The sequence below is a fragment of the Cupressus sempervirens genome, chromosome 11, assembly GCF_028749045.1.
Source record: "Cupressus sempervirens isolate cs-2001-9-10 chromosome 11, ASM2874904v1, whole genome shotgun sequence".
Taxonomy (NCBI): Eukaryota; Viridiplantae; Streptophyta; class Pinopsida; order Cupressales; family Cupressaceae; genus Cupressus; species Cupressus sempervirens.
The window spans coordinates 815,799,138-815,871,226 of NC_143128.1; the positions used below are offsets into that span (position 1 = coordinate 815,799,138).

Genomic DNA, 72,089 nt, shown 5'->3' on the forward strand with positions numbered 1-72,089 from the left:
ACACCTGAAGTTTGAGCCATCTAGAGGCAAATGCAAGCATTGCAAGAACATATGTGTAGAGGGATGAATCTTGTCATAAGAGATGAGAGTGAGGATGAAAGAGAAGGAGAATGATAGATTGATCAAGGAGAAGAGGAAATTTTGAACCCAGAAGAAGAAAAGCTTTTTAGGGTCATTTCCAAGCACAAAAAAAAGACTTAATTTGAGGATCCCACAATTTTGGGAAATCTTAACCTGGAGGCATTGATCAATTGGACCAATGAATTAGAATAATATTTTGAGTATGAGGGTATTTAAGGTCTAGATGGGGTCAAATTTGCGAAGGCCAAACTGAAGGGTCACACAAAGATCTAGTGGCAGGAGATTCAATTGGAGCGAAATAGGAGAGGGAAAGATAAAATCGCCAGATGGGATCAGATGATAGATAAATTAAAGCAATAATTAATTCCCGTAATTTATGAGAAAGTGATCTACTAAAGAAAATGCAAGGGTTGAAGCAAGTTGGAAGATGTGTTCAAGAGTATATTGAAGAGTTCTATAGAGTTCTCATTAGAATCGGCCATGTTGAAGCTGATAAGGAGAAAGTTGCTTGTTATCTTAATAGGTTGAGGCGAAGCATTCAGGAGGAGCTAAGTCAAGTTTTAATGACTGGTATTGAGGATGCATACTAGTTTTCCCTAATAGTTGAGGAAAAGATGAACAAAAAGTTTGATAACAAAAATAGTGGTAGAGGTCACGGTAGAAGTTCTAGTAGATGGTCTTATGGAGACCGAAATGATGATCAAAAGAAGAAGGATGAGCCTGACAATAGCAAGTATAATTAGAGGGGAAATAATCATTTCCATGATAAGAATAATAAAGATCATAGAGGAAGGGACGGAGGGCAAGGATCTGGTAGAGGAGGCTTTCGTGGAACCTATTTTCACTATGGAGAAGAAGGGCATAGGGCATTTGAGTATCCTCAGAGCCAAAGGATTGATAGAAGAACTAAAGGCTAGGCTAGAGTTATGCATATTGATGAAGGTGCCAAATCCTCACATTTTGAAGTTGAAAGCGAAGAAGTCTCCTAGTTAACAAAAGATCTTATTGAGTGGTGAGAATGAACTTGATCAAATGAGGAGTTTAATCCGCACAAGGTGCAAATGTGAAGATAAGTATTGTGATGTGATCATTGATAGTGGAAGTATTGACAATTTGGTAAAATATGGTCATGAAGTTAAAGCTTAAGAGACATCTAAACACTTGCATCCATACCATATTGATTGGTGCAAGATGACCACAAGGTCATGGTCAATGAGCAGTGTCTAGTGAAGTTCAAGATTAGAAGCTACCAAGATGAGGTGCTTTATACTAATATACCTTTGGACATATGTCATATGTTTTTGGGTAGGCCATTGTAGTTTGACATGCATGTTGTACATGATGGGTGTGCAAATACCTACACTTTGGCAAATGATGGAGTGAAATATAAGCTAAAGCCATTAAAAGATATAGATGAAAATGTATGTAGTGTTGCTAAGGTATGTTTTGTTTATGGCAATAATTTTCTCAAGGGTATGAGATGTGCGCATATGTGTTTTACTATAATTCCAAAAGTTGGTAAAGAAGAAGTAGAGGAGGTACCTGTAGAAGTTGCACATTTGTTAGAGGAGTTTCTAGATATTGTATCAGGTAATATACCTGATGGATTACCCCCAGTGAGGAAGATCAATCACTAGATGGACTTGATTCTAAGAGCAAGTTTTCCAAACAAGGTAGTGTACATAATGATGTCAATAGAAAGTGAAGAGTTGAACTCACAAGTTTATGAGTTGTTGCAGAAGGAGTTGATTTGAGAGAGTTTGAGTCGATGTGTTGTACTAGTAGTATTAACACCTAAGAAGAATGAGGAATAGAGGATGTATATATATTCTCAAGCTATCAACAAGATCACAATCAAGTATAGATTTTCATTGCCACTGATGGATGATATTATGGACTTTTTAAGTGGAGTTGTGTATTTCACAAAGATAGATCTGAAGAGTAAGTACCATCAAATTCACATCAAAGGTGGAGATGAGTAGAAGGTTGCATTCAAGATAAGGGAAGGATTGTTCGAGTGGCTAGTCATGCCTTTTGGGCTAACCAATTCACCAAGCACTTTAATGAGGCTCATGAACAAGGTACTGAAGGAGTTTTTGGGTAAGTTTGTCATTGTTTATCTATATGAGATTTTGATCTTTAGTAAGACATTGGAAGAGCATTTCATGCATATTTGTAAGGTGTTTGATAAGTTGAGGGAGGAAAAGTTGTTGATAAATTTGAAGAAGTGTAGTTTTGTAAAGAAGGAGTTGGTGTACTTGGGATTTGTAGTATCAACCGAATGTCTGAAAATGGACCCTGAGAAAGTGAAGGCTATCCTCGAATGGTCTACTCCAACAAAGGAGAATATTTAGAATAATTGGGGGGAGGTGTGTGGAATCATTTATCCTTGGGTCTAGATGTAACATTTAATAACTTCAAAAAACTTAAATGATCTTATTAAACAATTTAGTCAATATAACATATTGAATCATAAACTTAACATTCTTTAACTCTTTGTTATGTATATTAGTGTTGACCAACAATTAAATAAACAACTATAAAAATAGCATGCATAACATAACATTAACACAAGTAAATGACACTAGGATTTAATGCAAAAACCCAATTTGGGAAAAACCAACAAGTAGCATGCTACCACTTTTTCACTCTTCTGAAGTGAGTTCAGTTAAGATCCAACCCTGTTAAAGGTTACAAAACACATTGTTATGTGTGACACTGTTAAAGGATTTAATCACCTTGTTAGGAGTGTCCTAGTTAGAGGACTTTCAATCATTCCATTAGAATGTCACCTTGATTAACGGATTTACAAAATTATTGTTAGGTCAACCTTGATTAAAGGATTTACAAAATTACTATTAGGTCAACCTTGATTAAAGGATTTTGACTACCACAATGGTTAGAATGTAATAATAGGTTTGATCTATAAAACACAACTCACTTTGCAAATTCAGATCTCCATTCAGCTCATTTGTTAGTTCACTGATTAGCCTTCATTATCATCGCCATCACTGATCTTCTTGGCATCCCTTCAAGAAATCACACTTCACCAATCTCCTAACTTCTCCTATGCTACTTTATTCTTCACAGGTTCTTCTTAAGATCGCAAATCGACAACAAACTGACCTTAGAAAATATCTCTTATGCCTCTTTAAATAAGTAATTTTGATCTTTTGCCACTTATACATCACCATGGATCTTAGGATTAGGTTATATCCATTGAATCTATCATTTTGTTCTTCCTCTCCTTTATTGATACTTCTAGAAACTTCTTCTTAAATCCTTTCCTTTGATCACATAACAAAATCTCTTCATGCATTAAATACACCAACTCATCAATCCTTATAATCTATGTGTTTTGATGAATCCACAAATTCAATTGTGTCAGCCTTAAACTTGATTCTTTTACAATCTATAACTTTTGCTGACACTCACTCATCATTGTGTATCTCGGTCATTATTGTTCTGTCTTGCTTGGCTTCCACTGGCTTGCTTAGTTGATACTACCCTCAATTGCTACTCCAACTTCCTCTGCCATAATTATCACTTTTCTAATAATTTTTACTCGGTTAATGTTAAGTTCCTTAATTTTCTGCTTCAATAGCTGTTAAGTATCAAAATTTGCACCTAGTATTAAACTAATTTTTTTTTAGTAATTCTGACTTGACATGGGAATCACTTCACTTCGCGTGACATGCAAATGAAATGAGACCTCTAGATTCTAGGCTGCCTCCTATTGGATATTCAGTGATATTTCCATGATCCTAATCTAAACTTCAGGGAAAAGGGAAGAAATTTCTGAAAATGAATCTAAACCTACAGCCTAAACTAGGAGATGGTGATACACCAAAATGATATCGAAAATTTAAACACACTTAATAGAGAAGGATCAGACAACTACTTGGAGTACATGCAAAAAACACATCTTTCTGTAAAGCCTTGCATAAATAATTTGTAATAAGGTTTTAAAACACAAACTACAACCTACAGGTAGACTTACTTTCCTACACCCAGGTGCTGAAATGAGGCAAACTAATAAGGAACAATAAAAGCTGACAAATTACTTCATCAAATCATTTTGATACACACACAGAACTGCTGGAAGAAAGAAGGCTTAACAAGTAACACCAAAATAATATGAACACAATTTTTTCACTTGTATTGAATTTCCCAAGATGAATTACAAATTCTACAAAAAAAGAATAAGGACTCAAAACAAAAGTCACATCCACTTCTCTGCATAATCAGAACTCTAAAAAAAAATGAGTTGCAAAACTCATTAAGTACAAACCCAGCCTTTAGGTTGAATGCAAAAAGAAAGCCTCAAAATCAGGGCCCTAGAAACTTCTAAAATTGAAGTCTTTTACTCATATTTATGAAGCCCATGACTCATCTTAAACTACCCAAAAAAGTCTCTAACTAGTCATCAAAACCCACAAAATGACTTGGCAAAGTCAAATCCGACCCATCAGTCCTATATTCCTTCCAAGAAAAACTCCTAATATTTTCAAACTGATTTTTGACTTAAAGACCATAACATAGGGATATAATGACTCATTTCTTCTTTTACATGACAAATAGAAAAACATTAAATGATTTATAAGTTATCATTGTAATGTTTTTCCTTTACAATATTGTACTCATGTAAAAGAAAATAATCAAAACAATACCCTTTATTTTTGCATTTTTTAAATAAGAAAATAATATTAAATGAGTTATATTTATCATTTAAATATTATTTCTTACAATAAGAAACTATGCAAAAATAAAAATCCCTCTCACAAAACTCCTTTCTTACAATAAGAAATTACAACCCCCACTTTCACAATAAAACAAAATATTTGAAAAGGGATTAAAATTCCATGAGATATCCATGGACTCCAAACTTTGTTGAAAAATGAAAAGGGCAGAATATCTTATTCGAATACCCTAAAACACTTTCATTTTGCATTTCTTCTTTTCATTGGCATTCTGGAAGTCGAGGGTTTCATTATTTTGTTCCTGTAGTAGCCATTATCGAATCTACTGGTTATGGAGGGTTTCACTATCGCCATGCATGAAAATGGAAGGTATTTGATGCATTTATTAGTTGTTTTTTTCCAATACTTTTCCATTTCTAGGCTTCTATGAATTTGATACTATTGAATCTCGCTGGTTTGAAGCCGCCATTAATATTATTTGTTGGAACATAATATCAAGGGTTTGTTGGTTTTAAAAAACCACCATGAATGCATCTTCAAAGCATTTTTCACTGTTTTTCACATTGAAATATATGCTATATGGAAACTCATTTTTGAAATAATTGTCTATTGTTTGTGACATTAACATACTTGTTCTCCTTGTTTTGAATCTATAGAAAATGATTTCATAGCTAATATTTCATCAAATGACATTTTTTTGACAAAAAATTTGTTCTTTTTGCACACATACCCGTTATTTTTCATTAAAAGGTAGACTATCCCCACTTCTAATTTAGCTGCTAGTACTTATCATATGGGCAGAAAAAAATGCTTTTCCACCATTGGAGAAGTGATGACCTCATTTAACTTGAATTTTTCAAAGTTAAATGTCCTATTGTGTTCTTTCACGAGCCACCATTATATGGATCCACCGAGGCTCACATATTTTGTACAATAACTTCTCCTTCTTTATAGCCATTGATGTTAAAATTGGATTCTCTAATACCTCTTTCATGGCTTTTAATTGCAGCGAACTCCCAGTTTGCAAAAAATCTCCAAAAGTTTCCAGCTATAAGTACCGTAAATGGTGGGAAATCAAACTTCCAGATTAAAGCCAAAATCATAAGCTCAATACAATACATTTTGTAATTGACACAACATATATAGTATTATTTTTTTATTCTCTGAAAGCTTGCACGACTTGTCAACGCTGCACTAATGATAACACTAAGACCCAGCTTTGTAAAAACTATGTTGGAAGCACTTTCTTGCTGTATCAGTTGCATCTACAACAGAAATCCCTTTATTTTCCCTTTTCAATGGAGGTGCATCATTAACACCATCACCAGTCATTCCACGTATATGGTTTCTTTTGTTATTGTTGTATCTTTTCCGTATAAGATCTACTTTCACCATGATTGGCATTTAAATTTTTTTGAGTATCCTTTCTGAATCAGATGCATGACACCTTCTACATCCCAAACCATATCATAATCATAATTTGCATCCTCATCCTTTTCTTTTATGCCACCTTTTGATGGGGTTTCAATTGTTGTTTTTGCAAGTTCTATCAATTTTAGATAACAAAATGAATGATGGGTACAAGTTACCCTGCTGCCAACTGAAGGTCCCAACTGTATGCTCTAGAACAGGCCTGCTTGGTGTTAGATGAGATACTATACATTGATCGTGATCATGACTTGAAAGGACAAGGATAGGCTTGATAAGATCCAGAAGGCAAGCTGATGTATCCTCGCTCAAATAGTTCTGATACATTATTCCTTGAATACCAGATCTTCCATTTGAAATTCTCTAGTTTATAAATAGTGAGGAACGGTATGCACCACACTGTGTGTCATTTCATCTGTAAAGTGGAATGTGAGTCAAGAGAATTCTTGGGAGCAGATTTGCATCTGTTGATATGTTTTGAATGAAGTTCCATGAACTAGAGGTATAATTTTCATTCATAGATCCATCAAGAGTCTGAGCATTAACGACAATGAATTCCACGCTCCCAATCTTCAAGCTGTAATTAGTATCTCCATACACTTTCTCAAATTGTTCAGTAACCTCTAGTTTGTGGGAATGAAACCTTGCATAACCAATATCATGGTTCCCTAAGAGATAGTGAACTGAAATGCCAGACAATCTTGATTTTGAGCCTCTTTGAGTCTGATCAAACACATGTTCAAAATGTTTTGCTGATTCTTTCAGTTGCTTATTCCTAGTTGTTATGTTTTCTTGATACTTTGTTACATGGCTTTTGCATAGAAACCTCTTAACCTTCAGCATTGCTTGAGGTATTTCTTGTTAGTTATCTTTCATGCTTTTTTGTAGTAAGTTATATATATTTCAATGGTATCAATCGTTATTTCTTTATTGTAATCTTTTGTATCCTATAGCATATTATTTATGAGGTTCGAGCATGGGCTCATGACACCATAAATAACTTTTATTTATGTTTCTTTGGAAGGCTTACTACAAAATATCTTTTAGCATTGCATTAAATATAGCTTACTTTCTTTTGTAACGAAATGCATTAACCATATAGAATATGTGTAGAAGTATAGATATTTAGTCATTGCTTGGATCCTTTGGGATCTAATATCATTTCCCTTCATTTTTTGTAGCTGCTAAAGAATGCAAAGCTTGGAGCTGGATGACGAACACCAAGGATTCTATAACCAGTCAAAGCAAAAGGAAATGACTGGATATCTCTATCCTCGCTTCTTTCTTTCATACATATCCTATATGTTTGTTTATTTCTTTATGAAAGAAAGTTAGTATAGTAAGCTATACTCACGGCTTGTGTGAGATCTTTTCCTTTCATCATATCAATTCATTTCATTTTTTAAAACATCAGTTGTATATTTGAAAATGAATAATACAAGGACATTTCTATTTTTTTGTGAAATGAATGGCATTTATGTACTTTTCTTGTATGAATACTTAAATTTTACACATGTGCAAAATTTTAGTAACAATAGCCTTGTAAAACTATCACTCAATCAAGCTTAGTGTTTTACTTAATTACTCATCTTCTCTTCTAATTATCAAGTGAACTATCTTCCTTACTTCATATAATGATTTAACAACTCACCATCTTTTCAAATACTAACTCATAAAATTACCATTATAGTTCCATCATACTTTCTCCTCATCACTCAATAACTTCACTAGTTTATCTAGTTATATCTCTTTGCAGATCATCTTCATTGATCAATATATATGACTCTCAACACAGGTAGTAAATGTCTTTCTAGTACGTTTGACATCAATGACAACATGAAAATTATTCCAATTGTAGTTTCCAACAATTTTCATGGGTTGGCTAGTTCTTTCAAAAAGTTTATTATAGGTTTTAGTAGTATTTGTGGACCCTTGATTGAAACAATGATAGGCAATAGGAAATAATTTAAGTGGATCGTAGGAGTTGATAAGAGCTTTAATTTGTTGAAACATGATGTTATAGAGAATCATGTTTTAACACTTCCCTATTTTAATAAGGTGTTTCAAGTAGATTGTGATGCTAGGAGTATTGTAATAGGAGTTGTTATGAGCCAAGAAGGTAGACCTATTGCTTATTTTAGCGGGAAATTAAATGTTTCCAAAAGAAAGTATTTTCTTTATGATTAGGAATTTTATGCTATGGTTCAGACATTGAAGAAGTTGGGACACTATCTTCTTTCTAAGGAGTTTGTTTTGTATACTAATCATCAAGCTTTGCAATATTTGAATAGTCAAAGAAAATTGAATAAAAAACATTTGAAGGTGGTTGAGTTTTTGTAGAGTTGTACATTTTTTTTGAAATATAGGAGTGTGAAGTCTAACAGAGTTGTAAATGCTCTTAGTAGAAGACAACTTTTGCTGACATAATGCAGATTGAGGTGGTTGGGTTCAAGGAACTCAAGAATTTGATCTCGAAGATCCTGATTTTGGTGAAGCTTAGAAAGCTTGTATAGAACTTGTTACACTTGACAGGACAAAGTGGTTGGAGTTCATAATCCAATATGGTATGTTGTTCAAGGGAAGTCAATTGTGCATTACCAAAAGTTCTATGAGAGAGAATGTCATCAAGGAGAATCATAATGGAGGATTGGTTGGACACTTTGGTAGTGATAAAACCATTATCTTGGTTGCTGAGAATCATTATTAGCCACAATTACAACAAGATGTCAAGAAGTTTGTATGGAGTTGCAGAGTATGTCAAATGGAGAAAGGAGTGAAGAAAAAAAGGGGTTATATTATCCATTACCTTTACCTAAGAAGCCATGGGAAGGCACCGACATGGATTTCATTCTTGGTTTACCAAAGACACAATGAGGGTGCGGTTCAATGTTTGTAGTGGCTGACAAATTTTCAAAAATGGCACATTTCATTCCCTGTAAGAAGACTGGTGATGTTGTTCATGTGTCAGAGTTATTTTTCAGAGTTGTGAGACTACATGGTCTGCCAAAGAGCATAGTTTATGATCGAAATACCAAGTTTATTAGCTATTTTTGGTATACATTATGAAAAAATTGAAGACATATTTGAAGTTTAGTTCATTACATCATCCATAAACTGATAGACAAAAAAAGGTGGTGAATTAGAGTTTGGGGAATTTACTAAGAATCTTGGTTGGGGATAAACCAAAGGGATGGGCTTTGATTTTACCACAGCTAGAATTTGCATACAATAATTGTGTCAACTAGAGTACCGATAAATGACCATTCCAAATTGTATATGGGAGCAGTCCCAAAAAGGCTTCTGAATTGAGGTAGTTGGATAAAGAAGAAATAAGTAGTGGTGACGCCAAAGATTTTTCTAAACATGTGAAGAACATTCATGAGGAGGCGAGGAAGCATATTACACATATGAATACATAGTATGAGGCTAATGCAGATGTGAAAAGGAGGTATAAGGCATTTTAGATTGGAGATGAAGTCGTGGTTCATTTGAGGAAGCAGAGATTTCTGATGGGCACATATAATAATCTGAAAATGAAGAAGTTTGGACCATACAAGATAGTGAAAAGGCATGATTCTAGAAATTCCTATGAAGTAGAGTTGCCTACTGAACTGAATATTTCACCAGTATTTACATTTCAAACTTGACTAAATATTATGAAGGAGGAGATGGAGATGAGGTTGTAGACTTATAGTGGAGTATTTTGACATCTACTTCAGCTATAAAGAATATTAAGGAGATATTGGATAGTCATGTGGGAAGCATCGTAAGGAACAAAATATATGAAGAGTATCTGGTCAAATGGAAAGGGAGGCTAGTGGAGGATTCATCATGGTTAGCACAGGAGGAGGTTGACCATCTTGGTTTCCTCTACCTACCTGAGATGTGATAGGGTCACTTCTCAAATTACCCAATGTGTCTGATGCACGAGCATCCTAGGTGTAAGTGAAATCTTGCATCACCCATCAATATTTCTATTTCTAGTTTTCCAGTTTTGTGTTTTCAATAAGGGTTATTCCTATGTAGAGTTGCTATTTGAGGGAGCTTGATAATTTTAGTAAGTTGATATTATGTGCCCAAATTGTCCTAATCTCATATATGGAGGTATATCTTGCATATATTAGCTTGCAAGATGAATTTCATTATCGTATCATATGTAATAGTGCAGTTATTACATATTTTTGGTATGAATTTTGGCTATCCAAACTTCAGGTCCAACAATGAAGGCCTAAATGGCTCCAAAACAAGGTGAAACCTTACTTTACAAATGCTTGTGTAATCAATAGTTGTATATCACTAGCAGAGGATTCTAGAATGAGATTATAATAGCCCATCGAATCAACTATTTGTTAGTTATGGTCTCTAGAAGTGGACTCATCTAAAATGTGATTTGTAAATTGTCTTGAGTCGATCCTATGTAATAAAGTCTAATGAAATAATATAATATGAGTTTGGTTGGTCTCGTGGGTTAGGAATTAATGTCTAGAACCTTCCCAAGTGCTAAAAAGTGCCTATACAAGGAAGGCCAATAGGTTGTCTAGGGAAGTTCTGGGTGATAGTCATAGCTCTATCTTGCAAACTATTGTAAGGAAGTCACCCATGTGGGTTTGCATATTATAATTCTGCATTTGCAACGATAATAAGAAGCTCATATTTTTCTCTCTCAATTTGTGTGTTTCTCCATTTCTTTTGGATGTTGTGGTATTAAGGGGAGTATCCTTCATCGGAAACCATGAGCCTTCTACTGTAGGATTCATAATTTGAGATTCAAAAGGTGATGGCTTTCATACATGTATAAAGTTGGATGTGATAAGTCTTTATTATTGTTTACATCAACAATCATGTTTAAAGATTGAGGTGTGTGACTTAAACATGGAAAAAAGGAATTGAAAATAGTAGAGAAAAGCTAGTGAAGGACGTGGTTAGGTGTTGAGAAAAGATGCAATCAACATTTACACTTCTATGCCTTAAATAATCAAACCCATTCTATAGACACAACAAGAAGGCAAAAATAGACAAAATATTTAATTTTGCACATCATAGACTCACCACGGTCATTGACATGTTTTTGGGAGAGATGTTTTACAATGTAGAAAATCATCATCCAACAAACATAAATATTTATTCAATGTTCATGGCGTGGACTTTGAAACTTGGAGAAGGTAAAGACACTGTGAGATTTATGATGGTGAAATTGGTTCCTCTAGAGGCTCTTCAAGGTGTGAATGAAATTTTGGAAGCTTCAATCCCAGGAATGGGGATAAATTTGGGAAATAAACAAAGCAGATTAAAGAAGATACTTGGGATAAAGTACACACCAATTGTATGGCTCTTTGAAGACAAATTTGAGAACAATATATATAGGGAGTCTAGGAAGGGATGACATGCTCTAAAATTACTAGTAATGAGACAAATCATTGATGAGGACATTGAAAAAATGAAATCTAGGGAAGGATAGACAATAGATGAAGAGGTAAGGTTGTAGGATTTGTCGTGTGCACACGTGGAGGCTAACAAAGAAGATGAACATTTCTTAGAGGCTTGAAACAATTCATAGTTGAGAAAAAATTCAGGGCTCTATTCCACAAACCTTTCATTGAATTCTACGTGTTACTACCACTTCCTTTAATTTGGATTTCTTTCTCACAATGTTGGGTTTAGTAAACTCACATTTTTTGGTCTTTGTATAAACGATGCAAAATTTTGGTGGGTTTTAAAATGAAAGTTGTGTAACTGTCTATTTTTTTAAAGACACAACTTTCTCGCATGGCATGTCATCTTAAGTGCCTTTTTTCATTGTAATGAAACATGGTTCTTTGGTTTGTTTTAGGGAGCTAGTAAGGACACAATTGTGATCCTTGTTTTATTGTAAATGAGCATTTTTGAATTTTAAAATTTTTATATAGTGATTGAGGAAGGTAGCTTGGGTTAAGGGTGTTTTTGGTTGAAGAACAATCGATGATAGATCAAGTTGATGAAGTTATGGTCTTTCAAAAAATTATAATGTTACTTTATCTTTTATTAAAATAAAAATATTACCGAGAGAAAAACTTATGAGAAGTTAGCAATGATAATAGGTGAATAAATTTAGAGCACAACCAAATACTTTCTTCATTATCTCTTTGAAAATATAAATTTTTCATTGTAAGAGTTAGAAAAAGATATTTTCTCCATGGCCCCATATAAAAGACCCAATGACAAACTATGCCAAAAGGAAAACATAAACACTCTAATTTTGGATGGTGTCCTCTAACCCTACTCACTACTTCCTACAAAATCATAGAAAAGTCTTTCATTAGGATCAAATGAGTGGTGCAAGGTATTGTTAGAGTTGAACAAACATACTTTATTATTGGCAAATTTAATCTCATGTTAGCATGGGAGGCTTGTGAATGAGCTCAAGAAAAATGTCCAAATGTCATGTCAATCAAGCCTAAATAATATAATCCATTGGAACTTTATCCTTAAAATGCTTCAATGGCTTGATTTTGGTCATAAACTTCAAGATCATATTGAAATGACTCTTATAGATGCTAACACTTGAATTATTATCAATAATGTGATGACAAATCCATTTTTCTTACAAAGATCTACCTTGCAAGGTTGTCCCCTAGCTCCACACCCATATGCTTACAATGGATGCACTAGGATATTTGCTCCAGAGTGACAATATCACAAGGTTGATGTTAGAAATATATATCCTCAATAATAAAGTTGTTACTAATTCCCAATATCCTAATAATCACCTGCTATTTCTATAAATGTGTGAAAGAATTATTTCTAATATGATAAACATATTAGAGTTGTATTGTACTATTTCTGTGTCAAATGTGCACTTAATAATACACAATTTTTGATGGTTCAACATAGCCTTATTCCTTATTGGTTTCCTTGAGATTGGAAACAATTCTCAAACACATGAAAATCATTAGGTACCTCAACACACCATTTGGTATTAGGGTGTCACTCAAAGAAATACAAGTTAACAAAAAACATTCTTTCCACACATGTTCTAGTCCTCATTTTGGATGTTGCAAAAAAAGTGCAAAAAGAGTAAGTCAAAACTATCTCTTAATTGTTTTGGGCTAAATGAGACAATAGAGGATTCATATTTACTTTATGGATACATTATATACAACCTAAATGTAAAGGTGGGTTGGGGCTTATAGATGCAAGAACACGATGATTTTGTTTGACCATCGAATGGATTACTAGAGTTGTTCATGGGGATGAATCCTAAAAGATTTGTATACAAAACCACATTAACCTTTCCATTGTCAAGGGCGAGTGACAATGTGTATGATGTTTAGACAAATTGTTCATGGCCCTCTTTTCTCAATGAAAGTGTATCCATCCCTTCTATCGGTATGGAAGACTTAGAAATATTTTTTTTAGAGTAGAGAGAAAACTCACCCTAACATGGATTCAATTTCTCTACATCATCTATTTGGTGGAATAACCATATACTTTATCGGGGCTAATCCCTTGCATTTAACTTTCCAAAACAATCTTATACCATCTAACATAAAGACTTCCTAATATTGGAGATTTTTGAGATTTTCATACCATGAGCTGACTATCATGGCACTTTGTTAAAGAACATTTCATTCTAAACAATAAATAGGTGGTCTTTTTTTTTATATCAATGCTCAATAATTAGTGCCTTTGAACTTGACTATGGAATTATGCACTCTTATTCATTGTAACTTCCACAAGGACTAGTTATGACTGTCATCATATACTTCTCTACTTTTTTTGTTTGAATAAGTCTACTTGAAGCTACATTTGTATTTGTCTCAAAGGTCTTGATTAAATTCCAAGTGGAATTGCAAGTTCGATAAAAACTTTTGGTCGATACTATATGCTTAAATATGAAAATCAAAGGTCAATTTAGATGTAGAATTAATTGTTTGGAAGATTCTACATTGCAAAGTGCCAATTGGGACATGCTGAAATGTATGATGGTCCAACTGGTTAATTGTCCATTTTGTCAAAGACTAGAAAATATAAGGCATATTTTTTTGGGAATATCAATTTGTTCTGAACATTGGAGTTCATTTTCTAATGACTTACTCACTAACTTTGTACATACATTAAATTGGAAAGAAACCTTTCTTGGTGTGGGGTTACAGGGTAATATTGTAGATGATAGAGTCATACATATCATTTTGTTTCACATATGGAGACACTTGTGCAAATCTATTTTAATAATCTTAATGACACTCACCAAGAAGCTGCAACTCTAAGGCTTTACTTAGACAAATTTTTTTATCTCTCTTTTTTTCTAAAAAATAGATAGAAATTGTGAAGAAGTTATTTATTTATTTATTTAATTTAATTTAATTTAATATTTTCAGACCAACAAATCAAACTATAGCTTAGGCTCCAACTCAACAAAAGAAAGTTGGTCATAGTAGAAAGCCTAAATTCATCTTACCAACATTGATGGATTTGAATATCTCATATTGGTTAGAACTAACTAGATTTAAGAGTAGTGACAAAGTAGTTAATTCAACTTCAAGTTCATTTAAGTTGTAAGTGTTGTTTTGTCATAAAAAGTTTATAGTCATTATTATTTTTATTTAATTATAAAATCTTGTAATCCACAACTTAACAAATTATATTAGGACACGACTATCCTCCCACAAAAATGTACAATTGACCAATTTTTAAAAGATCGAATCATGGATTTTATCTTCATTATAGTTTGTAGTAAAAAACAACAAAAAATTTAGAGAAAAATCACCATGTTTTCGTGAATCTAGAAAAAAAATGTTTTGACTTTATTTTGTCTTTGGTACTTTTTATGTGGGAGATTAGCCTCTACCATTATTTTAACTTTGTAAACTTCTTTTTACCCTTAGCTCATCTTTATTTATTTTTCAATAAAAAAGTTAAATAAAAAAGAAAATTGCGTCAGCGAAGTTCACATTTTAACTCAACCATGGTTTGTTATGAGGTCCCGATCTGACCAATTCTCAGAGCGACGAATACAATATGGAACAATGATTTCCGACTCCGACGACGAAAACATTAAAAAAAACAACAAAAAAAGGAGCACAATATATGATGTTGTTGGGTCGTATCAACCCGAAAAATATTGTAGGTACAATTATTAATGATCAGAGGCTCTCGAATCTTCACAAATTTATAGGGACCTCAGATTTGGAGACATTTTCAGTAAATTCCTTACAGTGTTTGCTTCTCAGGTAAGTGTATTTCGTTATAAACCAATAGCATTTGTTTAGCGCAGGATCGGCTAAGTTTCCTTTCAATATTGCAGGTTTCCAAATTGCTAATCAGAGTAAAAAGTTAAAAACGGGAATTATCGCTCTAAGAAATTTATCGATTTCTCATGTTTCCCGGGCAATAATATATTTGCAGGATTTTCAAGAATTGGGTTCTCATATTCTCGGAAATCAGGGTTTAAAGAGGATTGGGGCAAGCCTTTTTTGGGCACCGGTTTCATTTAAGATTTACAGTGTGATTCTCAAAAAAGTGTAGTTGAATTTGGGCTAGGTGAGAAAACGGAAGAGAAATGGTGGAACCTGATGACAAATTGGCGTACTTTCAAGCCGTTACTGGTTTAGAGGATCGGAATTTATGTACCGAGATCCTGGAAGCATGTGGGTGGGACCTGGAATCGGCTGTGTCAGCCATGACAGACGAGGCCAATGCTTCGACATCAGCTCTGGCTGAGAATTCCGGTTCAACAAATTTGGCTCGGAATTTGGATTCTACAAACATGGTTGGAAATTTTAATTCTACTTCGAGCCATTGGGATGGTGTGGATGGATCCGAGGCGCAGAACAACCAGGTCGTGCCTAACCCTGCGGCACCTGGACTTGTGTGGAAGCTCGTGACTCTGCCGTTTTCTGTCGCTAGAGGCGGATTTGGCCTTATTTCGGGTGCTGTAGGGTTTGGCATGTGGGTCGCAGGAGGTGTACTTTCTCATTCTTTGAACGTCATTGGATGGGGCCCGGGCCAAGGTCACAGTGATGGAAACCAAAATGCTCCGCTTGTTTCCTTGTCGTCTGGGGCAGCTGAAGCTGTTTCCTTTATTTCTGGGTTTGAGAGGGAATATGGTGAATTTCATCCCGCCTTCGAGAGGGCTGGCTTTATGGAAGCCTTGCAAACGTCTAGGGAAGAGTTCAAGTTGCTGTTTGTTTACTTGCATTCACCGGAGCATCCGAATACGATGGGTTTTTGCCAGGATACCCTGTGTTCCGAGGTGGTGGTGGATTTTGTGAACCAGAATTTTGTTTCGTGGGGAGGGAATGTGAGGGCCAGTGAGGGTTTTAAGATGAGTAACAGTTTGAAGGCATCTACTTTTCCTTTTTGTGCTGTGGTTATGCCGGCAACTAATCAGCGAATCGCTCTTCTCCAGCAGGTATAGTTCCTCTTGAGTGCAGGTTTTGACAAGTAGAATCTCTTTAATGCACCATTATTCTTGCTATCAGATCAATATCATTAGTAACACTCTCCTGTGGTTTAAGGTCTCTTTTATCATATTCAAGGTGCAGTATTTTTTTACCCTAATACCCACAAACACTAAACCCACAAACTCTAATGATACATTGAGCTAAAATTATCTACTTTTTATTTCTAATTCTATGTGCTGTAGATGTTCCAAGTCTAATCATATTTTGACTCAATATCAGGAGTATGCTTTCGCTGGTCACATTTGCCATTCACTACAATGCAAATGCACCTATTTTTGGCCAATTCTCCTCAGATTTGATGTTTTACTGAATGTATATTAGCAATTTAACTTTTTAGGTTCACATTTCTTTTTGATCATAGTTTGGGCTTTTAAATGGAGTTAATTTTTTTCATTAACATCATTTTATGTAGGTTGGTTATGTACTTTTTTGTGTAGTTATTCAGCATGAGTATAGTTGTTTTTCATTAACATCATTTTATGTAGGTTGGTTATGTACTAGTTTGTGTAGTTATTCAGCATGAGTATGGTTGTGCAAAAACATGATTACATAAGCTTTCTAAGAATTTTGAGAGCTCAATTAGTGTCCAAGTGAAACTTGCATTTCAAAGCACATAAGTTATTTGAATCATGGACATTGATTGACAAGTACAATTGTTTCACGAACTTTGCCTAATTTTATGGTGCTAGAGCTTATTTTATTTTATAAATGTGTTGATTGTATAATAAAATATATTTGAATCGAATACTTTTTGAGAAATTTCTAACTTATGATTCTATTGTAGAGCATTTTTACGTTGATAGCTATAATGCTCTTTTCGTTAAAACTTAATACAAAAAAACATTACAAATTCATTGGGATGAAACATCTCAATACAAACATCAGGAAACAAAAATTGCCTAAGAGGCATTACACCATTGATTGTGATTATTATTTACGATCATATGAACTAGGGAATGCTTTTGGCCCAGCCAGCTTCTTCTCTTTCCCTACTTTTTGTCCAATGAAAATAATGATCCTTCGGAGTAAATGGGTGGATCATAACATGTCTCTCATCTGTTCCTTCTCGCTGCCAGTGAAAAGTCTTCCCAAATACATTCTAGTGATGAATACAGCACAATGTGACGAAAGAGTCCTTCAGTATTTCTTTGATCTTCCTCCCTGTAACTTGAAAGTGCCACTACCAGTTTCTGTGTTGGAATGTAAGTCTCTTGAATGCCTGTCTACCAAACATGAATGCCAATATGCTGTCCATGTGTGATCTTTGTAGTGTTCTGATCTATGTAATCCTCAAATCCTCCTTAGGGTGCGCCTTTGGTGGGTTGAGGATCAATGATGGATGTTTCACTGACTTTTTTCAAGTTCAATTCTTTCATTATGCTGATTTCCCATTCCCATGGGTTGTAAAAATCTCAAAGGCACAGGCACCATTATTTAGCTGAACTAGTGCTTTGTTGTTTTGTTGTTTTGACATGCCATTACATTTAAACCAGCTTTGAGAGTTTAATGGTAGAGTAGATCACCGCCAATCTTACTACTCATGTCATGGAATTGCAGTCATGTGAAGGGTTACAATGTAATATTGTTGTAAACAAGGAATCTAGCTATGTTGTTGTATTCATGAGCACTTTGACTATGTCTGGTCAATATGAAATTTGTTTATAAGGATTTGATTGTACACTTGCGAACCATGATTCTAGTTGTGTTTTAAGTGATTGGCTGAGATCTTTGGCTTTTGAGAGTGGGGTTTGTTTGTAGATCAGCCTTTTGCTTTCTGTATTTGAATATGTGCTCTATGGTGTATTCCTTTGGCAATTCAACCTATAATCAAGCCATGCTCATGATATTCTTCAATCTCCAATGTGGTGTTGTCCTTTTCTTAGTGCATATTCAATAGGTTGTCTTGAACTTGCATTTATTACAAATTGTTTGAAGTACACACCTTGAATTTCAGCATTAATTTGAATGCTTATGCTTCATTTCTAGTGTTGTTGAAAAGCTAGCTTCTTTAGGGAAGCTATTACAAACTTCCAATAGTCATCTCTTTTTATGTAGTCTGCTCTAGAGACTCTAGGATTCCTTTTAGAGGCTTCATAATGGGATTAAAGAGACGTAAATAACAGTTATATGCAAGTATAACCAATATCAAAAATAATAAACCACACACAAGAGAACACAAGACACAAAAATTTAACATGGTTCACCCAATCCGTAGGCTGCGTCCGCCAAACAGTGAGTACGATATTCTTATTATCCAGTGATTACAAACTGATTACAATTTATAACCCTTACAGCTTAATATCGCCGCAAGAAGCTACAATCTCATCATACATAGTGAAATCCCTAACCCTAAGCCATTTCATACAAGCCTTTTGCTGCTTACAAAATTAGGGCTAGAATAAGCCGAGTAATAGAAAAATAAGTCCCGATGCCTTTTTCAATAAATAAGTCATTTGAGCTTTTGGGGGCACTGCCCCCTCAACCCCACACGGGGGCATTGCCCCTAAACTCCACACTGAGCACACTTGGGGCTCTGCCCTAGGACCTTGCAAAGGGTGCTGCCCCCAAACCCCCGTAGTAAAATTTGGGGGGAAATTGCACCCAATAAAGTGGGGAAAAATCAATCTTTGAGTCTGATTAGGTCCACATAATAACACACAAAATTCAACTTGACCAAATCTTAACAAGGAATTATCCACTCACAATTGCTTCATAGTGAATTTTTACAAGCTTGGAGGTTGGTGGTAGCTTAATGTCTTTGCATTTCTTAAGCATTTCATTATCCCACAATCTTGAAATTTTCTTGCCAGGAGCTTCTTGTTGTTTTCTAGGTTTTCTGATTTTCATTTCTAGGTTCATGATTCATGAAACGAAAAAATGTGCAAAAACTCACCAAAAAACCCATAATGGTCTGGAAAATCGTGCAAAACCCAGAAAAAAGTCATGAAATAAAATGTCGATGCTCAGGAAAACCATCACTTGTGATTTGCAGCACAATCTGAAAAACACAAACTCCGAAAACCTTTGATTTGTTTTTAGAACTTCGATTTAAAAAAAAAGGTAAATATCTTCTGAAAATTTCAATGAAACTTCTAGTTAGACCTCACTATATTTTGTTAAAAAATGTCAAAAAACTTCTGGAAATACATTCCAGATATTGAAATCACGAATTTTAAAAATTTACCAGAAAAATAACTGTTTTAAAAAACCTTCTGGAAATACATTCTGTTAGGGATGCCAATAGACTGCAATTCAAAACTAGTTGCTAACTTCTACAGAATTTCCAACCACTTGAAACAGGTTTTTTAGCATCATCTAATTAGCCCAAATATGTCATATTCTAGCAGACCAAGTGTTCTTAGTCCAAGAAACTTTTGACACTTGTGCGATCATACAGCAGCAGCCCTCATATCAATAGGGTAAGTTTGACATAAATATTGTAGGCATTACCATCATTCCAAGAAAACAAGTTAAGCAATTTAAAATCTTTGCTCAAAGTAGTAAGGAGACCCACCCTCCACAAAACATTTTTCACCACCAAATAAGTTATTTTGTATGACTTAGGAATAGCATATTCCAACTTTAATTGCTCCCAGTTTTAAAAAATATCATTATAAAAAGGTCCTGAAAGACACGAATCCCCTTGTTGGTCCAAGCTTTTGTAAAGTACCCTTGAGTGAGTGCTAAGGTCTTTGTGTTCCAAATCAAATTCCACCAAATAGATTAATGCTCTGCACATGATTTCAAAGATAAGAGAAGTCGTCATAGTTCTGAATGATATGTCTACCTTTCTTCCAAGCCTTCCAAATGCTCTTAAACACTAGTGGACCAAAAATTTTAACATTAAAATTACCAAACACAATATCATTCCTGTGTAGTGCATTTCAATGTTTGCCCCTTTGGGTTTAATAAGAGTTAAATTCTTTTTAATAAGAATCTCCTGGGACTCTTCACCTCACAAGCTTTTACAATCCATTTCACAACTAAAGCAACACCTTGCATCCTAAGGAAGGCACGCAACACCAAGTCAACTTAGCTTCATGTCTTTTACCTTTCCCAAACCATCATACCAAAGGAAGGCCTTGAGAATTTTGTGCAACTTTCCCAAGTAGCAATTGGTTGACAACCAAGTAGAAGAGATATGAATTGCATGAGAAGCCAACACTTGTTGAACCACTTGAATTCTACTAGCTAGAGAAAGAAGGCAAGTTTGCCATTTTTGTGGTGTTTTTTCTCAAATTTATGAACAATTTTCCCACATTTCCTTCAAATCGGGAGAGATAGCAAAAGAGATATCTAGATATTTCACACCATTATGAGGTCATTTAGGAGGATGATTGACTGAACTAAGGATAGAGGACTTACCGCTAGTTACTTTAGAACAAATGGTAAAATCAAAAAATATATTTTGCCAAGCAAAATGCTTCCAATCTATTCAGAACATTATCAAAACTCACTTTACTCATTTCAACAAATGATCATTATGGGAAGTCTAATACCATGGACAATATAAGATGAGATAATCTATTAATGTCTAACTAGATACCACCAAAGTGTCTAAGGTACTGAGAGTTACAGCCAAGAAACAACCAATTCAAGGAACACCAAGCAATGCCTAGGGAGAAATCAAACAACCAAGAAACAAAAAGGAAGAGCAATGCCTAGGGAGAAATCAAACAACCAAGAAACAAAAAGGAAGAGCAACTACAAACACCACCAGGGAGCTGGAATCAGAGGAAAGCTGGGGCCACCGACTAAGAACCCCCAGCCATAGGGAAGTACCCCGCATAGAAGGGTTCCCACGGGGGTGAGGGGAGTGGTTTAGGGTCATCTTTGAGAACCACTAGTAATATAGGGTTGTTGTTGAGGTGTGTAGTCTCTGGGAGATCTCAGAGACTTGGTATGAATCGAAATCGAGGGGTCTTGCTAACGCTTGGTGTGTTTAGCAGAGGTGATTGATGTGAAGGAGGTGAGGAGTTCAACAAACCCAAGTCTCTACGAAGGCTAAAGTTGTAATGTGTGATCATGTAGACACATGGTCTTGAGGAGGTATAGTGCTAGAATTGTTGGTCAGTGTATCTGAAAAGGGAAGCTAAAGACCGACAATATTTAAACAAACAACGAAACCTCCCATAGATCTCATAATATGTAGGGTAGTGGAATTGGAAGTATCACTCAAACTCCACAACCCCCATGTCGCAAAGCTAGCAGATCTACTCATCTATGTCAGTTTGGTGGTTGGTCTAGATGTGAAGCTGATGTTAGCCCACTCTAAAGGAGCCCGAAGGCATACACATGACATGATTCCAGCGCTGCCTAACATATGAGGGGCGAAGAATGATCCTATCCTAAATATCAATGTAGTGCTGAACATAAAAGGCCATCTTGGGACAGGAGGTCTCGTGAGGGGTTGATCCAAGTCGTGTAAATATACCTCTTGTAGATGTCCATCTTGACATGCCCGTTCAACTCTGACTGGATAGGAAGGAGATGAGTGGGGTCATCCAATGTATACAAGAATGGAGGTAGACAATCAATATCAATGCCCACTGAACCTAAAAGAGTTGAAGCTTGAGCATACCAACATTGGGCCCGACCTGTGGGGTTGGCAATTGCGATTGCCTCCGAGGATTGGCAGGCCAATTAGGAATATCTGTTTCCCTCAACGGAGTTGACAAATCCCTGAAGCTAGCAAAGAAACCACGTCAAGTCAAAGTTGGCACAGTGTTTAAAGGGGTAAGCCTTGAACATGGCCAAAATGATACTAGTAGGTGTAGACTGTTAACATCTGATAATGCACCGAAGCGTAAGGGTCTAAATCGGCTTAACAAAAGCCTAGTTGGAGGCCATGCTGGAGGAACCCCAAATCCCAAAAGCATAAAGGACCGTCAACCTAATTAGAGAATCCATAAGAGACATCTTGGATGTGGTGTCTTGGAAGTGATGCTGAGAGCACTGTCTCTCAAGCAGAGCAAGGGAACCCAGACCCTTATTCACCAACTGCTACATGGCAGGTCTCATACTGAAATGGGGTCATGATAATCTGACACCTAAATAAGTGTAATTAGATGAGATCTCGATCTCAACCCCTTGGAAGAAGTACACATGGGATGTCTTCAAACAATTGACGATCGTAACTCGGGTTATACCCAAGTCAACAGTGAGTTGTCTCGAGTTGCAAGAGGCCAACTTGTCCAGGAGACGTTGAAAGCCTTCAGGGGAGGAGGCTAGGAGAACCGTATCATCAACAAAAAGGATGGAAATCACGACTTGGTATAAATAACAACCATCATCGGGGAGAGAGAAGTCTTGGAGTAAAGTTTGGAGCTCGTCAATATAGATGCCAAATAAGATGGGGGAGAGCGGGCAGCCCTGCTTCACCACGAGGGTATTGTGGATGTGGTCGGAAGATCCCTGAGGAGTCTGGAACCAGCCCACCACACACTTGTAGAGCTTCATAATATCGGTCAAAAGGATCTCAGGGATCTTGATGTCTTTGAAACAAAGTCAACCGAGGAACATAATCAAAATCTTTGCGAAACTCCACAAAGCAAAAATAGACCTTTGCTGACGACATAATCGAAATCTTTGCGAAACTCCACAAAGCAAAAATAGACCTTTGTTGACGCTCCTTAATAATAGCACAAAGAGTTAGAATGTGATATGTAGTCTGAAAATCTGTCCTAAAACTAGTCTGACCCCTTGCACAACAATGCAACCTGTCGAGCTCTCTGGAAAGAATGATGTGCAGGACAATAGCATAGAGCCTGGAAAAATTGTGTTTGATCATGATGATCCTATAGTTACTGGGATATGAAGTCGGCCTGATTGTGTAGGGTGGATGATGTGCTATGACCAAGAAGGGGAAATTTCGCATAGACCACTATTAAAGATCACAATGAAGAAAGAACTCAAGATTGAGATGCACAACTTGAAGAGTTCTGCCTAAAATGCTTCATCATCAACAACTTTGCTACAACTCATGGTTCTAATAACCTCATAAATGTTGGTGAAGGTGAAAAGATGGCATTGAGGGGTTGGGGGTAAGGTGGATGGATGACTGGTTGGGGATGTCAAAGAGGGTGGAGGTGTGTGAGACCAACGCATGGAAGTTGAGGTGGAGGGTGCAGGGGGTGCTGGGGGAAAGAGTTCACCAAAAAAGCTTGGGGAACTACAAGAAGGAGGTGCTAAGTGATCTACATTGGGAGAGGAAATACAAAGGCTTTTTATGACGAAGAAGGTGACAATAAGAGATCCTTAGCTAGGGAAACAAAGGGACCTGAGTGGACAAGGTAGTGCGAACCAAGCAGTGGAAGGACTTACAATCATCATTGAACCATTGGTTCAAGGGATAGGATCTCGAATGGGTGCGACGATAAGAGGAAGAGGTGGTGTGGTGGGGGAAGGAGAGGACAACAGATGTACGGATCATAATGGAAATATGGCTAAACATGGTAGAGGCACGACAGGTGTTAGTGAAAGGTGTCTGAGAGAGGAATTGCTTGAGGTGAGAGGTGAAGAGGTCACGGTTGGCATTGACGAAGGAGGAGAGTTCGAGCAGGGTGCTAAGGTAGATGGATGATTGGTTGGGGATGTCAAAGAGGGTGGTGTGTGAAACCAACGCATGAAAGTCGAGGTGGAGGGAGCAGTGGTGCCGGGGGAAAGAGTACACCAAAAAAGCTTGGGGGTCTACAAGAAGGAGGTGCTAAGTGATCTACATTGGGAGAGGAAATACAAGGCTTCTTATGACGAAGAAGGAGGCAATATGAGATCCTTAGCTGGGAAAACGAAGGGACCTGAGTGGACAAGGCAGTGTGAACAAAGCGGTGGAAGGACTTATAATCATCATCGAACCATTGGTTCAAGGGATAGGATCTTGAATGGGCGCGACGACAAGAGGACGAGGTGATGTGGTGGGGGAAAGAGAGGACAATAGACTTACGGATCGCAATGGAAATATGGCCAAACATGGTAGAGGTGTGACAAGTGCTAGTGAAAGGTGGTTGAGAGATGAATTGCTTGAGGTGGTAGGTGAAGAGGTCACGGTCGACATCGATGAAGGATAGTACGAGCAGGGGGCGACACCAACGACAAAGAGGCAGGCACAAAGGGTGAGGTTGATGAGAGCATGATCGATCAGGAGAAGGTGAGAGGTGGAAAAGTGGCTAATGAAGGGGATGGAGGAGGTGTGAGAGGGGCATAGTTGACCATGCTCGCACTTCTGTAATGGGACCAACAAGTGAAGAAATTGGAACCAAGAAAGTAGGAGAGCCTGGTCAGGACCACAAGGTCAGAAGACACAAAATTGTAAAAGTTGATGACCATGCAGAGTCAAAGAACCATCATTTGTCATTGAAGATCGATGAAGTGCCACAGAACCTAGATTTGACTTAGAGGTACAAACAAAATCCGTCGCCCGGGCATGGAGGGGGTCTAAAAGTCCCTAGTGCAAGCATTAAAGCCCCCCAAAATGATAACGCTTCACATAGCTGAGAATTACCAATGCGATCAAGTCACCATAGGGATCCCCCTCCTCAGTATTGTGAATATCATAGGATGAAGAGGTAGGTGGAAAATAGAAGACAACAATGAAGATGTCCTTGTCAAAAGAATCCTCAACGTGATACGGATCCACAAAAATCTTGCATTTTTCTTGGAGTACACAATAGAAGTCACCTTGAGAGGGCGATCCTTGACAAGGCACCAACCCCACTAGAACCCTTGACCCCACAAGAGAACTAGACCTCATCTTTCAAAGTTGTCAACCATTGAAAACCCGAGATTCCAAGAAGAGGGCGAGGAGGACTCTCATGAGTCTCGGTAACCAAAACAATGTCGACGGATCCAATGGCATCCTAGAACAAACTTGGCAAGGACTAAAGCGAAGCATTGCTGTTCCAGCAACAAATGTGTAGGGAATCCTTAGGAGATCCCCACATACCCAATTGCCGTTGTGGACATCATTTGACCACAGAGATCGATCTCTACTCCCAGTGAGGGAGGAGAATCATGACCCACTTACCAGTGCATCTAGTCTTAACAACTAAGCCTCGTGAATATTTTAGCTTTGTCACCTGTGGTATGGTGAGATCCTGGTCAAGCTAGCTCTGAATGGGAAGAGGAAAAGTCTTCCTCCTCACCCTAAGAACTCACAAACAACCAACAAGTGTGAGGAATTTGAGGAAAAGGGTGCCATCATGTCTAATCCAAGCTCTGTCAAGTGAAATATTTGTGATACCCAACTGCTCACTGAGAAAGGAGTATCCTGCCGAAAGAGGATCAATGGAGGAGGAAGGACACAAACCTACAAGTTGAGTTTGCGAGCCCATCTTACATGCTTATTAGTTAGCTTAGCTTGGACAAGTTCCTTAACACTTGGAAGAGGCACCGAGTTAGGATTGCTGCAAACCAAAGCCCTTGACTTTAATTGTTGTTGAGTTTCAGATGCAAGGGAGGTATGCCTACTAACAAATTTGGCTTGTTGATCTTGGATTTCTCAAACATGTATGTTGTTAGAGTCCTCAAGTTGTCGAAGATAGGCAGAGGCACTATTGAGCGTGGAAGAAAAACCCACAAACTGAGATTTCAGCTCAGTAATAGTATTAGACAGATTAAGAACCGTTTCCTTTTTCTTAGTTTCGAGCCTAGCCATATGGTCCACAAGCCGTTGGTAAGTAATAGGCGTGGGTGAGGGGTCCATAGTTTTGTCCAACATTCTGATTTGGCCACAAAAACTCAAAAGATGTGCACCACACAACAAGACCAAGCCCACTCACAAAAACCAGAGGAATGCACACCAGAAGGCGACCCAAGCAGATAGTGGGAACAATATAGAGGAGAACGAATTGGGGGCAGGAGCACATATCATGCATGAAAGGTTAAACCAGGAGAACCAACGATCAAGAAATGAGACCCTAAACACAACTAAGATCAATAGCGCCAAAGTAGACACGTCTGACTACCAACAAACAAAACGTGGGCACCACATATCTCTGGTATATGCTACAAAATTTTGAAAGGTAGTAGGAAGAACAACATTGGAGACGAAACATCCACTTACTAGAGAGTAAAGTGTAGGCACAAGGCTGTAAGTCCAAACCCAACACAAATAATAAATGCACTTAGAAGGAAAGCAAACACGTGGAGAGAAATGTAGATGCATGATGAGCTGAGATCTGGCGGAGAACAAAGGAGGGTTGCTGGCAAGGATAGCACAAACAAAAACAAAAAATGCAGGAGCAAGCAAGGAAGACGACACATAGAAGAAAAAACAAACAACATCTCGCGGGTGCACAAGGGAAGCTACATGATGGGGTAGGCAATGGTGATATGATTACGTGAGGAACACATAGGCTCGACCACAACATTGGGAAATACAAGAACGATGAGGCAATTGGCATCGTGAGTGGCAATTTGGGTTGGCAGTGTGGGTAGAAGGCAACTCATTTTACTAATTAAAGAGGACTAAACAAACTAGTTCTCAACACATAGTGAAGGGCATTAACTACTAACACAAGGGGATGAGGTAGGATGACAACCTTATTTGATTGATCTTTGATGCAAAATGGGGTTAGCTAGTTCTCCCTTGTTGTCTATTTGTGTAGAAGAATTCTTGAGTAGAATATCAATCTATTTATAGAATTTCAGGGTTAGTCCAAGAACCTTAAGCATTTCAAACACAAAAGACTATTCTATTCTATAATATCATATGCCTTCCACCAACAAAATCATGGAGACATTTTGATTAGCCCAATGGATGGCTTCCCAACTAGTGATCAAGTTTTCTAGAACATATCCACCCTTAATGAATCATGTTTGAGTAATCGAGATCACCATCCTTAAAATATTTCATAGCCCAAGTGCTAGTGTTTTGGTCAAAATCTTACAAGACACATTAATAATCGTGATTGGTCTCCCATTTTTCGTAAGAATATTTATTACTATTGTTAAGAATAAGTTTACTGATTCCTCTATTGATATTCATATGTTTAATTATTACTCTGTTGAAATTTATATATAGAAAACAAATTTGAAATGCTTTGTTATAGATCACATTCAATTATTTTACAATCCAATCAAGATTAGTTTTATAGAATTTAGGGGAAACCATTTGTCCCAGGAGTCTTATGACTTTTCACAATCCTAATTGTATTAACTACTTTACCTTCGTAGTATCTTTCTTCAAAGCTACAACATCTTATTGGTGGTCCTTGAAAGGAAAAGCCCTTCGACAAAAGACTTTAGGCATAGATTTTTTGTTATTCATCTATGATGAAAACAAAGTCTCCAAGGGGATTACCATCAACTTCAATGGGTTCTATCTTCTTTCTATCTAATAATGTTGAAAAAATACTTTGATTCCCGATTTCTCTTATGAAGCCAAGTCATTCTATCCTTTATTCTAGCATCTTGGTGGTAATAGTTTTGAATCTTCATTGAAACTTTCCTAATTTATATTACCTTGTTCAATGTTTTCCATAGCCAAATCACTATTAGTATTGTTCCTCTGATTACCTTGGTGGTAATAGTTTTGATTCTTCCTTGAAAGTTTCCTAATTTTGATTACCTTGTTCAATGTTTTCCATAGCCAAGTCATTATTGTTCCTTTGAAGTTTTCCGTATAAACAAAGTAACCTCCTTTGAAGCATGAATTCGATCTTCCTCCTATGAATATTTTATTCGAAAGATGCATGGACACGGATATGGATACAAAAAGAACTATTCTTTTAAGGCCCCTTGATATGGATATGGTTGGATATGACAATTTTACTCACGCACACACGTGTATAAACCCTTAATTATTAATCTTTGCAATATTTTATTTCATTATATTTAATATGTTAACAATGATTAATAATTAAGAATATTAATATTATTACTTATGAATATTTAATTTATTAAAGAAAATTAAAAATATATTAACAATGATTAATATTTAATGTTTTTTATTATATTGTATATTCTTAACTATTAATCCTTGCTAATATTATTTTAAATTATATTTAATTGAATATTCAGATTTAAATTTTGAAATATATAGCTATAATTTATGGTTGATAGTTAAATTATATTATATTTTACAAGACAAATTTTGTAGGTTTTTGCTCAAGTTTGGTTGCCAAATTGAAATTAATCTTCGACGCTCTAAAATTACCCTAATCTTGGGTTTAGCTGTGCCATTTCAAATCTTTTATATTGGGTCTGTTGGTACCTGTGGTCGTGGAAGGGTGGCCTCTCATTTCTCTTAACCTTGCGTTTTTTTACCCACAACGCTAAAATAATTTCTCCAGAGAGATATAAGTCCCTCCCATTTCTAGATTGCTGAAGCATCCACATTAGGGTTCTTTGACAACTTAGTAGCAATTCTAGTACCATTCAGGCAATTAATGTGATTTAGATAGTACATGTTTAGCTTGTAAGACGAGGAAAAGTACCCTTGGGAACCCAAACTCCTCAGACTAATCACCACACAGGTCATATTTGGAGAATGGTTAGAAATAGAGGTAGGAAAGCAGGGATCACCCTACCCTTATCATCTTATGTAAATGAGAAGAACCTTTGTTACAACTTAGTACTAATTCTAGTACGATTCAGGCAATTAATATGATTTAGATGGTACAAGTTTAGCTTGTAAGACGAGGAAAAAAACCCTTGGGAACCCAAATTACTTAAAGTAATCAGCACACAGGTCTCATTTGGAGAAAGGTTTGAAATAGAGGTAGGAAAAGCAGGGATCACCCTACCCTTATCATCCTGTGTAAATGAGAAGAACCTTTGTCACCATAGATCTATCTCGTTTGGAATGGAGATCTCTTCATCCTAGACCAAAAATAAAAATCTTTACCTTTCCAAAGGCCATCTCTAACACTTACCTTATCCTCCTTTTGTTCCACTATATTGAAGTCTCGAACAATGAGCCAAGGGACCCTAGGAAGTTTACAAGCCATCAAACTCCATGTTTCACTCCTTTAATTGTAGTCATTTGAAGCATGCATGAAGTAAACAACAAAAGGTTTAAGCAATCTCAAATGGCCAAACAGATCTATTGCAAGGAGAGTTTCTGCAGTCCACTACAGAACTACCCCAAATAGACTTAATGAGGAGGACAACACCATCCCTAGCTTTTTCATGAAGAGTACAAAAAGCATTTGCAGACTTCCAAACAACGCTTAAAACACACTCCTGGAAACCCACAACCTTATTTTTTGCAGATGCAGAAAATCCATCCTAGGTCTGTCATTGCAAAAGGATTCAAGAATGTTCTTCTCTCTCAAGGGACTCAAGACCCTTGAAGTTCCAACTACAAATATTGAAACTCATAAACAATTAGAAGGGCGAGTAGCCTTTTTATTTTATATAACCTTTCAAAACATTGGGGTACTTTATCCTCTTTACCTTTCTTGATGCTTTTCCAAGCCTCTAAACTTGGAGACCTGTCTAATTGTTTCCTTTTTTCCTTACCTTCATTGTCTTCTGGTTCCTCCTGAGTTATGAGAGCTAAATCAGACTCAGATGCAGAATACAAAGGATTAAAACATTTCAGAACGGGCTTTTCTAAGTCACTGAGTGGGATATAATCCATGGTCTTTGGAGAGTCAGTGATTAACAACATTTGTTTGGGGTCTGAAGAACCATGCTTGTTCTGAAACTCTTTTGCACGGGCTGTTAAAGTTTCAAGTACCAGTTGTTGGGCATTTTTAGTTCAAGTAATATCGAAGCACAAATCAGAACGAATATTTGCCATCTCCTAAATAGAGGTCAGCTATTCCACAATTTTAACCATAACTATCTCCTTATTAAATGAGGGGTGTGACAGATGTCGAGTAGTTTCCTCTTTCAACAAGCCCCATACTTGATAGAGGGATATTCACATTTTTTCTATTGTAATTATCCACACTTAACCCACCTCCGTTTGCACAGTAGTGTCAGTAGTTGGTCAACATAATTATCTACAGGATTTTAAGTTTCCATTTGCTCAAGGGAGATATTAGTTTGGTCCAAAGCATTATGTCTGTCATCATCACCAGACTGTTTATTTTGGTCAACATTTAATTGTTCTTGTTAAAAGCTCCAACATTTTTCCCAGAGGCCTTCAGATATTCCTTCTTGAAATGCCCATTTCTTTTGCAAATGAAGCAAGAATTTAGACTACCCAACAACCCCATTTCGCAACAAACAACTTTGAATTCAAGTTGAATAGAAACAACATCAAGAATATCAACAGTAGGAGATAAAGGAACTAACACCCTAGCATTTTGAGGGAGGGTGACCATTAATTTTCCATGATGGACATTCCTTGTTTCTGACCTTGTGGTAGATTTTGCAAGTAATCCATCAATCTTATCCTCCACTGACCAGGGAATGGCCCAAAACATTAATTGACACATTTCAGATCTCCTTTTTTCTAATTTTAAACTTTGTCTTGCATGCGATGGCTCTTAAAGAATCCCACTAACAGAGTCTTCTACAACATTCTACAGAAAAAACATAAATCCTTCTTTCCCCGAAGGTTAGCCATTCTATCATTGAAAAGTTTCCCTGAAAGCGAAAAATTTGCATCAAGACAAACAAAGAATACACCAATTTTCTTTAGTCTATTTTCTTCACATCTTATTGTTTGAAGCATTTCCAAATTTGAAGAAACTGAAAGAACCCTAGCAAGAGAAGGGGTCAGATTCTAGTGATTACTCTTGCAATGAAGCATCTTGCTCCCATTCGGTTGGCCGGGTCCCTAGCAAGGATTAATTGCTTACCACTTCAAACATCGAAGAGCTTGAAGTTGCTTCACCCTTACCTCCAACCAAAGGACCTCCTTTACGAGGACCTCAACTTTTTAGCAGAAAATACCAGCAATTTCTCAACCACTGGGACAATAAAATTATCAAATCCATATTCAACTCCATCTTGTTGCAAATTAAAGCCATTACCACTAGTGATTTCCATACACTGACTGTTTTGAGGGCAATAAAGATGACATAGAATTTAACCAAATGAGCAATTAATTGTTGAGATTATGTGTGTTGCACACATTGCTTAATATTATTATTTTATGTTGCACCTAGGAGCATCTAGATGGATGTGCAACATGTAAAAAATCTCATGGGATATACTTGATGAGTTGTATTGTAACATTGTGATAATATTTGATGTAATTATTTAATATTGGGAAAAACAATTAAATGTTCAATATTAATGTGGGGTCATTGGGTTAGGTAGCACATGGTTTATGTAATACCACTTGGTGGTTTTGTGGGACTTGCTACTATATAAGCAGCCATAAGGGTAGTTGTTGGATGAGAAAAGCAAAAAAGATAAAAAGGAAAGTCGAGCGAGACAAGGCGTGATAACTTAGCCAAGGGAGCATTTGTGAAGGCTGGAAGCATGGCATTGGATGTGTGGATTCATGCTTGTTCTTGTGGATTGCTTGGTTGTGGCTATGGCTTTAAAGACTTCCATGACTGTATTGCAATGGTGTTTTTGCTGAATAATACATGGTGATGGGTGCTTTTTGTTTGAGTTTTTTTTCCCTTAATGAGGGTTTCCCAGGGTATATCTTGTGTCACATTTTTGTGGGTATTTTGTCTATTCTCTTGCATGTGGATTTCAACTATTTATTTATTTGTGATCTATTGTGGAAACTGTTATATTTTTGTTGCAAATTTGCTTGCATTAATGAGCTGAAAACCACCACTATGCCTGCTTGCAACACTCCCAATACAAAGAACTTGGGCCCTGTGCCAGCAATAGATCATGGAGAGAATACAAAAGCAATTCAAATTCATAAGTAAAAATAAGAACATTCAAGACCTATACGACACAGCCTAAAAATAGGGAGAAGCAAAAGTTAGAACCAAACAAACCAAACTCAATGAATCTTTATAAAGCGAATAGAGAAGACACAGATTCCTAAGAGTGATGAAGGATACTAATTTGCGATTGCAGTGAAAACTAAGAGCCTTAAGTAGACTATTCAACTTTCACAGAGCTCCTACGCTTGTAGATTGTATTACATAGAGAATGGCCTCGAATCTTGAAGAAGTGGCTTCACTTCTTTCAAAATCAGAGCAACAAAATGCGTTGTTGAAGTCTTTTATGTATTTTCTTTTTCAAATTTCTTCTTGGATTCTTTCATAGTGGCTCAAATATTTTTACAAACTTCGGAATATTTTGGGAAAATATGGTGGGGAATCCATTGGGGCTTGGACCTTTTTCTAGGTGTAGGGGAAATGTTATTAATCTAATATTAAACTATTCAGTATAATGGTCATGTATGTAACTTTCTTAGCAACTTTCCGGTCTTTAAGTTGTTTAGCTAGTTTAGTAACTTTCTCTGTCTTTAGTTCTTGATTGTTTCCGTTATGGAAAGATCTTGTAATTGTTTATTTAAGGAGTTTTCCTCTCCTTAGTTTAATATTGAATATAAATCGACTTTATGGTATCCAAGGAAATTTGTTGAAGTTTCTTGTCCAAATTTTTGAAAGACAAAAAATTGTAGGTTGTTTATAGGATAAATTTTGTGGTTTTCTTGAACATTTGTGTGGGACTTTTTCAGAAGTTTTTTTGCTTTATTTTTTAATAAATTAAGGGTTAAAATTTATCACACTTTTTAAAAACAAAAATTATAGTTTCTGCAGATTTCATTGATGTATTTTTCATCAGAAAAGTGAAGTCTCTTTAGATCTGCAAGAGATCTCTGTTCTGGGGACCAAGGTTGCTGTTTCTATCAGGGTTTTGCACTATGTTTCCAAAAAAAATGTGATAGTTTTTCCTTTATTTTTCGCCAAAATTTGTGATGGTTTCTTATTCATGATATTCCCCTAAATAGCATGGTTTTTAATCCATCAAAGGTTTTTGACCATCAACGGTTTTTGATGATATTTTCCTCAATCATGGGTGCTTGCTGTGGGGTATAGTGTTTTTTCTGTCAAAATTTTATCAACAAAAATAAAGTTTTTTTGAGAAGCTGATATCAGTATCTAGATTATGGGTGGGATGGCCTAATTACCCAACATCATGTTGGAAGATACTTGGTCTGTTCTTGTAGTTGGTCTTAGTAGCAGGCTTATGTTGTAGAACAATTGGAAGAGGAGTTGGCCTTTTATGCATTTGTGGCTAAAATAACTTGAAGTTTATGTCGAGTCTTTTGTAGGGTAGTTAATAGAATGACCATTATCGGAGACTATCAAAGTAGTATTGTAATATTTAGTATAATGGTCATGTAAGGAACTTTCTATTAAGCAGGTCAGTCAGCTTTTAGTAGCCTTCTGTTTTGTAAGTTGTCGAGGTAGTAAATTTTTATTGTCTTTAGTTCTTGGTCATTTCCATAATAGAAACATCTTCTTATAATTGCTTATTAAGGAGTATTTCTCTACTTTGATTAATATTGAATATCAATCGATTATCATTTCAAATGTTGATGCCATGATTTCATCCTCTGTGAAAGGGGTGACATGGACAGAATTCTGCTCTTTGCTGCCCAATCTAGTGATATTTTGTAGTAAATGATCTTGTAGATCATATTACACAGAGGTCGATGTAAAATCGCCAAAAGAACCAGCTCGACCTTTTTTGGAATCAGAGCAAGGAATGTATTATTGAAATCCTTAAGTATTTTCTTTTTCTGCTTGGATTTTTCAATAGCCACTCAAACATTCTTACCAAGCAACTCCAAAATTGTTTGGAAAAATATGGAATGTGATTGCACTGAGTTCATCCTTTGTAAAAGGTGCAGTAAGGATCGAATTCTACTCCTCAGTGATCAAGCCAGTGATAATTTGTTGTAGCAATCTTTGATTTATGTAGTCTGAGCCTTCTTCTAGCTAATAAAAAAGTAAACTATATATATGAAATAAAATAGATCTGAAATATATATATCCATTTGTGAATGTGATAAACTAACATAGGTATCTTAAATGCATCCTATCTAAAAGATGCATAGATATATCAGTTACAAATTTGTTATGAAATTATTAGTCCAGAGACATCTATTTGAGTTTGTTGCATGGTATGTATAGGCACCTTCAAACTGATATCTCTTAGCATCTTTTAGATAGATGTATCTCTACTAGTCTGTATGTGAATGCAAAATCATCTAAAAATATGATAGAAAAGAGTGATGACAAAGATATTGGGCTCTAGAAATGTTTTGAGATTTGTTTACCAAGTTTAATTCTCTTTGCATCTTTGGATTTTTACTATCGCTTTACAGTGCATTTTAAGATCAATCGTCTGCTGTATAAAACATTCCCAGTTAATCTTCATCTGTTTAACTACTGTTAGATTTTGTAGCATTATGTATGATTAATCCAAGGTAGCAAGATCTTTATGTTCACCTTGGAATTGTTATCTGTGATTTTTTTGAACACTTTGTTACAATACATATTACATATTTTTCATTAACAAGACTTGTCCATTATCAACTTTATGACAATCAAATTATTGCAATGTATTCACTAAAGTCTTTCTGTGTGCACAAATTATATCCTGAATCGTCTGTCTGCTATGCTGGCCAAACAAACTTATCTCCATGGTTCAGGTAGCAAAGTTCCCTCACATCTATGAAATATAGAACATGAGGTTGTAAACGGTCTTGATGGCATTTGTGTTTGTGGGGCTCTTTCCCATGATCTGTCTCAGCAAATGTGAATTAACTTGAATTTTGCACTTTCTGAAATCTATGAGAACTACAGATACATTTCATTTGTTAGAAGTGACTCTAAATTGTGGCTTTGCTTTGAGGTGTGGAAAGCACTTGGTGCTATTTCTATGTGACAATTATACTAATTAAAGAGACTTCAGCTTGCGCTCTCAATTTCAACAAATCTCATATTTTAATTTTTTCCCATCGTTTATCTCGTATTTGTGTTTTTCCCCAGTTTCTTATATTACAGGAACCACCTAAATGTCTTTTTTAAAATGCACTTTTTGTGTGCTCATTTTAATAAAGAAAATTGTATTGAAGCAGAAAAGTTAAATAAAAAATTACCACAAAAATGTTGGAATGTGTCAAAAGCAGTGGCTATTAAAATGTGTTTCAAGCTGTGTTTTTTTTTTTTTGTTGAGGAGTTTATGATTGCACTAACAGGTCGAAGGCCCAAAGATACCGACAGAGTTGCTGGAAGTTCTTCAGAGGGTAGTTGAAGAAAGTGGAGCTGTACTTGCTGCAGCCCGTATTGAGGAGGAAGAGAGGAGACATAATAGGCGATTAAGAGAAGAACAGGATGCTGCTTATCAAGCTGCTCTCGAAGCTGATCAGGTAACTTCACATTTTTCACAACCCTCTGTGAACTGCATGATTCTATAATTTTTTCATTTTGAAATTTACTATGATGGTGAGAACTAGCAAAAAAACTATAATTAGAATTTGAGAGTTCTGCTCCTATTTTATATTTGATAGCCGTACATGAACTCTTTTTGGCATATATATTAATGTACAGCTTTGTGTCTGGGCAGGCCAGAGAGCGGGAAAAGCAAGCAGAGGCAGAGCGCTTGCAAAGAGTAGCTGCTGAAGCTGAGAGGAGGCGTAAGGAACAGGAAGTGGCTATGGAAAGAGCTGCTCAGGAAGCAACTGAGAGAGAAGCAGCTTTAGAAAGGCGGCGCCAAGAAAAAGCTATGGCATTGGGTGTGGAGCCTGAGAAAGGGTCTGATGTCACACAGGTATACATTTCAATTATTATAACCCTGGTATCATTTTTGATCTGTAAATTTTTCTGGTATAATATGTAAAATAATTACATAGTTGAAACGTGATACATCCTTTACTTTACGAAATATTAGGTATATATTTCGTGTTATATTACTCTAGAAACAAATATAGATTAAAATTATTAATAATTCTTTAAAATTTCAGTAAATCTAGTCTAGTCAGGCACATCCTCTAGAATGTTCCATATGACATGTCCCCGCCCAAAAAATCACATGTTCAGGGCATATGGATAGGGGCAATTGATAGCTAATTTAGTAATTTAAAAAATAATAAATAATATTTAAATTTAATAAATAATCAATTTAATACTAATTGATATAATTTAATGTAGATAATATACTTTTAACATACATACGAATAAATTTAGTTTAATAAACAAAAAATTTCATTAAAAATGATTGCAAGACATCTTATATTATTTAATTATATTAAACTTAAGAGATTTTTATAAATTCTGCAATACCCTTGTTCTCTGTCCTCTTACTTGAATTCCCTTATGTACACTCAAAGCCTCGGTGTCCTCTACATTTGAAATAGTTTCCTCTAAACACCATTTTGTCATCTCTCCTATAGCTACTTTGTCCGCCACCTCTATGGAAATTTCTATCATCCCTTTGGTATGAACTCTCTTCCTTGATTTCTACCTTATTGTTCTGATCTCCGTAAGATCATCCTTCTCCAGCAAATGTTCTCTTCTCTGAAATCTTCAACCTCTTTTTCTTTGTCTTTCTTCTCGTCTCTTGTTCAGCTTTTCTTCAGCCTTTAGGGAATATTGATAAGCCTCTTCCACACTTTACACTTTGACCAAACTGATCTCATCTTGTATTGATACCCTCAAACCATTCAAATACCTTCCAACTTTTTCAACATTGTCTATATGACCAGATCTAATATCCAATTTGTAGAATTCCTCAGTATACTTCTTGACACTAATATCCTTCTGCTTTCGATTCTGCAACTTCTTAAACAAATTTACTTGGTAGTCAGTAAGTAAGAACTTAGCTTTCAATTTATGCACAATCCTATCCCATGATCTTTCTTCTTGACTCTTCTTTGTCTCAACAATCAAAAAGTCTATCACAAGTAGATCTGCATTTCTCCTTCCGCAAACCATCTTGTTCAAGCCCTCTCCAATTTAGGGTTGGATTCCTTACTTTTCCGCTCCACATGAATCAATCTAGGGCCTCAAGACAACTAGAATTAAGATAAAACTCCCAGAAGGAATGTAAACTTCTCTCTGCTACCACTTGGTGCAGCCAGTAACAGGAGGGACCTCAATGAGATTTGTCTGATCATTGCGGCAATAGTAATTTGTCGGAAACAACAATGAACGATTGAGAGACGAGCAAAATCAGCTTTCTTATTATCAGAAATTCAGTTACAATGGACTTACAACATGCAATGTTACATGCCATGCATGCAAGTCTGATTACTCATCTGAACATAACTTGGCATCATAATCAGGTGGATTAAATTGGGGTTTTGCATTCACTATAGTTAAGGCTCCTAGGAGTCTTTCCTCTCCTTGCTCAAGCACTTCTTCTGCTTCTTCCTCAACTGCTTCTTCATTCTCAGTCACATAATCGATGTACCTCTTCTCTTGGCAATTTTTACAACTTCCAATCTGGCTACTATTTGTCTCAACATATGCATCATGGTTTGATGTACATCTCTCTATCCACAAACCATCTTGCGCAATTCCTTTGCAATTGCAGGTTAGATCCTCACTCTGCCACCCACAACAAACAATTTAGGGCTTAACAACATTGGAATAGAGATCAACTTCCTCAACGAACAAAAACTTGCTCTGATGCCACTTAGTGCAGTCCAATCCATGCAGCTAGAGGCACACAACGGAACCAACAAGAATCAATTGGGAGGAAAGCAATATCAGCTTTCACATTATTAGAAAATCATTTACAATGGACCTGCAACATCCAGTCTTACATTGCAGGCATATAGGCTTGATTACAAATTGAAATCCTTACAATCCTTCATATTGAGCCTTCGAGAGGTTATCTATCTATCAACTACTGAGAACTAATATAGAGCCTTCACATACATTGAGTCACTTGGGGAAGATCGCATTCTCCAAAAGATAAGGAAAATGTATAACATGATAAAAGTCAGGACCCACATCATGAAGAACTCCCAACAATTAAGCTTGAGATGACATGTTGGGCAAGAACCTAGGAACTTCGTGATATGCACCAATAAGCTTCGGGGATTGGGAAATTGCATAGCAAGATTAGAAAACACAAATTGGTTGGAAAATGTGGAGACCAAGAATGTCATGTCAAGAATCCTCAAGATCTCAGCCCAGAAGTAACAGATCGAGATGTGAACATAGGTGAAGGTTCAACATGATGCTAGGTACATGCCACATGCCACAAGGTTCACAAGAACTAAAGATCTTAAGTTTTAAAGGAACACGACAACAAATACTTCAATTAACAAAATAGGAAGAAATATGAACAACTAAAAATAAATGTTTTAGGTTGATGCAAGATTGCCAAGATGCTCTTGCATCATCAGATGTCCACCAGTCTCCACAAGGCTTGACCTTGAGACGATTTGATGCTAAGAAAGGCAACCGCTACACCAAAAGCTTGAATTGGTTGTGAATGACACCCACAGATGTTAAGAGTGGGGTTTTCATCCCATAAGGTGCCAACATAGGCCAGCCCACTTGTAGACATGTCATTGTTGGCCCCATCATTTGGTTCGGTTACATGTTGCCAACATGGTGGAGGAATGTCCACTGGGATATAGCCAACATATTGGGTTTTCATCGGGCAGGGACATTGCATCTGATTTACAATCTTTCAAGTACTTTGTCATATTTATGTGTATGATTGTTGGATTGTTTGGCTGAGATTTTGCTTTTGTTTATTAAGTACTTCCATATACAGTAGGCATATTTATTTAGCCTTATTAAGGCTGACCAGTAATAAGATTTCTTTCAATATGAAACATTTAATTTTTTATTTGATGATTGACCTATTCCAACATAGCAAAGTAATTGAAGATTATAATCTTTTTACTAGATTAAAAAAAAATCAATTGACCTTTTGAGGTATTGAGTTTTGAAAATCTTCTCAATGGATATCCTCCCAAACATGAAACACACATTGTAGAGTAAAATATTTCTTATACTAGAATTGATAAAAGGACAATATGTCAAGATTGTGGCAGAATGATGTGCAAATGAGAGTTGAGAAAAACTTAGAACCTTTATAATCTCTACAACCATAACCTCACCTATGGAAGTGAAATAATCTAATTTTAATCTGTTAGATGTTTTGACTTAATAAAGGGAGTAATGTTAATCTAGGTTCATTCTTTCAATAGTGTCAACCAATCGAGCTAGGCTGAATATAAAACTGAAACATAACAGACATTTTAATCAAATTCTTTATAGTTTACAACTGCTACGCCCTTAATATTGGCGTATATAGGGTTATGAATAGTCAACTTGTGGCTATCTTAATCCTTAATTAAGTCATGTTATCATTAGTACATTATTATTTAGGTAGGTAGGTCAGCTTAGGTGTTATGTAGGGTTGTGTCTATTCAACCTAAGCATAATTAGGTATATATAGGAGGTTGTGAATCTTATTTCAAGATCATATTGTGAAGTGTGTTCTCATTAGAGATATTTGGAGGTTGCCCCGTCGAAGTGCCCTATTACTCTCAGTTATTATCAAGTATTTATATAATATTTCATATTATTTCTTCTATTGTGCAAGTTAGTTCATTACATGTGGTATTAGAGCCTCCACCTAGGTTTGAGTCTCGGAGAGGGTGGCAACGTCAACATTGCAGTGTTCGTTTAGGGCTCTTATGGCCAAGGGAGTGCCCACCGTATGGGCACACATCCAGCCCAGAGTCTGGACTGCAGAGCGTGGTGGGATGTTATGATCTTGGTGGGTGGCCTTCACTAGCACCTCGGGGTTTTGGTGCAATGGTTCGTACCAACAACTGGATTAATTATTTACTTAGTTCGATGCACTCAAATGCAAGCAAAACAGAGAGAGAAAGTCTATACATAGTAGACTGGAATGCTGTTCAAATGTGAATTAATGTAATATCCCTAGGGTTTGATATATGTTCTCTTCACCAGCTACAAAATCAGATAATATAATAATAATAATAATCTGAATACTACCAGTTTCCCAAAGGATGGAAAAATAATCAAACAGAAAAAATAGTCAGAGGAGATTGCACTATTTTAATTTCATATAGCAATTTATTTTACAGGAAATCTGATATTCTTACAGAGGTCCCTGGTGTAATGGCTTCTCAATTTTGGGGCAGCAGTAAAGTGCTCAACTGGTTGGTGTATGCATCTAAGGATTCATGCTACCATTGGTACTTATTGATGGAATATCTAAAGTGCCCAACTGGTTGGTGTAGGTTTTAAAGGGATCATGCTGACATTGTGATGAACAGCAGGAAGAAAGAAAAAAAGAAGAACTGTACAATATTTTTATGAAAAATAAGGAATATTCTAAACCTTAAAATATGGAACAATTTGTTAACATTACCCAATTGCAGAGTTATCTCTTAGAACTCTAATCTTGGTTGAAATTTGTTGCTCCTACATCAGATTCCCAAGGAACAAAAAGACTTGTTCATGGGCTCTTGTCCATGAGATCCTCAACATTGAGACCATGCTTGAATAGATCTGAACCTGTCATCCATGTGAAATCTTCAGGTGGGTAGCCCTTCCATTTGACCGAGTATTTCAGATGTTCTTTTCCTCTAGTTTTCGTGATGACTTGCATGTCCAAGATAAATTCTGGTTGCTTTGGTGTCGCTACTGTTGCTCCCATTCGATGACCTGTTCTTACACTGTCTCAGGATCCTGAATTGTTTGTTCCTTATCCTTGTAAGGATATAGGTCTGAAACATTAAATACAGGAGAAATCCCGATGCCATTTGTAAGTTGGATCTCATATGCATTCTTGAGAACTATTATAGAACTTGACAAGGATCAATTTTCTTTTCTTTCAGCTAATTATATTCTCCTCTTGGGAATCTTTCTTTTCTAAGATGAGCTAGGACCATATCCCCAACATTAAAATCGACTTCTTTTCTTTTCATATCAGCTCCCCTTTTGTTCTTAATGGTAATTTCCTTAAGTTTCCTTTTCACTTGGTCATGCAATTCTTGGATTACATTGGCAAAATCCTCACCATCAGCACTCCTTGTCTCCATCTTACAAAGACTTTTATAGCTCATACACTCCTCTATGATGCAAACTATACAAGATTTGAAAGGGTCACGTACCTGTACTTCTGTTAGGAGAATCATTATATGCAAACTCAGCTTGTGCAAGCACCAAGTCCCACTGTTTTGGATGCATATTCGCTAACCTTCGCAAGATGTTCCCAAGGCTTTTGTTAACTACTTCTGTGTGACCATCAGTTTGAGGATGGTAAGCTGAGCTGAAACTCAAAGTAGTGACCAATTTCTTCCATAGAGTCCTCCAACAGTGTCCTACAAATTTAGTGTCTTGATCAGAGACAATCCTCCTAGGAAGTCCATGTAGTCTGACTATCTCCTTGAACAAATTTGCAATACTAGTAGTATCACTTGTTTTTGTACATGGAATGAAATGAGCCATTTTAGAAAACCTCTCAACTACTACAAATATTGAATCATGTCCTTTGTGTGTTCTTGGTAGACCAAGTACAAAGTCCATACTGATCGAATCCCATGACCTATTTGAGATTGGTAGTGGTTGATGCAAACCTGCGTTCTGGCTGCTTCCTTTGGCATGTTGGCATAGTTTACACCTCTCTACAAACTTCTTAACATAATTGCCCATACTTGGTGATGCAGAGAAAAATTCAACGGAAGCAATATCAAAAAGGAACCAGCGCCAGCAAGAGATAGATTATAAAATTCTTCTATTTAATTTATCAAATGAATAGTACATACACTGGCTCTCCTGCAGATTTCTTCTCTCTGTAACTTCTATCTAGAAACTTTGCTCTCAAGCTTTACCTAAACCTAAACCTAAAACTCTATTTATACTTGCTAAGATAATCTACGAAACCTTCTAGATTATTACAATATAAAAAATTCTAGATCAATATAGATTATTACAAAATAGGAAAAACAACTTATAGAATACTCTAGATCAATATAGAATAGGGAAGAATGACCCCACAATGGTCTGAACAAATCCCAAGAAAATATCTTATTGTAATGAAAAAATCGAGATAATTTCCTCAAGTTGGCTCGTGTATAAATTATGTTCAAAAATCATTATGTGGGTGCTCCTGCACCACTTGGCCAATAATAATGTGAACTTAATTGAGCCAATGTCTTGTTTTGTCCAAAATGCCCTGCTAACCTTCCATTGTGTTTCTCCTTGAATAGATTCTCTCCATTGAAATAGAAAATCATTTCATTCATCTTCATCGTTTGGTGTAGGTTTTTGTTTATTCGTGGAAGTTAAAAAAATGCACGATTGAAGTTTTTAAAAAATTAAATTGGGATTTGCATTAAATATGTGAAAAATCAAACAGTAGTTGAGATGGCTGGAAAATCAAGGTATCTGACATGAATTTGTTCAATATCATATCTATGTCTGTATTGGATATGGGGATATATGCCCTTGGGGAGGGGCAGGGGCATGTCTGTTTTTCCTACCAATTTTATTTGAATTCTGAATATAATATACTTATATTCCTTATATGGTATTTTCATCGTTCAATGCAATGTGCTATTGTTTAGTATTTCAAAGTTTCATTTGGAAGGACTCAAAATAGCTTGTGATTGCTAATGATTAGGCCTCAATATTTATTATTGTTCTCAATTGCTTCATTCATGCAAAGTTAGCTGGGATTTGGATTTTGACTAGTCTTTGTCATTCCAGTAGTCCTCATCAAATCTAATGCAATTGCAATATGATAGATGGATTTATTTTGACAGGGATATCCTCGAAGCGATATAAAAATTGAGCAATAATAATCAGAGTGAAAGACCCAATCCAAATTCAGGGAGGGATACTCATTCTAATCATTCAGAAAATGTACCTCCAACAAAAGACTCATTTCCTCAAGACACACTTCCTTCATTCCTTCCAAACTAGGAACCAATTGTAGAAGAAGGGGAACAAACCTAATTAGCGTGGAAGAAATTACACAAATATACACAAGATTGGACCCACAAGTCAGGAACCTTACTCCCTTTAAAGAATACTATGAAACCAATCTATTAGAAAGTAAAAAAGAAAGCTATATAAATAAAGATCTTGAAACAAACATTAATATGGTATCATTACTATGTTTAGACGGAATAGGGAAAGAAACTGCTCAGTCATGGATTGAGAAATTGGATACATACCTATCTTATAGCCCCATGACAGAGGAAAGTGCCATCAAGTTTGCTATACTCCATTTAGTAGGGCCAGCCCACGATTGGTGGCATTATGGTCGCAAAATTGTAGGCCATAAAAAAATACTACTTATAATGAATTCACACAAAGGCTTATTAAGAGATTTGATAATAGAGATTCCGAATTATATTTCCAAGAGTTAATCCACCTGAGAAGAATTTGCTTGCGAGTTCCTATCATTATCAATTATGATTCCTGATCATTCCCAGAAAAGGCTCACCTCAATGTTCATAGAAGGACTCAAAAGCTCCAGTAGAAGCTCGGTAAAACCTTTTGAACCACAAAATTTGGAGGAAGCCATAAAAAAAGCTAAGAAGTTTGAATCAAATTACCTGAAGGAAAAGAATATGTTGAATAAGATACAACATAGACAGGAGGAGCCAAGGAAAGACGATTAGGGAAGGAATGTTATTCTTGTAAAGAACAATGGCGTTCAGGACATCGATGCCAAGGGAGAGATGAAATAATGAAGAAAGGCATATGTTTGAGATGCAAAGAAACATGGGAACAAGGACACAAATGCGGTAAAAGGAACCAAGTCCATAAAATTCAAGCAACACAAGAAGAAGAAGCACCATCAAAAAAAATAAAGGAGAATGACATTGATCTCAATACCCAAGTAAAAAATTAGTGGGAATTTGAGGAGCTTCGGTCCCAAATATTGAAATAGATTAGAGCATTGTGTTAGATAGTAACACAAAATGGAAATTAATATATTATGCAAATTCAATTTATTGTTAACTAACAAAATAAGAAACTTTGATTTAAGACATGGTTTTGACGTTCTTATTGAGTGTTGCTAATCCTAGTAGAGGATGTTCTTGGTGAGTGTCGCCATAAAGTATTCATTTATCCCTGTTATTAGTAAACTGGTCAAATTAGTCTTAAGGGCCTAATAGATGGGTATTGAAGAAATTGTGGTCAAATGGAGGGATTGAATTCTGTATTCTTGGTATTGTATAGAGCGCTCAAAAGGGTGTCTGGAATATGAGTTAGTTTGGGAAGATTAGTTGGTAGTCAAAAATCGTAGACCAAAAACCTATTAGGTCGGTCTAATTGGGCTCTTAGGCCTATTTGAGCCATATTGAAGGAATTAGTTAACAAAAGACCCTTGGAACCTTAAAACCATAGTTCAACTTCTCGTTCTTTGCCACTTCTCGGCGAGGCCAAAAAAAAATTCTTGGCAAATATCAAAGAGAAATCGGCAACTTCTCGGGAATTTTAAAAATGACTTTAATTTAATTAAAAATGCATTTTTTTCACAAAATTCAATAAGTAGATTCATGTATTGAGTCAGTAAATGAGTAAACAAACCAAACAAGTTGATCTAGCTATTAATAAATGCAATAAGTAACAAAATCGCATCCTAATATGGAATGCCAATGTAGTCACAGACTTTGAACTCTGAAACAAGCTACAAATAGTAAATACCGAATTGTCTTTGTCAAAATATAAGCAAATACAAATGTTAAGTTTAATATGAAACTAGTCTACATCTTCCTCTTCCCCATCCCAGTAGTTCTAGTAAAGTTTCACTCCTAATCCACTGGAAATCGCTAGAAATCAATACCAAACTCTTAGGTGCTGCTCCAAGACACTTTTCCTCCACCCAAGATGCTGAATGCAGCAAACGAAACAATAAAATGATGTTTTTTGTGCGTAGGTATTTACTGGATGCCGCCTGCGAGAAGACTGCAAGTTATCACGAGAAATTGCCGACTTCTTGCCAACTTCTTGCTGCGAGAAGTGCAAAATCTCGACCCCCGAAATCGGCGATAAAATCTCAAGTTTTATCGCCGCCTGGAACTTCTCACGAGAAGTTGATTTTTTTGCTAATATATTGGCGAGAAGTTGTACTATGCTTAAAACCACCTAAATTTGGGTTCATTTGACATAAGAAGACTATATCTAGAAGTTGGTATGTTTATGTGTAGGTTGAGTGTCCAAACCCCCCATGTCTCAAGAAATCAAGCCTATGGAATTCAAGCTTCTGCTGTCCATTCAATATCTCTCTTGGATGACATGTTCTCCCCTTCTACATCTCCATATGGAGGGAGTCATCTCTTTATGACACCCCTTACCCTAGGCAAGGATCACACCTCAAAGCTAAGCGTCATCATAACAAATCCCAGTTGGCTCATTTAGAGAGATTTGAATATTGTTTAAGGTGTTCCCTTAGCCTGCTCTAATGGCTTTATGTTGGCATTTTTTTTTCAAATTACTCATGGCCAATGTTAATTGTCTTTATTTTGGGCCAGCCACTTGATTTCATTTAATTGCCTATATGTAGTTATTTGAAGCTGTGACCAGGGTCTATGAAACAATGATGTATTTGTTACAGCAATTAAAATGAAGGCGGCAATCATTATTATTAAATTATTAATGCTTAAAGCAGCTATCTTAATTGAATAAATAGTGAACAGCAAGCTGTGACCACGGCTTATGATGCAGGGATGACATGATTGAAGTAAGTACATATGGAAAACCATAAAGAAAAGATTAAGTGCCAGTACATCTTATAAAGCCTCATTTATGAAGAGTGGTAGCTGGCAAGGTCCCTTGATTGTATCTTTTCTTAACCACATATTTAAAAAAAACTTTAAAATATGCATCAAGTCTCATTTATCATTAGCTCTTCCACAATCTTATGATTAACTATGTACTTTTTCCAGATATTTGAGCTGTATTTATATATCATTTGATTAAATAGAATCAAATCTTGTATCAAGCCTCATCTATTTCTGTCTGCTTTCTTTACATATTGTACTAATTTTTTATATTGCTTGATTTTTGTTCTGAGGTTCTGATATTTAGATGTTTAAATGTATTCCTTTTAAATAGGTGCTTGTGCGGTTTCCTAATGGGGAGCGAAAAGAACGGAGATTTTATAGCTCAGCAATGATTCAATCCCTTTATGACTATGTTGATTCCTTGAATTGCCTGAATGCCGAAAAATACAGCTTAGTCACAAGTTTTCCTCGGGTTGTGTATGGTTCAGACAAGTTTGCATTATCTCTGCGTGAAGCAGGCCTTCATCCACAGGCCAGTCTCTATGTTCAGGTGGAGGATGCATAACATTATTGGACTAACTTATGCTTGTGTTGTAGCATCATTTTTGGTCAATTGCAATTGAGCCAATTCTTTTAGCGGTAAAGTATATTTGCATCTACAATCCTGGCCAAGAAGCTTTCCCCGTAAATTACTTTGCTTTTATGGAAACTTGTACCATTTTCAAATATTGTTTTTGTTTGGGGGTATATATTTTATTTTCTTATGTCAGAATGCATTTAGGTACAGTTAAAATGTACACTGATAAACTTTGCACACAAGAAGTCAAAGAAACTCCAGCTGCTATCCAATTTAATAACCTTGCATGATGTATCTATGTAAGAAGGAAACTCATGACACACTTAATAACATCTAGTTTCCTGCCAGTTGCAATCTTTTTCTGTATTTTCAAGATCATGCAATTTTAAATATACACTTATGAAACAGAACTTTCAAAATTTTCTTTGACTTTCTTGTTAGTAATCTGGTTAGTCAGACAATCAGTTGTCTCTGTAGAGGTAGTTACATATGAAATGGTCTATTTATTTTTTGTTGTATTGAGATGTATTGTCTAAATTTGTTTGTGATACTATTATACTGTGATAGAAGATGTTACTCAGAATTTGATTTGCATTTTGTTAGATAAAAGTTTGCGAGACCCATATTTTCCTGAGCGATCAAACTCTTAACAGTTTCAGTTTAGTGTATCATTCAATGTTTTCAAGGCACTATTGTGGATGTGGCGATCTCATTTTAGTCATATATATGTGCAATTCCCGTTTCTGAAAATGATTTTAAGAATGCTTGTTTTCATCAGAAATTTGCCTTTTTTATAACACCTATGTGATTGTCTCTAGGTCCACAAAATTAGTACGCCTCAGGAAATGCATGAAGCTTGAAAGTCGTGATGAAAACTGTCAGGTGCCATCTACATGGTAGGCTCACCTTCTATCACTAGCCCACATACCTTTGGTCTGCACTGTGCCAGTATCTGTGTGAATATTGGTTTGGAAAAAGCACTTTTGGACTAAACAGTACTGAATTTAAGGGAGCTATTCAGACGCAGAGGCTGTCTTAAGCATGGCCGTTTGGCCAGAACATGTCTCACTTACCGCTCAACAATGGACTTAGTGGGAAAACAGGACTGAGGATATCCAACTGAACCTTTTTCAAGATAATGTACTAAAGAGAAGCAGGAGACTGCAGATCATTCCGAGAAGTTTCATGGCATATCTATGAAAACATAATACAATATACAAGCTACCTGTAAAATCCTACTTATTCTCTCACAGGAGCATCAACTAAATGTTACAGGTGATGGCAGATTAACCTAAGAATATGTTAACAAATTTAGTGTTCCGTGTAGTCTCCAAACCAATCAGGGAGTAAATAAAACATCTCCAAGATGGTTGGTAGAGAAAAGAATGTACTGATCCTTTTCAAGGTAAAGTTACAAAGTTTTCATGGTGAGTCTTGGATGAGTTATGGTGAGTATTCTGCCAGTTTGACAAAAACACTTGCCACGTAGAGATAGAATGTTGATTTAGATAAATTACAATAAAAACACTAGAAAAATGTGAATGTCTGGCTTTATAAGCACAGTAGCATTTCAACATTGTTAAGCGAACTGGAAGGATTTTATAGACGCCCCTCTGTCATGACTCTAAATCACATTGCAGCCTCTACTAATATTAGAGTGAGGTGATAACAATGACATGGAGGCCAGCCCCATTCACGAAACAATTAATACTAAACTGAGGCAATAACAGTTACATGGAGGCCGACCTTATAAACAAAACCAAGTGGTAGCAGTTGAATGGAGGAGCCAAGCAAGTTTCAAACAGGCATTCAATGTAAGAGCTGAATAGGGTTAGCCAGATGGCAGATCAGATTCCTGTTGTCTGCTGCCTAGGTTTGCAAATGAAAAAGGCAAAGCCCTATGTAGATCCTCACAAAATTCTCCTCCAATTCAATCTGAACAAAAACCAAGACAAAAGTGATAAATATGACGGCAACAAATTCCACAATCACAAGGGACTAACTGTAATATCCCCAAAAGTATAATAATTTATTCTGAATTTGAGAGGAAATAGTCAAATACCTCTGTAAATTGTTCCACAAACTATAGCACCGAGAAGCCCACCTGACTCCTCCAAGAAACTATCTAGGATAGATCAGTCTCCCTAGCGAAAATGTTGTCATCAGGGATTCATCCTCACTCTGTAAAGAAATCTGGATGATTTCTCAGAGACGATTGAGAGCAGGTCTCTCACTGCTAAAACTGTAATTCACAGGTTCCAAATCGTGGGAAGGATTAATCTGAGAAAACTCTCAAACCAATGATGATGATAAAATAAATATTCATTCCATACCTGCTCCTATCCCAAAGCCTCTTAAATTTTAAAATAATAGTCTTTGACAGTTTACCACATGGATAGGTGAATTAATTAGGGACTCTAAATCTTCCCTAAAGTTATTTTATTATTAATTATTAATTATTTTATTATTAATTATTAATATCACCCTTAATTTAGTTTTTATGTAACAATCCTAATTAATCATGATTTAATCTCCCTTTTGGATATATTTTAACCTTGTGAATAAGACAAAAATTGGACATTATGCTGATCTAGCAATGACCCACAAGTGGATTTGTTTGCGGACTGGTTCTCGCAGGGTTACCCCCTAGGTACCTATCTGAAGTCAATGCAGAGTCTTCAAGAAACAATCTAAGAAGTCAATCTATACAATTAATTTCATTAAAGCAGTCAAGAAGATAACATATTAATGAGATCTAAAGGCTCATGAGCATTCCGAAAACAGACCTTTGTATGGCATAAATCCTCAATCAAGTGCATCCTATGTCAATACTTTTCTTAGCAAAAAAAGTGGCATAGATATAAACAAGAGCAGCAGTCATAAGCTGTTAATTGAAGCTAATTGAGGTAAAAAGCAATCAAATCAATTTAAGACCATTCTGAGGAAAAATTAAATGATATCATCGTTCTTTCTGAGGACTGAGCTCTCGGACTCAATAGCTTCTCTGTGCTATTATATCAGAGATTCTGTCCGAGTATAAAATGTGAGCTCAGTCTTATGGTTGAGTAAGACAGGCTGAAACAAATGCCAACAGCACAATGCTACAAAACTGAGGGTGAATCTTTAACAGGCCAAGACAAAACACGCGGGTCACCAAAAGCTGATAGCTCTTTGACATGGTCCGTTGAACTTATTTTCTTCAGGTTAGTCCTTTTATAGAAAAGGATTAAAATTAATGTGCATTTTACTTTCGTATTGTGGAGGCAAATCTCAGATAACATATCCATTCTCTTGCTATTCATTAAAAAAGGATCAAGATTTGCATTTAAATTATGCATTCTCAATGCCTTGAATCGATGCAAGATGAACCTTTTCTTCCAAACACACAAGCCTTGTGGCCAAATGATCAGGTCATTGGTTGGATTATTAACCCTCTTCAGGACATTCATTGACGGGGAGGTGAGCTATACTCTTTAGGGAAAAAAAACATGTAGTCAAGATATATGGACTGTGAGCCAGAAATAAGGAAATAAGGAATTCCGATTTCCACTTAAATGATACTCTACTGTTCAATTGCTAGACTTTTAGGCTGCTAGAGTGCTTTACGCCAACTCATCAATAGCAACAAATCTAGTGTTTTTATAAATACCAAGAACAGATGGATCCAGGGAATCCTGAAAAGTTTACATTTCACCTCAGGCACTTTCAATGACCCATAGGAGACTTTTTATGAATAAGCCTTCCAAAACACATGGATCTCTATAGAACACAAATAAAACTGAACTGAAAAATGGTTCACACTAACAGGAAGAGTGCAACTACTTCAGTTGGTCCCATAAGCTGTCCCTTCATACACGTGGGGGTCAGCTCCCCTCCTTGAAAGTAGAGGGATTGGATCATGATACACTGGAGGAACTTCCACCGCAGGGAACTGCACATTCACCATTTTAGACTAGCTAGATAACACCACTCCAAAAAAATGTGATGGTTTAGAACTTCAGACTAAAAAAACGAAAGAATATTCTAACCAAGCCAGACCTAGCTTGTACCGCAGGCCCCTGAAATTAGCTGAGGTATCGTTGTCTGTAAGTATGACTTAACGTTATCACAACATTCCTGCACTTCAGTGCAAAATACAAGAAATCCACTTCGCCAAGATCGGTGAAGTTGGTAATTTGGTTTTCTGATGTTTTCAAGTATTACATGATTAATATTCTTTCAAGAACAGGAACTAGATATCCTGATTGCACATGAATTTACGTGTTCTAAAAATGATCTATGGTCGATAATTTTTTACTAACTATTGTGCTGTTATTGTTAAAATTCTTTGGAAGATTTTTCCATGTTATATTTTATTGTATCTGTTCAATACTGGGCTTGATCGACCCAATAAATTTATTTATGTTGTTTGAAGATTGCATAGGAAATTTTTTAGTATGGGAGATAGGTAAGTATTATGTTATCACATGGTATATCAGTTTCATTTTTAAGTTACAATTAAAAGGTTAAAACGTCCTTCAACATACTATCACCTTGTCATAGACTAACATAGTTAATGACGTGATATAATATACTTAGAAAACATGTCATGTGCAGACTTATCGGGGTGGTGAAGTCCAATGACAAAGTACAATAAATTACAATAAATTAACACATCAATTCTACTTGACATTTTAAAGAACACTTATAAATTCATACGTAACACGGTAATGCTATTATTTAGTTCTTGTTTTTAAAATAAAATTAGAGGCTATGCCACCCCCTTAAGAAATAGGCATGCCCTAATTTGAGACTTTATTTGAAAATTATTGATTTTCACACCTGATAAAAATGTTTTTCGGTCTGAAAAATAACCCGCACTAGTTGATCTCATAGCGTACACTACACATTTCAAGCACAAGTTGACTAAATTACTAATTAATTTGGCCAGCATGAGAAATATATTAAATTTTAATATTGTATAATTCAATTTGTCAGCCAAAATTTAGATTGCAATAGAGTTTGGATGTAACGAGGTTTTGACATATATAGATTATTTTTATTGTTTGTGTTTTCTTTCTTTCTTTCTACTATGTATTTGACTATGATACAATGATTACAACATGATTAAGCAGGTTTGGCATTTATTTTGTTAATTCAATATCCAATGTTGTGTCTAGATGTGGATAACTTCCAATAATTGTTAACGATGAACCCGAAATGACTGCATGTACTTGTACTTTTCATCTATAAGGGAACTTACAAATATAGAGGATTGAATTTGTAAAACTTGACCATAATATAATTCTCAATTGTCACTACTTTTAGTTGCAATGTCTTGCCCTTCTTATACTTTTAACTGGAAATTTTAGATCATCACTTTGAAACACCATCTCCATCTTCTTAGAAACACGTTAAGTTAAAGCCTTGACAGGAAAATACACCATGCGAAAATCTAAATAATGGATCGTGGAAATCTCTTCAGACTAACATGCACCATGTTCTTCTAGAAGATTTTGGAGTGACATGCATGATTTCTTTTAGAAGATTTTAGATTGTGGGCGAAGACTATCACTAAAATGGATATTTTTCCCTCATTCTTCACTTTTTGATTATCAAATGAACAAGATCATTGCTATCCTGAATATTTTGTTAGGTTTGAATATTCTCAACTAACAAACAACTAATCAACTAGCTTGTTTATTTAAACTGGATATTATGTGAAGTAGTGGATGGAGAGTCCAAAGAGAGGAATCTCCAATTGTGTACCAAGACATGAAATAACCTTGAATGGAAATAAATTTATTTAAACTGGATATTATGTGAAGTAGTGGATGGAGAGTCCAAAGAGAGGAATCTCCAATTGTGTACCAAGACATGAAAAAACATTGAATGAAAATAAACTCATCAATTTTAGATAACATAATATTTGCAACATACACATGCTTGCATTTGACTTATAGATTTGCTCACTAGTCACAACATGCTTATTGCAAGTTTACACGTATGATTTCTTTCCCTATAGTGCAAGTGTCAAATTCTTATTGCTAAGTACTTTTATATTAACTATGATTTCTTTCGCTAAAGCGCAAGTGTCAAATTCTTATTACTAAGTACTTTTTATATTAACTAGACCAAGTCTCAATGAATGCAATAAGTCTTTATATATTGTGAACGAATATAATTAATCCTAGCTTATAAATATGTTTCTGATAGTTAAAATAATGATACATAATAACAAGAAATCATACATAACACAATGATTTGTTGACTAGAGAAACCCTTGATTATAGAGAAAACTCTAGTGGGGATGGTAATATATAAATTCCCTGTCAAAGGATGTGACCCTATTAGGGGTTAAATACAACTTATTTAGTACAATTATCCCTATTAAAGGATAAATTCAAATTAGGAGACCTGGAACCCTTGTTAGAAGGTTCAATAAGAACAACTACACCCATTGTCTAAATGCTCCAATAAATACGAAAGACAATACTTTTAGATTTGCATCTTACTTGCCAAAGCAATTTCTTTGAAGTCCACTTCAATCAACCAACATTATCTTTGCTCTGTTAGGTCGTCTAACATAAAATCTTGCATCATATCTATCTAGACATACCATTCATCTGTCTATACTCTTTTTTCCAACCAAGGAAAACAATCTTCCTTTATACCCTTTACAAATAATTGATTAGGTTGGACTGTTAGAGCTTCCCCTATTTAAAATTAATTACATAGGACTGTGCTAAGGCATACATGCCTAATAAGAAATATAACAATCATTACATTAAGTTTCCCACATGTTACAACAATTTGCCAACGATGAGTTTCACACTTGTTTGACATAGTTGGATGTTAGTAAAATATACCACATGTTGCGCACTAGCGACCTTTCCTAAATAATCCAAATGCTTCTCACTTCCGAACATAAACATGTCTTTTATCACCTTCTAAGCTTGACAAGGTTCATTCATGTTCGCCAATAAGATGTAGCTAAAATGCTTGCAACTATCTCTGTGATTATTTCTTGTATATTGATATGCTATTAGTGTTTACCAAACAATCTATAACTTATCCAAATCATCACATAAAAAATAGTGAACATAGATATGATATTTATGCTCATTCTACTGCACATATGTGTGCTTGCATACACAATTTTGTCAACCACTATCCTTGCTGATATGATAAATAACCTACAATAACATAAGAACATATGTTGTCACCAATGACAATTTTTCATCAATACAACTCATTGAAGTGCCAACAAAGTCAATTCCTAACAATCTCGCCTTTGGCATTTATAGAAACATATGGTGAAAAACCATCAACTCAAAAGTAATAAATAAAATGCAATTTTCTGAATATCCTTAACATATACATTCTTCACTTGTGCATATGCCTTCTTTGATTATTTCTAATAGTTCCTTGCACATATCTTCCCTAATGAAATGTTTTTCACTAATCTTCTCCCCCTTTGATGATGATCTTCATCAAAGTACTTACATTAGATCAAGCCAATGTGCAACAAAAAAATGTCAAATGCCAACAAACATTGTTATTCCAAAAATCATTACATAAGAGTTGTAAGATTAGCTTTGCACAAATTGCTGCCCCCCGCCCCCTTCCCCCCCCGCCACCGAAGGAGCAATACCAATCATCACATTTAGATGAATAAATTTGACGTGAATACATTAGATTGATGTATATTTGCATCAATTATTATGCACAAGATGGGGCCATTACCCCAAACATATCTCCAAGGTACTCAAAAGTGTCTTTAGCCAAAGGTTTAGTGAATATATTTGTTGCCTTCTCTTTTGTGCTCACATATTTTAATCTGATTTCCTTTACTATGACTTTCTCTCTCAAAAAATGATAATTGCAATATGCTTAGTCTTTAAATGTAAATTTGGATTCTTAGACATATTAATTGTACTTGTATTATCACAATGCATGATAATAGGTTTAGAGAATGTTTTTGATTAAGGAAAACAGGTTTTGAAAGGTGTCTGAAACCCTGTACACAGCTTTAGATATTCAATAAGCTCAGAGACAAAATTGTAACAAACTGAAGAGGAGCTGGTCACCCCACAAACAGGGGTAACCGTGGTGACAAAAAAACTTATCACCAACCAAAACAAAATAACCAACTAGGAAGCAAAGATTTGAATGGAAGGATCTACCTCCAAAAAGCTAGGCACAACGAGGGAGCTCATGATACACCCTTTGATTTAGAGTCTCCCTTGCTCCGACTGAAGATTCATTTCTAAAGGAGGAGCAGAGGGCTTTGTTTTCTTTCTTTTAACCACAATCCAACCATCCTCCAACTTAGTTGCCTCACCAATCCAATCCCTAGAAGAAATTGAAGAGTGGAGGCTAGGGGGAGCAGGAGCAGCAACAAACTCCCTAAGAGAGTCCATAGAAGGATGGCCTCCCACAGGAACATGAAGATCAGCCGAGACAAGGACAGGGGCAGGAGAGGGACTAGGGGCCAAACACCAGCCTTTCACAGCAACCACTGGCACCGAATCATCAATAAGGGGAGAGAGGACCTGACATCCTTAGCAACCACAGGCTTTGGGATGTGAACAACATGGGGCGAGCCAGAATCATCCGTAGCCTCTGAGGAACCTTCCGAGAACAACTCTGAGGACTTAAACACCATGTAGTGCTTAAGGGATGCCCCAAACCACCAAGAAGGTGGAAGCCTTGGATTAGTCTTTCCAGCAGCACAACGAGCAACGATGTGACCTATCTTATGACATTTTCTGTAGTGGAAGGGAATACCTTCGTAATCCAACATTTGGGTCCAACAACCCCACAAAGAGTCCAAACAAATCTCTTCTGGAAAGCCCTTTGAGACATCCATCTCAACAAGAATTCTTGCACACGTTGAATGGAGGACAGCAAAAGTGGCTGAGTCCACATATAGAAAATCTCTGAGAGAGTTCTTGATAGTTTCCAAAACAAAGTCTATCTAGAGATGCATCGGGAGGTTCGAAAGCTAGACCAAGATAGGAATCTTATTAAAGGGTTCAGTAAGTGGATCAAAATCCATATGCCATGGTTTGGCCATAAGTGGGTATCTGTCTTGCCATGAAAAACTATTATGACACAAAATGGTCTTCCTATCCTTAGCACTTTCAAACTTTACAATGAAGAAACTTCTGGCATTTGGAAATATCTAGACACCATGGTCTAGGATTGGTTCCCATAGCTTGGAAATCCAAGCATGGAGATCAACTAGAGAGGGCCAAAATCCTCGAAATCGGAAGATGGCAGCAAGGGAGGAGAACTCCTCTGCTGTATTGAGAATATCATCAACTATTTCATTATCTAAGAGGACCTTAACAAGTTTGGAGACACTTATAGGGACAACTACACGGGGATGAAGAGGCCCAGAACCAGCACGAGAAACACCATGAAGACCCTCTTCAAAGGTGGTCACATCAGCATAGGAGGCAACCCCATGAGACCCAACAACTGGAAGATTTGCCAAAGGAGCACCTACAGGAGGCAAATCCACAACAAGAGGCATATCCATGGGATGGGATGGAGCGCCTGCAGGAGGTGAGCAAACCCTACCATCCCCCAAGGTTGATGCAAACACGCCAAACTTGTATAGGGACAGAATAGAATGAAGCTACTGAAGAATGTGCACGTCTGGAACAAGTTTTTGAATTTAAGGAGATGTGCACCCAGGCGCGTGAGCAAGGTTAGAAATGACATGAGGCATATCGCAATCACATCTAAAACCTAGGAAATAAAGCAAACTAGGGTTAGAGAATGTTATACAAATGTACTTTAGCATCTTTTTATCCACATTAACTGATTACAATTGTTTGATGCTGCTACATATTCTACTTCTGTTGTAGATTGTGAAATGCAATCTTGGTTCTTGCTCAACCATGATACTAATCTTCCTCCGAGATAAAATGCTCCTTCCATTAATATGTTTTTTATCATCACCATTTCCTACCCAATCAACATTAGTATAAGCATATAATGCAAAGTCATTTTCTCTCTCACACCACAATCTATTCCAAAATTCCCTTCAAATATCTAAATACTATTACTGTATGTGATTCTTTACTGTAGTTAAAATAACTCTCAATATCCTTATTAATTCTGAAACATGTAAATAATAGATGAAACAACAAAAATATAACCATACACAATAACACCAGATCTATTAACTAGGGAAACCCTTGATCATGGAGAAAACCTTGGTAGGGATGGTACCTACAAGATGATGTACTAATATAAAATTTCCTTGTGAAAGGAAAAACCCTATTAGGAGTCAATGTAATACATACAATACATATTAGTCTTTGTTAGGAGATTCCAACCCTGTTAGGAGTTGATAGGAAGATAGAAGGACCCATTGTCCAAACAACTTCAGTGCTATCTCACTGAATAATACAATTATACATCAACACTACCCAACAAAAAATTCTTTTCCAAATATAGTTCCTTGTAAGCTCATCGTAACTCAACTACACCAACCACTTCTCTAATCGAAAAGATATTCGCATGTAAGTTTACATATACAATATATTTATTGATTACATAATATTTGCACTGGATGATTACAACCACGAAAATCATCCTTCTTTTATACCAGGTCCTAGAATAAGTTTTTGAGTTGGCCTTGAGGCTTTCTCAATTTACAATAATAATATAGGACCATCTTAAGATATTCACACTTAAACGCCACAATACAATTCACATCATTTTACAATTACAAGCAATTTTTCGACTTATAGTCTTTATAACTCTTCATGCATTGATCACCTAAATGTGTGTGATTAAACACAACATCCTCAACATGTCTTCTACCTCTTTCCAAGTTTACTTGACCATATTCTATCTCTGTTAGGAGATACAATCCAAACAACAGTAACCATTAGCCAAAAACTTTGTCTAAAATCTATCATCACCAAAACCATCATAACTCTATCTACTCTTCATATTTCTGTACTCATTTCTAACTGTAGAATTTGGACACACTGTAGAACATCTCCTCAATTGTGCATAAGCTCATCTGCATTTCTCAAATCAAACAAAGCCAAACTTTGTCTGCTGCACTACTAGTCTTAACAAATAACCAGTATGTTGACATCAATGAAAAAATCTATTATGAAAGCAACACATAACCTCTAAATTATGTCTCCAACATTTCTAGGATACCCCCCATGGGAATACCATCAACATTCAAGAACAATCTCCCCCTTTTGCATTGATGACAACATAGATGAAAAACATCTAAGTTACATGTATACCAAATGTCTTTGTTGCAACTGATCCCACATTCATGCTAATCATGAAGGATAATGTTAATCTCCCCCATACAACATCATCTTTTCAAATCCTCTTCATCAATCAAATCTCTCTTTCATGAATATCTCTCCCCCAAAGGATAAGCTTTCATAGGATGTTTTTAATGTACTATCCCTCCCCCATTGAAACTAATGAAAAATGTGTCATTATGTCAATTCTCTACATAAGATCCAAAATAAGCTCAAGTGTCCAAAGACACTATTAAATACCAGTTACCAAGAGTCCTTAATGGCTTAACTCAAACACAGATACTCCCCATAGAGGAAGCAAAAGGCATCTAGTCCAGATTAAAGAAATAGTGTTGTATTACCACTAGACTGATACAATATTTGCATCAACTACTCAAAATTAGGTTGAGCATACCTCTCAAGTACTCAAATGTGTCATTCACCAAATGTTTTACAAATATGTCTGCTATTTTACTCTTTGTGCTAATATACTCCAATTTGATCTCTTTCTCTCCAATGTTTTCTCTCAAAAAGTGATACTTAATAGATATATGCTTTTTCTTTGAATGTAACACTGGATTCTTTGACATACTTACTGTGCTTGTGTTATCACAATGTATGATAACAGGTTCTGTCAACTCAATTCCAATGTCTTTCAACATTTTTTTCATCCAAATAATCTGATTACAATTGTTGGATACTACTACAAATTTCGCTTCTACCATACTCTATGAAGTACAATCATGTTTCTTTCTTAGCCAACAAATCAATCTTCCTTTCAAGAAAAATGCTCCACCACTAGTACTTTTTTTGTCATCTACACTTCCTACCCAATCCGCATCAGTGTATGCACATAAAGTGAAATCATTTGATCTATCATACCACAATCCATAATGATGTGTACCCTTCAAATATCTAAAAATTCTCTTTATTGCTCCATAATGTGACTCATTAGGACCTGCTTGAAATCTTGCCACAATTCCAACTATATTAGCTATATCAGGTCTAGTGTGTGCCAAATATTGCAATCCACAATCATAGATCTATATTTTTTCTTCTCAACAGTAGGGGTTTCATATTTTCTAGATAACTTATGTCTAGTTATCACAGGTGTTCTTACAAGTTTACAACTTTCCAAATCAAATCTCTTCAATAGGCCTTTAAGATACTTAGCATGTGATATGAAAATACCATCTTTATTCTCAAAAATTTGGAATCCCAAGGAATACTTCATCTCACCAATCATACTCATCTCAAACTCTTTCTTCATTTCTTCTACAAATTGCTTACTTGCTTCATCATCTCCTCAAAATATTAGGTCATCCACTAATACCTCAACAATCAGTAGCCACTGCCAATCTTTTTCAAATATAAGTAACTATCAACATTATCTTTTACAAATCCCAAACTTATTAGATACTTATCTAATATCACATCTATTGAAAATGGATTGTTTGAAGTGGAGAACCTATCATGGAACAATCATTGTATTTTTAATGATGTCAAACCTGCTACTTGTTGGTGAGACAATTGGTTTTTGGCCTGAATGCTATCATTTGTTTGATTGATGAAGATATTTGAAAAGAGAAGATAACAAGAGAACCTAGAGAAAGGTTGAGTTATTTAGTGTATAAAAGGAGCACTAAGACCAAGTAAGACATTTTTGATATTATGTATTGTTGATCTACTTAAGGCTAAAGTAAATGATTACTTTAGCTTAAGCAAAGAAGAAGTGTTCATAAAAAGTGTCTGCGAAGCCTAGCCGAGAAAACAGTGTAAGCCGAGAAAATTCTAGTTTAGGCTGAGCAGAAAGTTAGTACAAGCGTCAGCAAAATTTAGTAAGTGTCGAGCATCCAAAAAATAACAGTGATGACCGAGTTGAGAAGACGTAGTTGGTGCCGAGCAACCCAGTGTTGGGCGAGCATCAGAAGACTTATTGCCTATGAATAGTGTAGATGCTGAGTGACAACAAAAAGTGTTAAATTGAAAATTAGACAAATTTGAGCTGAATAATTTGATTTCTTGAATTGTGTGAAGCATGTGGAAGATAAGTATGATGAGCTAGTGGCACAAAATTCAAGATAAACCATTTTGAGGCGAATTCAAGAAAGAGTGTAGAAGTTTCTAGAGGGACTACAATGGAAAAGTGGGTAGATTCATTGAATCTTACCTAACCCTAAAATGGACGATTGTGGTTAAATGAAAAAAGACCTAAAATCTCTATATTTAGAGATAGCAGGCCAGAAGCAAAGGTTGTCATGTGTGAGAACCTAAGGAAGACAGGAAGTCTAGGGTATTGCTTCATATGGTGGCTGAATAGAGGAGACTGTTATTGGCATACAAAGAAAGAAGGCTTAAGAGGTTGAATGCTTGTAGGGTGACCAAGCTATCAGAGATGAAGAGTATGAATGCCAAATATAATGGTAGACTAAACTAGAGATTTATAATATGCAAGTGAGTTGTATTTTATTATCAGATCAAGTCTTGCTGTTACTTTTTAACAACTGTATCAGTCTGGATAAATCCTTTGGATTAAGATTGACCTAACAATCATTTGTAAATCCTTTAACCGGGTGACATTCTAATGGAATATTTTAAAGTCCTCTAACAAGGCTCACTCCTAATAGGGTGATTAAAACCCTTTAACCAAGTCACATTTAACAATGTGTATTGTAACCATTAACAGGGTTGGCTTTTAACATGGCATCACTTCAGAAGAGTGAAATTGGGTAGCATGTTAGTGGTGGTTTTTTTCGAAATTGGGTTTCCATGTAAAATCCTTGTGTCAAATTTTGTGAATGAGTTTTTAGTACTTCATTTTTACATTTCTACTAGGACAATGATCTACTAAGTTAAGGTATTGGATGATCTAATGGATGTATGCATGATATGAATCTGTTAAGCACTGAAAAGTTTTATTTGTAGATTTGGACCTTCGATAACTAATTCAACCCCCCTAAGTAATTCTAAAGAATTCTAACAACATCCTTCTCTAGGTGCTTGTTTCAATCTATACATGAACTAAGTAAATGACTTAAGTATATTGTCACTCATATGTAAAAACCAATTTGAGATTAACAATCTCCCCCTTGGACATGAGTGGCAAAATGCTTGATCACGTGTGAATAACCTTTAGCCTTTCAAGCATAACTTCATATAATATCCACATACATACAAAATTTCAAAACTTCAAAATTTTGCAAAATCTTATGATTCATCAGTCATACCTCAAAATTCAATAATTCCCCCTGAGTTGATTGTGCTGTTCTCTATTCTCCTACTGAGTAGATTTGCATTTTGAGCTGTGTACTCTATTTCTATCATAGACTCAAAAAAATTATCTCCTCCATACCTCTTATGTCTCCCATACTTATTTCTCCCCCATTTTGACACTAATGTCAAAGGGTTATACACTGATAGTGTGTTTGTCCAAAAATGATTTGTGGACCTCAAACATGATTTTCAATGCAACATCCCAATTATCACAAGCTACCTCCAATGACTTGATCTAGATGGACAACTCAAAAACACGGTGAACTGAGCCTTCATGAGTAGAAAGATGCAAATATTTCTTCATGAGTGTTTCAACAAAGGCTAGTTCCTTGTGCAAAATCTCCACATGTGGAGTCAGAATGGACTGGATGGTGATCAATATAGCCTTGATGTTTGCTTCATCTATGTGTAACACTACTAATTTACTTTGAGAGTTGAGGATATTTTTGAAATGTTTCTCACTCTAGGCTAGAGACTTAGGTAGAGTACTACCAGATGACTGTATATAGACTCTCCAAACTCAGTATGTGACCCCTTATTTCTTGCGTGAAGAGTGTGGGATTACACAATTTGGTGTACAAAGAGAAAATGTTCTCTAGTACCTTCTTCACATTGTCAATTTTCGTTGCTAACTCAAACTATGATAGTACAATAGCACTTGATATCTTTTCATCAACCTTATGCTGAAACTTCCTTTCAGACCATTCAAGTAGTTTAACATTTTAATCTAGGTCTGTGTCATTTAGCTTCTCCACTAAGCTGGTTAGCTGCTCTAAAATTGGCTTTGTTACTTTTGGTGCTGGAAAACTAAATGCATCAATAAAAATATCCTTGATATCTATCAATGTTTGTTTCTACCTATGCTCCCGTCTGAGCAGTTCTTGATTCTTCTTCTTTGCTAGAGCTTCCAGGAGTATACCCATCTTCTATTTAGTGATAGTTGCATAATCAAACTTGGGCAACTCAATCACTTCATCCAAGTTCACATTAATAAATGATGTGACTTCATCTACCTTAGATGTGCTTGGACTGGACTGTGATGATTGTAGGGGTATAGCTTCTATACTCGGTCTATGAAGAACTTTACTAGGAGGAGTAGCAATTTTTGGTAAAGTTACTAGTGTTTTTATTGCTAATTCCTCCTTAGGTTTTGCAGTCATACCTAGCTCTTCAATCTTGTCCTTTTCCTTCTCTACATTCATACATCCACCTTTCTCTTGTGCTATAGGTGCAGAAGTATCTACTTGACCTATTTGAACTTGTGTTCCTTCAGTATTTTCTATCTCATCTTTCTTCTCTCCAACTGTCTCACCCTTTTCATGTTCACTCTCCTTTATAGTGACTGAGATTGGAGTACTTTGTGCCAATGTACTAATGGTAGAAGTAGCTATCTCCTTCCTTTGATATACCACAAGGGGTAATATAGGTTGTATTATGGTGAATTGATGAGGGGCTTTAGATATATCTTTATTTTGTACTTCCTTCCCTACATATGCTTTTTCTGCCTTTTCAATTTTTTCAACGCTCACCAATACAAGATTTTCACAAAGTTTGGCCTAGGTAGTGGATACTACTAGTATCTTCTTTAAGTCATCCTCTATCAAGGGATTGATGTTTTGAGTGATAGTTTCGGAAACATCCTTAATCTTTACAGTATCACTTTCTGTATTCACCTCATGTGGAGGATTGGCACTCGACACTAGTGTATCTAGTACACTCTATTTTGTTTTCTACTCATCCTCAGCTGGTGCCTGTGTATCTTCATTTGTTTCAGTGCCTTCCTCTAATGTAACTATCTCAGTGTCAACTATGATTATCTCAATTACTTGTTGTTGCTCTTCTTTGTCCTCACCTCCTCAATAGGTGCTTGCATTATTGCCTTGGGCGTTATCAAACCATTTAGTGATTTTCAAATCAAAGTGGTCTTTTGTACAACATCCTCAACCTTGTTCTACAATATATTGAATGCCCTAAATTTTGGTGCAAATTTTCTAGTATGCTTCTTTAATACCCTGGCCATTGTTTCCCTATCTGGTTTTGGCATCACTCTAAAAAGTGTAGTCTCTCTGATTTGTCTCTCTATGTTTAGACTATATTGCCATTTTTGCTCAATTCTATTAGATAATTCCTTTGGTAGAGAGTTGGCAATCTCAATTGGAGTTTGTTTAAATGTTGTCATCATGGCATAAATTGACTTCTCTACTTGGTCCATCTCAACTTTTCCAAGTGTATCAAATTTAATATGTGTGAGACTAGATAAATCAACATTATTCCTTATATTCTCACATATATTGTCTATATCTGAAGAAGGATGATGACTTACCACTTGAAATTGGCTATTGTCATCAGATTCAGTTTTCTCTTCATTAGATTCAGCTGGAGCTATGTATTTTCTCTTTGATTTCTTCTCAAAGTCCTCTTCATTGCTAGCTGGTCTAACTCTCTTCTCTTTTGGCTTGACTACTTATTGAGCCTTCTTTGTAGTAGCCCTTGTGTTTTCTCTTGTAGAGGGAACTGTAGGCTTAGGTTTTGCAACCTTCCTTAGTTTGCTAGCAGCTAGAGTCTTAGCTTTCCTCTTCTCTTTCTTAGGTGCTTCACTAGCTTCTTTTCCTTTGGCACCTTCTTCAATTTCTACTTCTTCTGCTTGATCTTCTCCTTGACCTTGATTTAAGGCCAATGGTTCTTGAGATGGTATATCCTCTTCTTCTTCTTCATCATCTTCTGCTTCTTCTTCATCATCTACTCCTTCACCAAATTTCTCTTTTAACTTCTTCACAAATTTGTTCTTCTTCCTAATGATTAAGGCAGTCTTCAAATCCATATTTATCTTTGATTTGGCCATGCCATAGTTTCCAAAGGTAGTAGCCTTAGCATCTACATCTTTTGCAAGTAATGCTGTTATTGTTGTAAAGGCTTCATCAACATTGATTTCATAGCCTAGTGGCCTTAGCCACCTTACCCTTGGAACAAAAGCTTGAACATATGTATAGTCAGTATCAACTAGAAAGAAAACATCATTGAAATGTTTCTCAACTAGTGAAATTGGTGTCCATAGTCTCTTCTTCATTGATTGCTTGAAGTCCTCAAAATATCTTGTCATAACTGACTCAAAATTGTTCCCCAAGTTGCCCAATAAACTCACTTATCTGCACTGCAGTTTTCCAGGATACTTTACCAAATGTGGGGAATATATTCTATACATGAAAGAACATACATACAAGAATTGAGCCAAATTTACATTGTGCACTTTTGGTCTTCCTTATAGCTCCTAATTTTTTTGACAATTATTGCATCTACAATTCGGCAAGGTCATAGGTATGATCCTTCTTGACTATCTTATAGCCCATGTCATTAACAATACATGGTACACTGTTGAACCTGCTAGATTGGTAGAATTTATGTTCTATTATCCTCACTGCAAATGCAATTAGAGGATCTGAGATAGTATCAATTGTCATGCCTCGTTTGTTCCACACTGGACCTATATTCTTCTCAATGATCTCTTTAGATCCACTTCTCATTGTTTTAGGTCGGTCAAGTGTTGGATACCCTGTTACTCTATGTACAATTTTCTTGGTGATCTTTACCATTCCATTATCCAACCATATGGAATTATCATGAATTCTACTTAGAACTATCTTAATCCATTTAGTTTTGGAAATATTTGGAAAATCTAGGGCACGTGTCAACCCTTTTCTTTCTACTATTTTGAATTCATCCTTCAATGCTCCATTTTCACATAATTTCCCATAGGTTTCCCTAATCTCCATGTCTCCTATGCTACCCACCTTGCATGCATAACAAGATCTTAGATCTTGAATAATCAAAAATCGAGGTGGTATCATTGACAACATACCATATGGATCTTGCTTATAAGAAATATCAGGTATGGATCTAAAGTTTGGTTGTCTGATCTCATTGCTTATCAATTGTACATTCAGAACTTCTTTACCCTCTTTAGCCTTAGAAACTGAAGTACTAGATGCCATTATGTAAACTAGGGTTTTCAAAAATTCAAAATGTGTAGCTTGACACATGATAAATACCTTTGTGAATTTGCTGTGATGGTGTCAAGTGACTATTGAATTCAGCTTGCAAATAATGGTATGATCTCTTTCAATTTTCCTTTCACTCTCCATGCTCTCCTAAAAATGTGAATGATGTGAAATAAATAGAAATAGATCATATAGACCTTAAAACCTTGCAATTAATGCTTAGTGCTTACACAGCTGTAAGATCGGCTTCAATAAAGATTTTGACTCACTCAACTTCTACGAAGTTTCCTTTCCACTCGGTAACCACTACAAGCTCAGTCAACACTATCAACTTTGATAGATTGACATCAACTAACATTTCACTCGGCAACCATAGTGAAACCTTTCATGCTCGAAAGTAAGATGAAAACTAACAAAACTTAAATATTTCTTCTAGATTCTTAACAACACCTTGCATCTTTGTTCATGCATATGTAATCTATTCATAACTAAATCCTTGGAACTGATGTATAGTATATCCTCTTAAATATCAGTCCCACATACCTCTTGATTTCTTAATTGGAGGAGGTGTGATCACCTGACCCATTGGGTGAAGTGATCCCATCTACACTTGATGTGCTGCAATCTTCCTTTCTCTTCCATGTCTTGTTCATTTCATCTCTAACATTCTCAACATTTGCCTTTCCTTTTCTTTTTTTGAACTCATTGCTCAGTGCCTTTGACCTTGTTGGACAATTCTTGCTTATGTGACCAATCTTCAAATAGCTAAAACATGTGGTTTGACTCAACCATCTATTGTAATCACCTCTGAAATGTGTTCTTATGCAATTTTCAACATGTCCATACTCTTGATAGTAGTGACAACTATACCTTGTATTATAATCTCAATTATAAGAGTTGCCATTGTGCTTTACCTTTGTCTGCTTGCTTGATGACCATTTTGGCTTGGATCTGCACTCAAATGCTCTATGTCCATACTTCTAACAATTATAGAAGTATCCTTCAAATCTTTGTGTGCTTATAGTCTTGGTTCTGCATTCATGTGCTTGATGTCCTTATTTATTGCATTTGTGGAAATGGCCCATGAACTTCTGCTTAGGATTTTGATTTGCAGTCTTGCTCCTGCAAACATTAGTAGTATGACCTATCTTACCACAATTATGACAAGTAGATTTGGAGTTGTTACCTTTGTTACTTTTTTCTTCACCACTTTTGGATGATTCTCCTTCAGTAATAGTGTATCCCAATCTAGAAGTATCATTGTTGGATGTAGGGGATCTCATCAATTGTTCAAAGTACTTGATGGCTTCACTAGGTTTGTTGAAATGGTCAGAAAACTCTTTTTCTCTTTTCAGATCATTTCTTATTCATTCTGCAACTTTAGTGTTGTGATCTCAATATCCTTTGCATTTAGTTTATAATTTTCAATCATCATTTGACCCAAAGTTTCCAATTGCTTGTTAGCAATCTTAGTTATCTCTGGTGTTTTCTTTTCCAATCTATTGGTCAAAATCCTCTTGTCATCTTTAATCATGACTTTGTCCTCTTCAACTTTATTTTTCTACTCAGTCACCTCACATAGCAATACTGATTGGACTTCTTATTCTCTCTTTAGATTTTTGATCTCTTCAATTAGTGTTTCATTCTTTTCCATCAGATCTGCAATTGCTGCATTAAATTCATTGGAGTTTCCATTTGCAAATAATTTAGTAGTGTCAATCTCTTGGTATTGTGTGTCATTCTCTTCAATAGCAATTTCCTTCCCTATTTTTAATTATCTCTTTAACTCATCTCTTGCTTCATTCAGCTAATGTAGGGCAAGTTGTATTTCAATCGTCTGGTTCTCATTAATATTTCCCAACTTGTAGAATTCCATCTTCAAGATCTTTCCTCAAAGTTGCAAAGCTTTACTTTTAGAGAACTACTCTCTGATACCAATTGTTGGAAATACAATAGGTAAGTAAACTCTAAGAGGCAGGGGGGTGGTGAATTAACACTTAAAACTGTCAACCTCTAAGACTATTCCTCACACATCCATCTCACAATCTATGCATATAAAATAAAATACCAAATTAATCATATACATCCATAGCATGAAAGTAAAATATTCAACACATGTATGACACAAGATATTTGGTTACCCAAAAACCCTCCAAGGAGAAGGTAAATCTGGGGTGGGGATGACAACCACAAATCTTCACTACTGTAGTAATAAAGTGTATCCAATAAAGGTTACAATGTTTGACCATGAAACATGATCTACTTTGTGAAAGGTCTTCCCTGTTAAAGGTTTACAAGATTGATAGATCTTACCCTATTAAAAGATTTAAACACCCTGCTAAAAGTGTGCCTAATAAAAGGACTTTAACTTATAATAGTGAGGAAGTGTGAGGAAGCAAGAAAATGAGAGATTGGAAGACCTAGTGCAAAAAAACAAGTTGAAGACAAATTAGATGATGTGCGACCACATGAGGTACCTGATATACCATCAGACATGGTCAGCAAGGGTGAGGTTACACTTATACCTTAGAGAGTTACTAGGAAGTCAAGAAAAATAACTCTACTAATTAAAGTTAAGAAACCAAGTGCAAAACCATCAGCGAATTCTTCTAGGAGACCTAGACTTGAGGCCGAATCTCAAGGGCCCAATCCAAAGAAGCCCAAGGTAACTAAGACCAATGTTGAAAAGAAAGAAAAGAAACAACCTACCATAACTCAACAATTAGAACTATAAATGAAAGAAGATGAAAATAAGATGTGAAAACTTGATGTGGATATGATTATTAACATAATTGAAAAAAGAAGCATAAATAATATTGAGAACTATTATAACATGTATGAAGAAAATGATCAGAAAATTTTAGGCAATTTTAATATCATCAGAGTTCAATAATTTTGATTGGTTGTGTTGGTGTAATTAAATATTTACTAATTACACTTACTTAAGCTTACTTAGGATAATGCATTGCATAGTAGTTTGTGATTGAGATACTTGGGAGTTTGTACCTCAATTAAACACATGGTGTAGGAGAATTCCACTATGGGTGGTCATAGTTGTTATCTCATTCCACCTTTAGTATACTTATCACATTATCATCCTCATCACCGCACATACTTCATTGCATAATGGAGGATCATCCACCTTTCGTGGACATGTGATTCCACCTTGTGTGGGTGATAGATTATCTTCTCCTTATCATTGTCTCTTATCACCTCTCATATCTAAGGAGACATATTATGTACATTTCAAAAATCCATTGGATGCCAATCAAGTCTATTATTAATAATAGCATTCTTGAATCTTCATGCAATTGTCTTACCAATCTCTTGTGAAAATTATCTTGGTCTTTCATTTGATCCTGGGGGTGTTGTAGAGTCACCTAAAACTCTAACATGGTATCAAAGCTCTCATGGTGTGAAGACCTCTTCTAAAGAAGTGCAATCTTGTCTTGAATTATTGTTGGTGCAACATTAGCAATTTGGACATCACAATTTGGAGGAGATTTCAGGAGTCATATTTTGTGACCTATTGCAGGTGAAAATTGAAGCTTGCTGGTGCAAATAAGAGGTTGGCATCATATAGAAGAGGTCCAAAAACCCCTACATTGAATTTTGTTTCATCCAAATCGAACATCTGAGGCCAAATCTAGAGCTATTTAATTTTTGAAGGTGTGATAATAGCAATTTAGAATTTTTTTTTCAGAGGCGATTTTCAAATAGTGATATCTCCCTCATACGGACTCCTTTTTCTAAGAAACATTTTTTTTTGTTTTGGGGTAGAATTTCACAATCTACATAGTGGTGCAAGTGATTTTGGATCTTTGTCTTTGAATTTTTTTGAAAATCGCAAAACCCAATTTTTGCAACTTTCAACGCTTTATTTGGGCACATCTGGTAACATTTTCAGGTGCAATTTGTTTTGAAAGTGCATGAATTTTTCTCTACTTTCTAGATCTATAATCAGATTTTAGTGATTTAGAGTGGACATATCACTTTCAAAAATAGGTCTTTTTTGGCTATATTTACACTTGGTGAATACTTGGATTTCAATTTTCTTATTTGAGTTAGTAATTTGAAGGAGTTATCAATTGATTGAAGTCATCATTTGATTACATTATGAATTTTTGAAAAGTTCCATTACTCACTCCATATAACTATCATGAATGGAAACAAGTAGTTTCTAATCAGTTGATGAGCATTGGATTGTTTAGAATGATTCTTGGATAGGATCTAGAACTAGCTATAGGTGTTGCAAAAAGAAGGAAATGGTTTGGTAGAAGGGATAAAGCACTTGGCTCTCTTAGATCTACCATCTCCAATGATTTGTTGTATCATATTGCATCCTACACACATCCTCATGATAATTGGACTACATTGGAAGGAATCTTTGGTAAACCTGATAGAATAAGAAAATTCAAATTGGAGAATGAGCTTATAGGTCTAAGCCCATGTGATTTTGACAATATTCAATAATTTTTCTCTAAGTTCAATTCCATTAGATTACAACTTTCTAATTATGGTATTACTAAAGATGATGAGCAATTGATATTATCTATTCTTTCCAAGCTAGGTCCTAAATATTCAATCTTTGTTTCCACATTCTATGCTACTATGGATGCTCTTGGTAGTGCATACAAAATGCCTTCTCTTGATGAATTTGTAGCTCAGCTCACAAGGGAACAAGAAAAGTTAGCACACATAGGTCAATTGAAGCATTTAAAGCATCAAGCATTGGTTGCAAATGACTCCTCTCCAAATGCTCCCAAAGGAAAGAGAAACAAACAACACAAGGATCTTAAGAAACATGAAAAAGGTGATGACTCTCCTTCACAACATAATATTGAATCCAAGTCCTCTTCAAGAGAGGAATCATCTAGAAGGAAGAGAGATAAATGTGCTTATTACAAAAAGTTAGGACATGATGAGTATAAATGTTTCCATGAGAAGATTGATGAGATAACTCACATTCTTCAAAAGAACAATATTCATTTTCCATCTTCAGTGTCTTTTCCTTCACCTCAATATCAGGTAGCTGCTACATCTACATCATCATCTAGAGGCAAAGGACAAGCACTCATTGCTTCCACACATCCTTAGCAAGGTAAATGACTTCTTGATTTAGGTGCATCACATCATATGACATCTTCTATGGATATTTTTTCTTCTATTGAGCCTTATACTTCTCCACCTATATTGATGGGTAATAATACATACATGAAGGTTTGTGAGAAATTTTCTATTCCTATGAGATAGGGTACATTTAATGATGTTCTTTGTGTACCATCCTTGACTACTAATATCCTTTCCATTTACCAAATTACTCATGGGGCACAAGGTAAAATTGTTGAGTTCACTCCTAATTATGTCTATATTAGGGACACTGAGACTAGAAATGTCATAGCTATGGGAGTTGTTGATCATACATCACACTTGTATTTTTTTACACATTTTGTTGACAATGATGATGATATTCATGATGTACCTAACCCTTTATCAAGGGTGAATAATTCATGTGAGGATAATATTGGACACTTGAATCATTTTTTTCTTGAGACAAGTGTTGAACTTCCTACTCCTCCATGTCCTATTTCTTCAGACATGAGTTCTACTATTTAGTAGGATGATCTTTATGCTTCAAGTCTTGCAGTTTGGGATGAATTCCTGGATGCTCTTTTAGATGAGTCTCATAATACAGATTTGGTTAATACATCTGAGGGGGTTTCTCTTCTAGATACTTCTTCACCTTCTTTGGAGATTGGATTTCCCATCTCTTCATGTTCTCTTGATTTTTCACATCTCATAGGTTAGCTTGATGCTGTGATAGAATCTTTGAGCTTGGAGTCACCTATTCAGTCTTTAGAGATGCATATATGGAGACCTTCTTCCTCATTCCTCACTTTTTACATGGAGTGGCTTATCCATCATTTGATGTATTTATCTCTTCCTAAGGAGAGACATGTTTCTTGTAGGCATTGGATTATATTTTTCTTGCAAGTACTCTTCATATACATTGGAGTTTCTTCATTATGGGGGGGGGGGGGGGGATATCATGTCTCCTTATTTCCTTTCTATGGGGGGACCATTCTTTGTATATACATGATGTATGCAATTTTTGAGGGGTCTTGAGTACTCCATCCATCCATGCATCTTGTTTTCATCTCTCTTTTTGGAGGAGAGTTTTTCCCATGAGGTTTTCTCTCTTTCTCCATTTTATGAGAGATTACATTTCATGTATTGCTTTTCATATTGTACATGGGTACCTAAAATAGCCTTATAGTCAGGACCCATATTGCTTTGTGGGGGGGGGGGGTTGTTGATTTAATTAAATATTCACTAATTACACTTACTTAAGCTTACTTAGGATAATGCATTGCATAGTAGTTTGTGATTGAGACACTTGGGAGTTTGCACCTCAATTAAACACATGGTGTAGGAGAATTCCATTCTGGGCAGTCATAGTTGTTATCTCATTCCACCTTTAGTGTACTTATCACATTATCATACTCATCATCACACATACTTCATTGCATAATGGAGGATGATCCACTTTTCATGGACATGTAATTCCACCTTGTGTGGGTGATATCTTATCTTCTCCTTATCATTGTCTCTTATTGCCTCTCCTATATACAGAGGCCTATTATGTACATTTCAAAAATCCGTTGGATACCAATCAATTCCATTATCAATAATAGCA

At 35.8% G+C, this 72,089-nt stretch overlaps 1 protein-coding gene and 1 pseudogene across 2 annotated transcripts; one reads left to right on the forward strand and one right to left on the reverse strand.

Annotated features, from left to right (window-relative positions):
* Positions 1-6,135: 6,135 nt before the first annotated feature.
* LOC149532055 (uncharacterized protein C630.12-like) lies at positions 6,136-7,052 on the reverse strand (annotated as a pseudogene).
* Positions 7,053-15,191: 8,139 nt separating this feature from the next.
* LOC149532056 (UBX domain-containing protein) lies at positions 15,192-47,201 on the forward strand. 2 transcript variants are annotated; one of them, XM_089807899.1, is made up of 5 exons: positions 15,192-15,418; positions 15,594-16,599; positions 35,736-35,906; positions 36,104-36,307; positions 46,609-47,201. In XM_089807899.1, exons 2-5 carry the CDS (start codon positions 15,748-15,750, stop codon positions 46,840-46,842), a joined length of 1,461 nt encoding a protein of 486 aa, XP_089664025.1. In that variant the 5' UTR covers positions 15,192-15,418; positions 15,594-15,747; the 3' UTR covers positions 46,843-47,201. The 2 variants fall into 2 exon arrangements, with proteins under 2 accessions (XP_089664025.1, XP_089664026.1); XM_089807900.1 differs by having other exon boundaries at positions 15,233-15,418; positions 15,493-16,599.
* The last annotated feature ends 24,888 nt before the right edge of the window (positions 47,202-72,089 follow it).

What these genes read in the sequence shown, in the direction of transcription:
- LOC149532056 (XM_089807899.1), top strand. Translation starts at nt 15,748, where the DNA reads ATGGTGGAACCTGATGACAAATTGGCGTACTTTCAAGCCGTTACTGGT. An exon ending in GAATCGCTCTTCTCCAGCAG is followed by an intron (nt 16,600 to 35,735) that starts GTATAGTTCCTC and finishes TTGCACTAACAG; the next exon opens with GTCGAAGGCCCAAAGATACC. An exon ending in CTGCTCTCGAAGCTGATCAG is followed by an intron (nt 35,907 to 36,103) that starts GTAACTTCACAT and finishes GTGTCTGGGCAG; the next exon opens with GCCAGAGAGCGGGAAAAGCA.